The sequence below is a fragment of the Myotis daubentonii genome, chromosome 19 (genome assembly GCF_963259705.1).
Source record: "Myotis daubentonii chromosome 19, mMyoDau2.1, whole genome shotgun sequence".
In the NCBI taxonomy this organism is placed as follows: domain Eukaryota; kingdom Metazoa; phylum Chordata; class Mammalia; order Chiroptera; family Vespertilionidae; genus Myotis; species Myotis daubentonii.
The window spans coordinates 9,799,815-9,867,471 of NC_081858.1; the positions used below are offsets into that span (position 1 = coordinate 9,799,815).

General features: G+C 56.4%; 4 protein-coding genes and 1 pseudogene across 8 annotated transcripts in view; 2 read left to right on the forward strand and 3 right to left on the reverse strand.

Annotated features, from left to right (window-relative positions):
* Positions 1–623: 623 nt before the first annotated feature.
* LOC132222159 (jhy protein homolog) lies at positions 624–2,871 on the reverse strand (annotated as a pseudogene).
* Positions 2,872–8,254: 5,383 nt separating this feature from the next.
* Positions 8,255–14,558, forward strand: SDS (serine dehydratase). The gene is made up of 7 exons (XM_059676672.1): positions 8,255–8,407; positions 8,781–8,820; positions 9,057–9,196; positions 9,295–9,386; positions 10,045–10,272; positions 12,604–12,728; positions 13,389–14,558. The coding sequence occupies exons 1-7, from the start codon at positions 8,255–8,257 to the stop codon at positions 13,577–13,579; spliced, it is 969 nt and encodes a 322-aa protein (XP_059532655.1). The 3' UTR covers positions 13,580–14,558.
* Positions 14,559–16,496: 1,938 nt separating this feature from the next.
* On the reverse strand, positions 16,497–33,394 carry PLBD2 (phospholipase B domain containing 2). Its single transcript, XM_059676670.1, has 12 exons — positions 33,043–33,394; positions 27,730–27,823; positions 26,711–26,869; positions 25,384–25,484; positions 24,958–25,172; positions 22,442–22,539; positions 19,858–20,018; positions 19,133–19,228; positions 18,862–18,933; positions 18,130–18,282; positions 17,481–17,643; positions 16,497–17,264 (listed from the first exon to the last, which is right to left on the reverse strand). Exons 1-12 carry the CDS (start codon positions 33,312–33,314, stop codon positions 17,097–17,099), a joined length of 1,752 nt encoding a protein of 583 aa, XP_059532653.1. The 5' UTR covers positions 33,315–33,394; the 3' UTR covers positions 16,497–17,096.
* Positions 33,395–40,838: 7,444 nt separating this feature from the next.
* SLC8B1 (solute carrier family 8 member B1) lies at positions 40,839–65,033 on the forward strand. 3 transcript variants are annotated; one of them, XM_059676667.1, is made up of 17 exons: positions 40,839–40,986; positions 41,345–41,502; positions 42,251–42,517; positions 47,656–47,808; positions 47,915–47,967; positions 48,090–48,147; positions 48,268–48,373; positions 48,462–48,629; positions 49,514–49,621; positions 50,033–50,095; positions 50,355–50,485; positions 52,530–52,671; positions 52,931–53,052; positions 56,940–57,093; positions 58,383–58,463; positions 58,903–58,967; positions 63,818–65,033. In XM_059676667.1, exons 3-17 carry the CDS (start codon positions 42,332–42,334, stop codon positions 64,013–64,015), a joined length of 1,788 nt encoding a protein of 595 aa, XP_059532650.1. In that variant the 5' UTR covers positions 40,839–40,986; positions 41,345–41,502; positions 42,251–42,331; the 3' UTR covers positions 64,016–65,033. The 3 variants fall into 3 exon arrangements, with proteins under 3 accessions (XP_059532650.1, XP_059532652.1, XP_059532651.1); XM_059676668.1 differs by having other exon boundaries at positions 40,853–41,502; positions 42,251–42,487; XM_059676669.1 differs by lacking the exons at positions 58,383–58,463; positions 58,903–58,967 and having other exon boundaries at positions 40,850–41,502.
* Positions 65,034–65,155: 122 nt separating this feature from the next.
* TPCN1 (two pore segment channel 1) overlaps positions 65,156–67,657 on the reverse strand; it is a 55,216-nt gene continuing 52,714 nt past the window's right edge. For all 3 annotated transcript variants that reach the window (XM_059676664.1, XM_059676663.1, XM_059676665.1), the window contains one exon: positions 65,156–67,259. In XM_059676664.1, the coding sequence (XP_059532647.1) occupies positions 67,149–67,259 (111 nt within the window). In that variant the 3' untranslated portion in view covers positions 65,156–67,148. The remainder of the gene's footprint in view (positions 67,260–67,657) is intronic.

Genomic DNA, 67,657 nt, shown 5'->3' on the forward strand with positions numbered 1-67,657 from the left:
ATATATTTAAAAAAAAAAAAAAAAGAGCCAGATAATGCTCCCTTTTTGCGGGTGGGGAAACTGAGGCCCATAAGGAAAAAGGGCGGGCCGTTTGGCATCTGTCCTCAAGGCCAAGGAGAAATGTATTCATGGATTCCGTTATTTACTTCTTTAAGTGCACGAAGGTGCTAATAAATGGTGAACCTTCCGGTGAACAAAGAACTCAGGAAAGATGCGCAGACATCCTGAAGGGAGCTCCGGCGGGCTCTCCTGCACACGTGGCTGCAGGAGCCGAGCTGAGCTGAGCTGAGGGCCTGGCCCGGTTCTCAGGGTCGGGAGATAGTGGACGGAGGGGACAGGGGACCGAGGACACAGTGGCTTCCACTCACTCAGCCTCATTTCCTCTTCTTGGCTGAGACTCAGCCCTGACTCGGTGTGAGGCAAGGTGAGGTGGGTGTGGGGAGCTTTTCTGAGGGTGCGATGAGTCAGCTTGTGCCAAAAGGGGCTATTGCCTCTGCGGATGTGGCCCAGAAAGGGGGCATCCCGGTGCAGCAGCCTCAGGAAGGGTGGGGGTTGGCATTCCTGGCGGGAGCAGGCTCCGGGGGGGACTTCCTTGGCCTCAGCTCAGGGGTGACCATCCCCACCCCGGGCTGTAACAATGCAGCTGAAAATCAAGGTCCATCTGTGTGAGCCAAAGCAGAAGGGTATTTGTTCAAAGGCTGTGTAACCTCAATGCTGCATTTCCTGGGCTGTTTTCCTTTCTCCAGTTGATAAGGCTCGCTGTCAGCTGATTTCTTCGGCTTTGGGGCTTTTCTCGGAATGGAGTTGGGATTCACTTTCTGTTCTTGGCAGAATGGGCGGGAATGTGCCCCGGCCGAGGGCCCTGCGCGGGGCTCCACCTCGACCAGCTGCCCCACGGCTTGCGGGTGCAGCTCCATGAGCCGCCCCAGCCACGAGCCTGGGGGGCACAGGGGAGCTGTCGGGGGAAGCATGGAAGCTCCAGAGTATTCCAAAGTTCTTATATTCGGTCTCGGTATACGTTTGTCTGGGTTGCTTCTTATTTTCAGTTGCTCTGTTGACATTTAAGTTAAAAACAGGCTGGGAGCCTTTGCAACTCAGGGGCACTTGTCTCTTAGTGAGTCCGTCAGGGTGGTTCAAGTCCATATGGGAAAGAATGCTCATGTATAGCTGCTGGTATGAAATCTTTCCTCTTCTTGGTCTTTGTTTATTAAAATTCATCACTGATTGCCTTCGCCGGTTTGGCTCAGTGGACAGAACGTCAGCCTGCGGACTGAAGGGTCCCAGGTTCGATTCCCAGTCAGGACACATGCCAGGGTTGAGGGCTCAATCCCCAGTAGGGGGCGTGCAGGAGGCAGCCGATCAGTGATTCTCTCTCATCATGGATGTTTCCATCTCTCTCTCCTTCTCCCTTCCACTCTGAAATCAATAAAGATATATTTAAAAACAAAACCAACACCCATCACTGAGTGATATCCAGGAGCATTTGTATGTAATAACGCCTTGTCCAAAGTCTGCTGTCGTGGAGCAAATCTATTGGAGGCTCCGTGGGGGCCCCGGCCCCAGGTGCCCCTGAGTGTGTACGTCGCTGCTGGGGGCACGCGTGACCGCAGCTGTCTCGGGCCTATGGGAGCACCAACAGGCTTGTTCTGAGTTGGTTGCCAGAGTCTGGGAGTGTCTTTCGGTTCCCTGGACTGAACACCAGCTCTTCCGTCACCAAAGACCTCATGCTGTGCTTCGGCTGCTCCTGGAAGGCTGCTGGCCGCTGGGGGCGTCAGGTCGACCTCCGGGTTCCGGACTTGATGATGTTGCACTTTCACATTGAGCCGGTGTTTCGGTTCTGTGCGACTTTCCTCCCTTCTTTATTACGAAGTTGAAGATAAGAGTCCGCAACCCCCAAGTCAGCTTGTTTTCTTCCACCAGCTATTGTTTAGACTTCCTTCGCGGAGGGCCCGTGTTCTTGGCCAGAAAACCTCCCTGTGGGAACTTGAACTCTGCACGTCCTGAGAGAGGTTGCTGGGTCCTCTGCCAGATCCCTGTCCGCTCGGCACTGAGGTCGGGTTGCTGTGAGGGACGCTGTGCTCAGAGTTTGGGCTTCAAAACTCACCCCCAAGAAGGGAGGCCTGGCTGTGTGGGCTCCTGTCCCGCAGGCCGCCCCCCGCTGAGTCCCGTGGAAGTGTCCTCCGTGGGGAAGAGCGGACCGGGAGCCAGCTCACGGGCAGGACCGCCCGGGGCCGGCCACAGCCCGCACCTGCCCTGCCCCTCGCTCACGCCTCCGGTTTGGGGCCTGTCGGAGATCCGAGTGTCTGCGTGGACTGCCGGCTGTCGGCGATGCTCTGCTGGGGGGCCGGGGCCGCTGACGTCCCTCAGGCCCTGGGCGCGCTCTCCCAGCCCCAATAACACGGATCGTCTCCCAGGACCACGGCTCGCCTCCGTCTGGGATAAACGGGTTTTCACAATATGCCTGCTTGCTCTTCTGAAGGCCGCGTTTCCAAAAAGTATGTGAACCGTGATCTTCCGAACGCTGTGGCCGGAAGGACAATCGCATCTGCCATCATCCGGGAAGACCTCCGGAGACAGCTCGGCGATCTCTGAACTCTTCCGCCGCCGCGACCCCGGGACCCTGCCCTCATTGATTTTAGAGAGAGGGAGACAGGGAGAAAGAAACATCGATCAGGTGCCTCCTGTATGAACCCTGACCGGGGATCAAATCCAAAACCTGGGCATGTGCCCTGACCAGGAATCAAACCGGCGACCTTTGGGTGCACAAGGCAATGCTCAACCCACTGAGCCACACCGGCCAGGGCCAGGGTCCTGGCGGGCTCCCCAGCTTTCTGGGAACGTAGCATCCGAGGAGCGGCTGCAGCGCTCCATTGCCCGGGACCTGGGAGGCTCCTGAGGCAGGGAATGTTCTCCGCCTCAGGGAACGGAGGGGACAGCAGAATAGAGGAAGAATTTATGGCAATGGCCCAAGCTCTGGAATGGCAGCCACGGCCCGGACTACAGGACAAGAGCCTGTGTGTCTGGGAATGAGGAAGGCCTCCTGGGCAAGCTGGGGGGCGGGGGGGCAAATAACTGAGGACCAGACAGCACCCCCACCCTGCCCGCGGTGACTTGGCCCCTGAATGTCCCTGCCACCCTTGAAGAGGAGAGAAGAGAAGAGAAGAGAAGAGAAGAGAAGAGAAGAGAAGAGAAGAGAAGAGAAGAGAAGAGAAGAGAAGAGAAGAGAAGAGCCCTCATTGCCTTAACTCGGCCTGATAAAAAATCACAAAGAAAAATATTGAAGTCTTGCCCTAGCTGGTTTGGCTCAATGGATAGAGCGTCGGCCTGTGGACTGAAGGGTCCCAGGTTCAATTCCGGCCAAGGGCACATGCCTGGGTTGTGGGCTCGATCCCCAGTGGGGGGTGTGCAGGAGACAGCTGATCAGTGATTCTCTCATCATTGATGTTTCTATCTCTCCCTTTCCCTTCCTCTCTGAAATCAATAAAATATATTTAAAAGAAAAATATCAAAGTCTTCATCTGTTGCACACTGGGTCAGTGGTGTGAGATTTAATCCTGCTGCAAATATCTTGATTTTTCGTTGAACTCTGGACTAAGTTCCTGATGAGCTGTTTGGACCTCGCCAGTTCCACACATCACGTGTCGATTGGTGGGTGGTGACAACCCCCAGGACAGGCCCAGTGTGCCCTGGGGTCCTGCCGGGAAAGGCCCACCAAGAGGCTGTTGGTCATATCTGGGGAAGACGCAAAGCCGGGAGGCATCCCTGCAGACGGCAACCTCAAATGACCCCAGGGGCTCCCACGAGGTCTCTGCCAGATGCAGGGATGGCTGTAGCCAGTGACTGTGAGAAAGGAAGGCTCGCTGCCAAGTTCAGGAGCGAGGGCCACAGAAGTTAAATGCATTAAGTCCGTAACAATGGAGGCCTGACTCGCTTGTATTAATTTCACCAAGAAAAAAGTCTTTCACTTCTCCCGGGGTGGAGCGAATAGCAGTGGGACACGGAGTGGCAGATTTACACAGAATACCTTTCCCCACATCGGATTAAGTCCTGGCCGACCTCGGCTCTACTGACTTGGGGCCAGATATTCCTTTGTTGCGAGGGACTGTCCTGTGCATGGTGGGATGTTGAGTGGGTGGAGGAGCGAGTGGGGGACCCAGCGGGGACACGTTGGTGCAGACCTGCCCTCAGGCTGCTCCTGGCCCCTGGGGAGGGATGCCAGGGACTGCCCTGCTGCAGGGCCCCAGAGGCTTGAACCAGACTTGCCAGGAGGAGACATGAGTGAGAATCTGGGACTGGAGGGAGGACTCGGGAAAACGAGACCAAAAGACTGGAAAGGTCCTGGATAATAATCTTCTATAATAATAAAACCATACTATGCTAATTAGACCAGACGTCCTTCCGGACGACCTTCCAGATGAAGCCGGGTCCCGGGTGCCAGAGGGAAGCCGGTGCCGGCAGCCGGGGGAAGGAAGGCCTACTCTTGCACGAATTTCGTGCATCAGGCCTCTGGTAATAATAAGACCAAAGATCATCATAATAGCACCTACTATTCTCTGAGCCCTACTCCGTGCCTAGCACTGGTCTGCCATCGTCTCTAAGTCTCCAAATACCCAGTAGCTACCCCGTCCTCATCTCTCGGGGCAGGGAACTGACGCTAAGGGAAGTTACACGGCTGGGTTTCAGCTTCAGCCGAGCTGTGAGGGACTTGGGAGCTGGTACCTTAACTAACCAGGAGTTCAGGGCTGGCTTCACCCGCCGACAGGGCAAACTGAGGTGAGAGCTGTCCGTTCCTCCCAAGTGTGAAAACAACCGTCAGAATCCCCACCTCCCGCAGCCAAGGACACTGTGATCCGGCCGCCCTCAGGGCCACCTGCCGGGAGGTGTGATGTAACAGCTCTATCTGGATCGGACACGCCTGGGAGCCGGAGCCACAGGCACGAGCCGACCTCCCTGACCGCGACAGCGGCCACCTTCCCCGACCCTCCAGCCGCTGGCTGGCCAGTGTCCTGCCACACCGAGATCTGCCTGGTTCTGCTCCACTTCCTCCCCAGGGTGACCGTGGGTGGGGCCCGGGTCCTGCTAGGCTCTCTGGGTCTTATCCATGTGATCGGACAGAACCACACATGTATGCACACATGTACATACGTTTTATATATTTAAACTTGAAGGTCTGCCCGGACGGCAGATATTCACCGATGAATGAATAGATAAATGAAATGCAGTCTACCCTGGCCCGTGTGGCTCAGCTGGTTAAACATCGATTGGGAGGTGCGATTCCCAGCCAGGGCACATGCCCAGGGGTCCCGCTCGATCCCCCGTGTGGGGCGTGCAGGAGGCAGCCGATCAATGATTCTCTCTCATCACTGATGTTTCTGACTCTCTCTTCCTCTCCCCTCCTCGCTCTGAAATCAATAAAAAGCTACTTAAATAAATATGGTCTATCCAGACACAGAATAGCATACAGCCGTGGTCGGCAAACTGCGGCTCGCGAGCCACATGCGGCTCTTTGGCCCCTTGAGTGTGGCTCTTCCTAAGCCATAGGAGTACCCTAATTAAGTTCATAACAATGTACCTACCTATATAGTTTAAGTTTAAAAAAGTTGGCTCTCTAAAGAAATTTCAATCGTCATACTGTTGATATTTGGCTCTGTTGACTACTGGGTTTGCCGACCTCTGGTATACAGCCATAAAAAGGAATGGAGCACCGACACATGTTAGAACGTGGATGAACCTTGAAAACATGATGTGGCGTGAGAAAAGCCAGACACAAAAATCACCTACTGTCCAGTTCCATTGATACGAAATGTCCAGAATAGGCAAATCGATAGAGACGGAAAACAGATTGGTGACACAGGGGCTGGGAGGGGAGGAGTGATTGCTAATGGGTATAGGGTTTCTTCTTGGGGTGATGAAAATGTCCTAAAATTGATACTCTGTATACGAGTAAGTTGTAGGCGAGGTGAACTATATCTCAATAAAGTTATTATTTAGGACAAGGATATGCCTGAACAGGATGTCACAACGGTGACATATGTTTTGTCTTTTTTCCCTCTTTTTGTTTTTTTTATGATTTATTTTCTATGTATTTATTATTGACTTTAGGGAGGGAGGAAAGGGGAGAGAGAAACATCAATGTGAGAGAGGCACCTTGATAGGTTGCCTCCCATACACGCCCCAACCGGGGACCAAACCCACAACCTGGGCATGTGACCTGACCGGGAACCGAACCCATCACCTTCTGGCTCACGGAACGACGCTCCAGCCACTGCTCCCATCAGCCCCAGCGGCCAGGGCTGACTTATTTTTTTTTCTTAATTTTGTTTTTTTCAAATCACAACAGGGACACATTTTTGTGGAAACACATGGAACACTCTAGAGAGGCCTAAAGAAGGAACCCGCCCGTGCAGCCCCGCCTTCCATCACGGCGAGGTGGCGGTGCAACGGAGAGAACCCCACGTTGTAAGACAGTGGGCCCTCCATTCCCACCTCCCTGACGGTGTGGATCCCGCATGTCACAGGCCTCCCTCTGACACCCCTAAGGTGACCCCTAATGGCCCGCCCGACCCACCTCAACCCTGCCCCCTGGTGACAATGTTACTCCACCCCTGAGCCTGACTCTTTCCCTGGGACATGGGGCTCCAAACGCCCACACACCTCACGCTTGAAGATTGAGTGACACCCCACGCGGGAAACCCTGTGCGTGAGATCAGACGTGGGGCATCGTGAGCGCCAGCTGTATACGCTCCGGTGTGCACAGGCCTGCACGTGAGCTTCAGGGCGCCCACGCCACTGCGGCTCCGCACCCTGTATGCCCAGCGCATGCCTGGGGGCGTCCCACTGGGGAGGGGCTCCGTGTGCCTGTGGAAGGTCGGGGAGGCAGCAGGAGGGGACAGCTTGTCCCTCCGAGAGGGGCGGCTATGCAGCTGTTTGAGCCCTCCTGCCCTCGGTCTCATCGATATTCCTGTCCGGGCCGAGCAGACAAGAGAGCTTTGTTGAGGAGCCAGGGAAAGAGCCGGCCATTGCTGGGGGGGCGGGGGGGAGTGTGCATGCACCACCCTGTGTACACACAGACCCCCTGCTCACACCTGCTCACAGACAGACAGACAGGAAGCCGGGCCTGGGCAGAAAGTGAGTTCCGGTGGAAGACCCTGCCGCTCTGGGACGATGAGGACGGTGACGATGGTGACGATGGTGACGCTGCCGAGGCTGTGTTCTGGGTCCTTCCATGCGTGCGCTGTCTGTCCTCTATTCCCGGGCTAGCGGAGGGGCAGAGGGAGGCTCCAGGAGGCACAGAGACAGCCGAGGCCGCGGAGCTAGTGAACGGCAGTCAGCATTTGAACCCTGGTCGGCCTGGGTGTTACCCATGATGCCACCGGCCCCTGGATAACACAGGAGTCCTGAAAGGATGACCGTGGGAGGTGATCAAGAACTCCGTCCATCCCGGCCACTGTGGCTCAGTGGTTGAGCATCAACCCATGAACCAAGAGGGCACCTGTTTGATCATAGTCAGGGCACCTGCCCGGATTGCCGGCTTGATCCCCAGCGTGGGGCGTGCAGGAGGCCGCCAATCGATGTTTCTCTCTCATCGCTGTTTCTATCTCTCTCTCCCTCTCCCTGACCCTCTCTCTAAAATCAATAAAAAGATATTAAAAATTAAAAAATAAAGAGCTGTGTCCCGACTGCATGTTTGGGGGTCAGACTGCTGGTTCCAGTGCCAGAGCACCCCTCTTCCCGCCCGTGCCTCAGCTTCCCTTCCTGTGAGATGGGAGCATGGTGGCAGCCGCTTCCTCCTTGGTTTGTTTCTCGGGTCCCATGATGTGCCAGCACTTGCTGGCGGCCTTAGTGCAGGGCCTCTGGGGGCCTCCTGGCTGGCTGCCCCACCTTCCTTGGGGCGGAGGAATTGTTTGCAAAGAAAGAAAGAAGCTGAGGCTGTGGAAGGGCAGTGATAGGAAAGGGAGAGGGAGAGGCCAGGAAGCAGCCAGGGAGGAACGGCCAGCTTCCCTTTCCCCTCCGGGCAGCCCCAGGCCTCGGGCCAGGGGGCGTGGCCGGCCGGGGGATGTGGCCAGCCCTGCTCACAGGATAAAACCTGGCAGCCCTGGGACAATTCAGAAGACAGCCTACCTGTCCATCGACCCTCCCTCCATCCGCGCGTGGGCTGTCCACCCAGCCCGTCCACCGAGACCACCGCCGGCCTCCCCCTCGCTCTCCTGCTCCAGCCACCAGCTCCGCCGCCTCCACCCTCCCTTCCCCCGCGATGGCCTCCCGGGAGCCCCTGCACATGAAGACCCCGATCCGAGACAGCATGGCCCTGTCCAAGGTGGCCGGCACCAGCGTGTACATCAAGATGGACAGTGCCCAGCCCTCGGGCTCCTTCAAGATCAGGGGCATCGGCCACCTCTGCCAGAAGGTACAGGACGGCTTCGGGGAGGGTGCCAGGTCCTCTTTCCTCGATGGGCAGGGCCGGTGCCATGGGAGACCCTAGGAGCTCCAGGCAAGGCTGCCCGCGAGGCCCACGCACCCACCACTAGCGCTTCCTCTGGGGAAGGGGTGCCCGTCACCAGGGTCCCCTAGGGCTGATCCCAGAGCTCTCAGCTGCCCGCCTCTCCCTCCCTCCCTGAGCCAGGCTCCTGGGGAGGGGAGGGAAGATGCCGCTTGAGAGGCTGGGCAATAAAGTTCTGAAACCACTCAGTTAGAACCCAGGGGCTGGGCAGGTAGGACTCCAGGTGAGAGGGGAGAGCCCAGGGGCAGCCTGACCCCTCCCCTCGTCTCCGTCTCCGCAGAAGGCCGAGCAAGGCTGCAAACACTTCGTCTGCTGCTCAGGTAAGCGGCCTGCACGCCTCCTCCTGCCCTCTGCTGTGTGTCCCGGGGCAGGAGCTCCACCTCTCTGGGCCCTGGAGCCGGAGCCGGGAGCTGGGAGCCGCTGCAAATGTTTGCAGCCAGCCCAATTTGGAATTTCAGCAGGGAGGCCTGAGGCCACCCAGGGGGGTTCAGAGGCCGGGGGTTGAGCCCCCAGGCCGTCCCGAACTGACACACTCTCTACCCACCACCCCTGGCAGCGGGCAACGCAGGCATGGCGGCCGCCTACGCAGCTAGGAGGCTGGGCATCCCCGCCACCATCGTCGTGCCCAAGACCACACCTGCCCTCACCATCGAGCGGCTCAGAAGCGAGGGCGCCACGGTCAAGGTGGTGGGTGAGGTGAGTGCCGACCTAGAGCGGGGGCCGTGGAGGGCAGCTGGTGGCAGAGGAGGGCGCCCCGGCCGCTCACCTCCTCCGCGTCCCCTGTGGTCTTGCAGACGTTGGAGGAGGCCCATGAGCTGGCCACGGCCCTGGCGAAGAACAACTCAGACTGGGTCTTCATCTCTCCCTTCGACGACCCCCTTATCTGGTACATGGAGCCCAGGGTGGCATCTACCCCCTGACCACTGGGTGGGCGCCTGCCACAAGGCACGTGGGCACATTCTTATGCACAGCGGTTGCACATGTGTGTGCACACACCATCACCCAGCAGCACACACGTGTGCTCCGACGCCCATCCTCCGCGGCCATGAGCGATCGCGAGCTCAGATGCCCAGTGCCTGCGGCTGGGTGCCCGGGAGCAGGTCCCAAGACCAGGATTTCAGGGAAAGCCGTTGACTTGGGAGGTGATTCCTGAGAGGAGGGGGACGGGAGATGAGGCAGGAAAGACACCTCGAACGGGCTCTCCTGGGCAGGGCACTGCTGTGGCAGCTGGAGCTTGATTTCCTGGGGGCCCCTGGGAGCCAGTGGAACATGCACCAGTTACCCAGCGGCGGGAGAGGGTGCTGGGTGCTTATTCACTCACACAGGCCCTGCGTGAGGGGTGTCCTCAGGGCTGTCACCTGTCCGCACAGCCAGGGGTCACACACAGAGGCAGCGCCGGGGCCAACGGGAGCCTCCAGGTAGAGATGCAGATGCTGGCAGCTGGAAGTCAGGGAGGAGACCGGCCCTGAGAACAAGTGGCAGAGGACCCCTGCCCAGTGTCCCCGGGGCCCCAGCCCTGACCCGGTCCCTCCCCCACCCTCCAGGGACGGCCACACTTCCATCGTGAAGGAGCTGAAGGAGATGCTGAGCGCAAAGCCGGGGGTCATCGCGCTGTCGGTGGGGGGCGGCGGCCTCTTGTGCGGAGTGGTCCAGGGGCTGCAGGAGGTGGGCTGGGGGGACGTGCCCATCATCGCCATGGAGACCAAGGGAGCCCACAGCTTCCACGCTGCCACCTCTGTGGGCAAGCTCGTCCCTCTGGACCAGGTTACCAGGTGAGCTGCCTTCATCAGGGGTTCAGCACCCACTTGGTGCTGGCTGCAGGTAGGTCCTGGCGCCCCCTTTTATAGATAAGGAAACTGAGGCTCTATTCACCTGCCCAGAGCCCACAGTGAGCGGTCGGTCCCGCGGAACTGAGCCCATGTCTGCATGGCCCTGAACCATGAACGTCACACTTCCTCGTGCAAAAAAGGCAAATATTCATCCTGTATTGAGTTCCTCTGTGGCGGGGTTTTGCACTCTTCCTTGAATTTTTTAATATGTATTTTTTTAAATATGCATTTTACTGATTTTATACAGAGAGGAAGGGAGAGTGATAGTTAGAAACATCAATGAGAGAGAAGCATCGATCAGCTGCCTCCTGCACACCCCCTACTGGGGATGTGTCCACAACCAAGGTACATGCCCTTGACTGGAATCGAACCCGGGACCCTTCAGTCCGCAGGCCAATGCTCTATCCACTGAGCCAAACTGGTCAGGGCTTAATATGTATTTTTATTGATTTCAGAGAGGAGGGGAGAGTGAGAGATAGAAACATCAATGATGAGAGAGGCTCATCGAACGGCTGCCTCCTGCACGCCCCCCATAATTGAGCCCACAATCCGGGCATGAGCCCTGACCGGGAATCAAACCGTGACCTCCTGGTTCTTAGGTGGATGACCAACCACTGAGCCATGCCAGCCGGGCTGCACTCTTTCGTTTGCCAGCCATTTACTGAGCCCCTAACATGTGCAAGACCCCAGCTGATGTGGGGAGAGAGGTGGATAAACACGGCTCCTGCTCCCACGGAGTTCATATCCCAGCCCAAACCTTTGGCACATGGTGTTTAATCAGGATTAGGTTTGGCTGCTTTATAAAGGAATCCAGACAGTGATTTAAATGAGATTGCATTTTATTTCCTCTCTTATTAAAAAAAAGAAAAGTCTAGAGGGAGGCAATCGAGGGGCAGCTCTATGAAGCCAGGTGCCCAGGTCCCTTGTTTGTTCTCCGTCGTCCTTATTATGTGGCCTCATGGGCCAAAATAGCTGCCTAAGTGCCAACCCTCACACCCACACTCCATCTGGCAGAAGCAGGGCAGTAGCTAAGCCCCTCCCTTTAAAGATAGACACAATATTCCACTTTCCTCTCATTGGCCAGAACTCAGTCACATGGCCACACCTGCTGCAAGGGAGGCTGGGAAATGTCTTCCTACCAGGTGTTGCTGTGTGCAGCTAGAATAGCCAGTGGTCGGCAAATTGCGGCTCGCGAGCCACATGCGGCTCTTTGGCCCCTTGAGTGTGGCTCTTCCACAAAATACCACGTGCGGGCGCACACATACAGCGTGATTGAAACTTCGTGGCCCATGCGCAGAAGTCGGTATTTTGTGGAAGAGCCACACTCAAGGGGCCAAAGAGCCGCATGTGGCTCGCGAGCCGCGGTTTGCCGACCACTGGGACAGGTCTCTGCCACAGATGGGGCAGACTGAGCTGAGGGAAGAACTGATTCCTGAGCCCAGCACCGGCGCTGTCCTGTGGGCCTCGGCTCCTACAGTGCTGGGAGGAAGGAGCCATCGTTGAGCACCTACTATGGGCCATGTGCTGGCCTAAGGGCTGAGCTGGCCCAGGCCAGGAGGTGCTCGTGGGCGAATGGGGAATGAGCTGGGAGCAGAGCCAGGGCCGTCTCTGGGGAGGCTGGTTACAGGGCAGGTCCTGGAGGTATACGGGCCCCGTTTGCAGTCCTGGCACCACGGCTCCCTGGCCAAGTGACGGCACATGCTCTGCCTCAGTCTTCCCTTCTGTGAAATTGAACCAATGAACTGTAAGAATTGTTGTGGGAATGAATGGCACCGAACGCTTCCTCGGGAAGTGGGGTGTGTGTGTGTGTGTGTGTGTGTGTGTGAGTGATATGGGGGGGATCATTTGAGAATTCCACCTGGGGCCATGGGACTGAGTGCGCCCCCTGGAGGACTCCTTGGAGGAGGCAGCCTTAATCCTGAGCCTTGAAGGACAGGATGGGACTTGGGCAGGTGAAGGTGACAACCTGGAGCTGGGGCTGGGAGTCCTGTCAGGGAAGCACAAGGGGCCTTGCAGGTGTTTGTTCATGAGTCAAGTTGAACAGAAATGATGCCGTTTGCCCCCATTCCAACAGTCTCATTAGAAGCCCCCGCTCTGTTTGGGAGGCCCCTGGGACTGTAGCTACAGAGGGCACCCCGCCCCCATGCCCATGGACCCCAGTCCCTCCTCCCTCTCACATCCAACCTTCTCTTTCTCTCCCGCTCTATTCTGATCTCCACTTCCCTCCTCTCTCCTGTTTCCCCCATTCCTATTCTCCATCCCCCCCACCCCCAGTGTGGCCAAGGCTCTGTGTGTGAGGACCGTGGGGGCTCAAGCCCTGAAGCTGTTTCAGGAACACCCCATTTTCTCGGAAGTTATCTCCGACCAGGAGGCTGTGGCCGCCATTGAGAAGTTTGTGGGTATGTGCCAAGTCCTTTCGAGACCCAACCTGCTGGTTCAGGAACTAAGTGGCTGTCCTGGCTACTTGGTATGCCAGGGGATTCCATCGCTGCAGGTTTATCCACAGATCTGTCTCCCATCCCCTTCCTAGGACTCCCCATTGAATACGATGCAGTAGTAAAAATAGAAAGGCCAAAGGCACAAATGAAGAAGCCTGATAACCGGAAAGCAGGGAATCATAACTATTTTTAAATGTTCGTTCTGAGCTTCCTGGCAGCCAGGGTGAAAAGGGAAAGTCTAGGCCTCAGTGATGGATTCAGAATGGGGTCTATAACTAGGTTGGACTCTCTGGGTTCAGCCCAGGATAAGGAGGGTTACAAACACACACACACACACACACACACAGTAGCACTTAGGCTGCCACTTCATCTCCTGTCCCAGCAGACAGTCTGGCTAATGACCATGGCACTCTCGCTCAGATGATGCCTCAGAACCCTTCTCACCACACTGCACAGGCGATGACAGCACCTCCCACCCATATCAGCGCTAATGATGAGACCTCGCTCGGGGCTTGGGCGGTCAGGAAAGTGATGGAAGGACCTGAGTGTGGCCAGGGCTGAGCAGACTGGCTCTTTACTCCCGGGCTTTACCAATCGCCCTCCCACCCTGTCCCCTGGCAGATGACGAGAAGATCCTGGTGGAGCCGGCCTGCGGGGCAGCCCTGGCCGCTGTCTACAGCAACGTGGTTCAGAAGCTGCAAGGAGAAGGGAAGCTTCGCACCCCGCTGTCCTCAATCGTCATCATCGTCTGTGGGGGCAGCAACATCAGTCTGACCCAGCTGCAGGACCTCAAGAAGCAGCTGGGCATGTAGAATGCGCTGCCCAAGTGAAGGTCTCCCGGCCCCGGGAGACCCCTGCCAGGGCTGGAGTGTGACCCAGCACCTCGTTGTACGTATCACGCTTCTGTCTGGTTGCGAGACTGCAGCCAGGCCAGTCGGTGCTTGCTTGTACCCACGAGCCCATGGGGCGGAGGGGAACATGCTTCGCAGTCGAGGCGGGGGGAGGGGTGGGTGTCAGCGGCCAGCGAGGCTGACTGACCCCCTGCTGCCTGTGTGACTGCCCTGTGATCGTCCCTGGCCACCCCTGCCGGGGCGACTCTGCCCTCATGTAACATACCCGGTCCCCAGAGCAGGGTGGGCGCGAGGGACCGAGGTCACACCGGAGGCCCCCCCCGGGAGCACCGTGTGCCCACCAGGCTCTCCACCTGGGGAGGTGGACAGGCCCGCAGCCCAGGCTGAGGAACCGTCTTTATTTTACTCCCAGGAAGCCCACCCCCACCCTTACCCATTTTTCTAATGTGCACACATTTTCATTGAAAAATAAGTATTTATGACGCAAAGAGCCTTTGAGTTTCTCCATCATCACTGTCTTCCTCCCTTCCCTCCTCCCACCCCATCACGCCTGCTCCCAGCCCTGCTATCAGCAGTGAGCACCCCCAACCGCCACCTCCAGCCCCAGGAACCCTGGGGCCCCACATGAAACTCAAGACCCCCCACCCCACCCCATCCCCACAGCTGGGCTTGCATGCCAGAGGGCGGGAAGCCGGTGAGGGAGGTGGCGCTGAACAAGAGGGGCTTGGGTGGGGCGAAGGAAGAGTGATTTAATCCCAGAACCACAGGGAGCAGGTAGTGAGCCCCCATCCCTGGGGGTGTGTACCCCGACACTGGACAATCATCTCAGGGACAGGGAAGGAATAGAGGCAAAGTCAGTGTCAGGCAAACCCTCTGAAACATGAAGCCCTCTCTCAAGGAGGCAGGAGCCTCAAGGGCTGGGAGGGGCCCCATCACCCCTCAGGAATGTCCCCGAACCCCCGATAGCAGCTGCTGGCCACCTTACTGGATCCCCAAGTTCAAAGCGAAGTTGGAGACCACTCTAATCTCTCCGGACACCAGGCAATGAGCCCAGGCTGGCAGGGTCCCCCACCCACCCCAACAACGAGCAGAGGCTGAGATTTGGGAAGGAGTGGAAAACCCGCCCTCAGCCCACACCAGCCTCAGGCCTTCCGGTCTCCATGCGTGTTTTAAACACCTCAGCCCGCGGCCCCAGAATAGCCCCTGGGGATAGAGTGGAACTACATGGGGTCCAGCCCAGGAAACCTGCTCCTTCCCGGTGGGACGGCTTCCAGCTCCCACGGTCCCGCCTGGAGGGGCGCGGAACCCCAACAAGGCAAGGCAGCCCCCTCTGCCCACTAGAGGAGGATCCGAGGCGCAGGGGCTGGGGCCAACCGGCTGCCAGACACCTGTCCATCAGGGAAGGGCAGAGACCACGGAGGAGCAGCAGCTGCCACTGTGGAGCTGAGGATTGTGGGAAACTCCAGGGCGCTGGTGCTGAGAGCAGCAGCCTCTCCGGCAGCCTCTGCAGCGGTGGGTCCTGTCTTGGCCGGGTCAGCGGAAGCCCCAGTGGGCCACCAGGCATGACGCCCCAACCTCTGTTCAGAAACATCTCAGCTACATGGCTGTCCGCCTCCCAGAAAGCGGAGGGGCCAGAATCATGCCGGGGGGAAGCCTGGAGTCGCCCTCCCGACAGAACGGCCCTGGGGGACCCCGCATCACCGAGCCTCCCAGCCTGGACTTCCTCCAGACCATGTCTCAGCGTCGTGCAGACCCGTGTTATTTACTCCTTTGACTCCCTCCCTAGGAGCAGGGACTTTTTTGTGCCTTTAGTTATAAGGCAGCCACAGGGTCGTACACAGGCCCTGGCATGTGCTAAGTGGTGGGTAAGGCTTGCTGGTGAGTGACTGCTGAGGGGGTCACAGCCACCACGGCGGCGAATCTTTACATGCCACCCCCCGGAGTGCTGCTCACATCCTCACCCCATTTCTCAGAGGAGGAACCCAGGCCCAGAGAGGTCAGGCCCCACTGCGAGTAGGAGAGGGAGACAGGATTTGAACTCAGGTCTCCGGCTCCAGGGCGGGTGCTTTCCTCTCTCCAGGCACACAGCACTGGGCGAGTCTCATCTCCAGTGTGGGTTTGTGGGTATGAACAGACAGGGCGGGACCCTGCTTGGTGTTGCTCCCACAGTAGGACTTGGGGAGCTCTTATGGGTAACAGGTCCCAGAAAAGGACCCAGAACAAAGTAGGTGCTCAATAAACATCAGATGGATATGGGTTCGTGGATGGGTATATGGGTGGATGGGTGGATGGATGAAAGGGTATATGGATGGATGGATATATGGGTGGATGGATGAATGGATGAATGGGTATATGGATGATGGATGGATGGATGGATGGATGACTGGAAAACAGATGGATAGAGAGATGGGTGGATGGGTGATATGTGGGTGGATGGATGGGTGGATAGATGGATTGATGGATATATGGGTGGATGGATGAATGGGTATATGGATGATAGATGGATAGATGGATGGATGGATGACTGGATGAATGGGTGGATAGATGGACTGATGGATATATGGGTGGATGGATGAATGGATGAATGGGTATATGGATGGATGGATGGATGGATGGATGGATGGATGGATGGATGACTGGAAAACAGATGAATAGAGAGATGGGTGGATGGGTGATATGTGGGTGGATGGATGGGTGTGGGTGGATGGATGGGGGGATAAATATGTAGATGGACAATGGGTGGGTGGGTTGGCAAATAAATGGATAGATGGACAAACAAAAGGATGAACAGAAAGATGCAAGGAGGACAGTGCAGATCCCAGTCTTGAGAAAAGGCACGGACCCAGCCTTCCCCACTGCCCAAAAGCACAGCACAGGGCACCGCCTCTCTTGTTTAATCATCACAGCCTGCGAGTTGGTACCTGCAGCAGGGGAGCCGTGGGCGCTGCCTGAGGCCAGGGGCACGCCCACATTGGGGCGGGCATGAGGCCGGAGCAGGCGTGACACTCCTGCCTGGCCTGGAGAGAGGACCCTCGGGCCTCGGCCACAGTCGCCAGGAACTTTGGTTTGTTTGTTTGTGTTCGTTTCCGTCCTGGAGGGAGCTGTTCAGTGGGGACACGGCTGCTTCCCGAGGGGGCGGGGAGCTGGGGCGGAGATCGGCGCCAGCCACAGGGAACACCAGGCCTTGGGCTCAAACCCACGGGGCCCCCCAGACCTGGTCCCTCCGCAGGGGCAGCACGAGGGGGCCGGGGAGAAGCAGAGAGACCAGAGGGAACAGGGAAAGAAGGAGACAGAGGCAGAGGCGGAGGAGACAGAACGGCACTCACCCACTCCTGAGAGGGACTCAGTCCCGCGCCCCACCCAGGAGGAGGTGCCCAGATGAGCATGAACCTGGCAGGCCCGGGTCCCCGCTCTGGGCACAACAGGGGGCAAAGGCCACGGATGGGACGGGCCGGAGGTCACGGCGGCAGAGGCGGCCTCAGTCCCAGGAGACCTTGACGGGCGCGAACTTCCAGAGGTCGGGCTGGCCCATGTGCAGCAGGCCGCTGAAGGGCGAGGTGCTCCACTGGAAAGGGGGCACCTGGTCCCACGTGGGGCCACTGACCGCCACCAGGTGCAAGGCCTTGGCCAGGGCCATGCTGGTCACCTGCGGGCGGGGCAGAGCAGATGGCTGAGTGTCGGCCCCGGCTGGGCTCCAAGCCAACCCAACCCAGGGTCCCGGCACCCACCCGAGCCTGGACCACCCCCAGCCCGATTCTGACCTGACTCCGCCCTGCCATCTGCGTCGGCCCAGCCTGCACCCCACCCCCTCCCCAGCCATCACGGTGACCGAGCCCACCCACAGCCCCGGGCCCTGGCAGACCTTGGCATCGATGCCCCCGTGAGAGCGCTGCTGCAGCGCCTGGAACGGGTAGGAGCCGTTGGCCGGGTTGAGGTCGGAGCGCGCCGAGATGGCGTTCTCCCCGTTGGGCTGCGGCCTGCAGGCCTTGCACAGTGACAGGGGGTCGTGCAGGAAATCATTGTACCTGGATGTGGGAAGGGAGGGACCGGTCGTGCTGGGAAGGGGGTGGGAGGGTGAGGACCAAACTCCTCCTGGCAGCAGCCCCAGAACACAGTCCCTGATTTCAGCGAACCAGCCCTCCCGCTGCTGGGGTCCCTCCCCCCCACCTCATCACCCCGCCCTCCGTCCTCCGAGGAGAGACCCTCTTGTCTCACTAGAGCATTTCTGGGGCCTGACAGTCCAGTTACGCATCCGCTCAGTGTGCTCGGTGCATCCCCACATCACGGACAGGGTGGCCCTGAGGACAGTGGGGGACCTGCGTCTCCAGTACCAAGCCCAGCGCCCAGCACAGGGCGCTCACGCAGCGGCAGGTCAGTGTCCCCGGCCGGCGGGACTCACGCTGAGTGGGGCCACACCCCTGCCCACCCGGGTGTGCTGTGAGGTCTGAGTGAGTGACAGTGAACAGCACAGAGCGTGCCACGTGACTCCGGGCTCGCTGTCCCCCACGCACCTTATCAGCTGGATCATGGAGTCCACGTCGTGCACCAGCGACTGGTCCCGCCGGAAGATCTGGGCCCGAGGGTTCCTGTCGTAGGAGAACCAGTCCCCGTACTGGGCCACCAGGCCCGGCAGCCCACTGGCGTTGAACACGGACTCGAAGGACCTGCGGGGATGACAGCGGTCACTCACGGCCCCCACTGACCTCGCCTGGCCGCGGCCGGGAGGCGGAGGGGCGGGCAGGACAGCAACAATGACCTGTTTGTGCTGGGGGGTGGCCTGGCGGGGTGGCCAAGCTCAGGCTCAGGGGGCCCAAGAGAGTGCTCCCAACCCTCGCTTCACCACCCAGCTAGGGAGCCTTGGGAAAAGGCACTCTCTCGGGGCCTCAGTGTTGCCCTCTGTGAAATGGGGACAGGAGCTGTGGCTAGCACAGTCTAAGGACCAAACGACATCACCCAAGTGAAGCCCAGTGAGGTCCCGAGGGGATGGAGGAGCAGCCAGTTAAAGGGGACCCAGCGCGGGAGCCATGGCAGGGTCAGCGCCCACACTGTGGGCTCACCCCCATCACCCTGCAGACGGGAAGTCACACGGATGCTGACTTAAGCGCCACGCTGTACCCCACACCGCCAGGGCTTCCCGGGCCAGAGAAGGGGTGGGGTGGGGTTTTGGATCTGCAGGGCCCCTGACAGCGGGGAGAGCTGGGCAAGGGGGCGGGGCCGGCACAGGAGGCGAGGGGGACGCCTACGGTATGTTGTAGCTGGCCCAGTAGGTCTTCTCGTAGAGCTCCGCAGTCTTGTCGGCCACCACCACCATGCCCCTGGGCGAGAGGGGGCAGGGCGGTGAGGAAGGGCTCCTGTGGGCTCTGCCCGCTCCAGGGCCCCGGGGGCTCGCACCGCCTGCGGGCAGGTTACGCCCTGAATCTTGAGCCCCATCAGGGCTGCCTTCCTTGGGTTTTCTCTCCCACACGCTGCAGCCTCCCGGTCGCTGCCTGGAGCCCGGCCCCCCCAGGCACTCACGGGATCTGCTCCAGGACGGTGAGCACCCCACTCCCAGCGCTGGGCCCCCCCGGCACGAAGGCCTTGTAGTCCACGATCATCCACTGGTTGTTGTACCTGCCGGGCGCGGAGGGAGGACTGAACGGAGCCTGGAGCCGCTGCCCCAGCCCCCCCTCCCCATAGTCACAGCCCTTGCCCACCCACGCCCACCTCCTCGACAGCCCTCCCCACTGTCCCCAAGCTCTCAAGTTCCACAGTCTCTTCCTGTCCTTCCCCTGGGGCCTTTCCCGGGGTGGAGAAGCCCGCAGGAGAGGGCAAATGCTTCCCTCCCCGGCCTCAGTTTCCCCCGTGTGTAAAACAAGGGAGGGTGCCCGGGCTGGTGCTGCTCAGTGGCTAGAGCAGCAGTTCTCGACCTGAAGGGTCTCAGGTTCAATTCCCAGTTAAGGGCACGTGCTTGGGCTGCAGGTTCGATCCCTGGCCCTGGTCGGGGTGCGTGTGAAAGGCAATCAATCGATGAGTCTCTCTCCCACCGATGTTCTCTCTGCCCCCTCCCTTCCAGTCTCTCTAGAAAGCCATGGAAAGGTGTCCTTGGGTGCGGATTAAACAACAAAGCAAGATAAGGGAGGGGACCCTCGAGAGGATCCGTGGAAGGGCTCTGCAGAGGGCGAGGGGCACAGGGGGTCTGAGTGTCAGGGGGCGGTTGGTCCCTCTCTGGGGGGGGAGCCCACGGCCGGAAGCCCACTCACGTGCCGCTGTTGAACCTCTTGAAGGTCTCTGCCCAGGAGGCCCCGTCCGAGGCCAAGCGGTTGGCCACGATGTTGCGCACCCACTCCATCACGGCGTCCCGGGGCTGCACGAACTTCCACAGGGACGGGTTCCTGTTGCCGATGGTGGTCTCCAGTGTCACCTGCGGGGGAGCCGAGGGGCGGCGTGAAGAGCCACCTGGCTACAGCCGGCGCACGCGGCTTCGTCGCTCACGGTGACTACGTTTCCCAACCTCCCGTTCCTCCCTGGGGCCAGACGGGCGCTGCCGGGGCTCGTGACCACGCTTCAGCTTTGCCCGGGACAAGCCCCGAAGAGCCCAGGGGGCCGTGTCTAGGGACCCCCCCAGGCGGTCGACTCTTCCCCAGAGGGTGGCAGCCGTTTCCACCTGCCCTGCAGTTTCCCAGGGAACTGGGGGGCTTGAGCTGCTAGCCCCCAGATGGCCTTCGTCTCCGCACTCACAGGCCTCCCGGGAAAAGGAGAGCGCGGCTACTGATGGCCCTGCGGGCTGCAAGGTAAACTGAGGTCCATGGAGGCTAGAGACTTGCCCAGGGTCCTGCTGGTAAGCGGGTGGTCCAAGATGCGACCCCCCAACTTCCAGCTCCCCAATCAGGGCTTGTTCCCCCCAGCAGGACTCACGCATGCTTCTCCCCTTTTCATACAAAACTGAGAAACAGCTAAGAGAGCAGCAGCCGTAAATGTGACCGTAAAAGAGGAATCTGCCGGCCGGTGTGGCTCAGTGGTTGAGTGTTGACCAATGAACTAAGAGGTCATTGGTTCAATTCCCAGTCAGGGCACGTGCCTGGGTTGTGGGCTCGATCCCCAGTAGGGGGCGTGCAGGAGGCAGACAACTCATGATGTTTCTCTCATTGCTGTTTCTATCCTTCTCCCTTCCTCTCTCTTTAAAAATCAATAAAAACATATTTTTAAAAAAAGAATAAAAGAGGAATCTGCACGGCAGGCCTGAGTCGCAATGCCCAGGCCGGGACAGCTTCTTCTCTCCCTCCACCCTCTTGCTCTTGGCAGCCACAGCCATCGCCAGGGCTGAGACCAGCTCAGCCCCAAAGCCCGCCCCCCGGGGAGCGAGGGGCAGTGCGGAGTCACTGTCCTCTCTCTCCAGCAGGGGGCTCTTAACCTGGGGCAGTTCTCATTTTATTTCCACGAACATCAAACTGAATTCCCATCTCCTCCACTGTTAACACAGGCGACACCCCACGGAGGTACCAGGGTACCTGAGCTGTCGCGGACAGAAATCACACGCTGCCCCACCAGGTGGCAATATCGTTTCCGTCCGCGTTACTTCTAAGTGACTCAGGCAGCACCTGCGCCTGCGCCTCCTTCTGTCCCAGCACAAACATTTCAGGCTGCCTTAGATAACATTCTGATAAACACATTTCAACAGAGCGGGTGTCCTTTCTAATCCCGCACGTTTTGGTTTACACACTTAAAAACACTGCTTTGGGGTGGGGGCCACAGCTCCCAGAGAGCCGAGGGGTCTGTGCACAAAGCCACTTACGGACCCTGGGAGGTAAATTTCCACCTGGACACTTTCCGGGTAACTGATTCCACCGTTTCCATGTTCCCCACCTGGGACTGAGCAAGGGGCTGCCCTCACCCACCGCTTGGCCCTCTCACACCTGTTTCAACTTAAGGGACTAAATCCCACGCTCCCCTCAAACGCTAACAGAATAGACCCCGCCCCCCTCCCACCCCCAGGAAACTGGCATCTTTAAAGCCATGTTTTTCTCCTCTGCGTGTTGCCCTGGCGATCGCAGGGCTCGCTGCCCCGGGGAGGGTGCCAGGCTCCGATTTCTAAATGTGTTTGGACCCCCTCCAGGAAAAGCCGGTAAAAACAACACCTCGTAAACATTTATTCAGAAAACCTGGCCAGGTTAGAAGGGTTTTGTGGAAAGCAAGAGAGAAGGCGGTGTTTCAGCGAGGTCGCGCGGGAGAGGGACGGCTCTCCTCGCTGAGGTCAAGGCCGTTTCCGAAGGCCCCAGACCAGCGATTTCTGAGAAGCTGTGTTACCGTGCAGAGGCCCAGGCCGGCGGCAGGCTCAGGACGCCCAGCTGGGCCCTGCGGATCTGCATTTAAGAAGCCCCACTCTGTCCGGCCAGCGTGGCTCAGCGGTTGAGTGTTGACCCATGACCCAGGAGGTCACAGTTCGATTCCAGGTAGGGCACATGCCTGGGTTGTGGGCTCAATCCCCAGTGTGGGGCGTGCAGGAGGCAGCCGATCAATGATTCTCTCTCATCACTGATGTTTCTATCTCTCTCTCCCTCTCCCTTCCTCTCTAAAAATCAATTTTTAAAAAATATATTAAGGAAAAAAAAGCCCCACCTATCCCCCTATGGATAGGTACTAGCTTTATCAGGTGGTCACTTTATAAGCTACATAAATGTCTCATCACTATGCTGCACCCCTGAAACTAACATAATGTTGTAGATCAACTGCAATTGAATCATTTTTTTAAAGGAAGCCCCGACCAGTAGTCCAAGTGCCTGCCCGCCCACCGCTGCTGTGTGAGGAGCACCCCGGGGAGGAAGGGGTCAGGGGAGGGAGGCTCACCAGCCCGCTGCTCAGGACATAGAAGTCATCACAGGAGAAGATGGTGCCGGGGTAGGACGAGAAGACCAGCTTGTTGCCAGGAGCCAGGGGAGAATCCTCTGTGGGGGGACAGGGCCGGAGTGGGGGTGCTGGTCAGACAAGCCCACGTGGGGGGCCGCACCCCCACCCATCCAGACTTGGGAGTGTGGGGGGGGGGAGCAGCAGGCCTCAGGGGAAGCCTTTTCTTTTTTAATTTAAATTCTTTATTGTTCAAAGTATTACATAAGTCTCCCTTTTCCCCCATTGACCTCTCCCCGGCCCCGCCCCCCCCCCCCCACACACACACACACCTTTCTTTCTGCTATTTAGCAAGCCAGGTGTGTGGGTGTGTGTGAATGCTAGTAACAATATATATATATATATATATATATATATATATATATATATATATATATATACTGTTTACTAGTACCGTGTTTTTTTGTTTGTTTGTTTTTGGTTTTTTTTTAATATATTTTATTGATTTTTTACAGAGAGGAAGGGAGAGAGATAGAGAGCCAGAAACATTGACGAGAGAGAAACATCGATCAGCTGCCTCCTGCACATCTCCCACTGGGGATATGCCCGCAACCCAAGTACACGCCCCTGACCGGAATCGAACCCGGGACCCCTCAGTCCACAGGCCGACGCTCCATCCACTGAGCCAAGCCGGTTTCGGCTACTAGTACCGTTTTTAGCTTTCTTTTTTTTTTTTTTAATGTTTTTTTATTGATTTTAGAGAGAGAAGAAGGGAGAGAGAGAGAGAGACAGAAACATTGATGAGAGAGAACCATCTATTGGCTGCCTCCTGCAGGCCCCCTACTGGGGATCGAGCCTGCAACCCGGGCATGTGCTCCGACCCGGAATTGAACCAGTGACTTCTTGGTTCATGGGTCAATGCTCAACCACCTGCGCCCCACTGGCTAGGCCGGCTTCCCTTTTGTTTTGTTTTTTATTACCAAGACCTCCTGCAAAAAATGTAATCCAGAGGGCAGTACCCAGGAATCTGAGAGCATGGGCTTTGTTTGGGGGGGTTCTTTCCCTGGCTTTATTGAGATATAATTAACAAATACAGATGGTCAATATTTAAGGCACACAATGGGATGAGTTAATACGCTGTGAAATGATGACCATAATCCAGCTAATTGACACGTCCACCACCTCACACAGTCCCCTGTTAGTGTGTGTGGTGCGAACGCCTAAGTTCTACTCTCTTAGCAGAGTCCAAGTATACAACAGCATTGCTAAAGAGAGTCACCACCCTATGTTAGGGCCCCAGAGCTTCCTCATTTTCTAACCCAGGGGTCCTCGAACTACGGCCCGCGGGCCACATGCAAATACAAATATTGTATTTGTTCCCGTTTTGTTTTTTTACTTCAAAATAAGACATGTGCAGTGCGCATAGGAATTTGTTCATAGTTTTTTTTTTTAAACTATAGTCTGGCCCTCCAACGGTCCGAGGGACAGTGAACTGGCCCCCTGTTTAAAAAGTTTGAGGACCCCTGTTCTAACCGGAAGCTTGTACTCCCTCTTCCCCCACCCCTAGCCTCTGGCAACCACCAATCTACTCTCTGCTTCTATGACTTTGACTTTTTTATATTCTCTATATAAGGGGTATCATGCAGTATTTGTCTTTTTGTGTCTGGCTTATTTCACTTAGCATAATGCCCTCAAGGTCCATCCATGTTGTTGTAAGTAACAGGCTTGCTTTCTTTTTTTACGGTTGAATAATATTCCAGTGTGTGTGTGTGTGTGTGTGTGTGTGTGTGTGTGTGTGTGTACACCATATTTGCTTAATCCATTCACCCATCGATGGCCACATGGGCACTTAGGTCGTTTCCATATTTCAGTGGCTACCTCTAGGGTTGACCCTGGGGCTAGTCATTGCAATGGGCTCTGCAGCTCCTCACATCGAATGGTGGGGGCTAGTCCCCCACCTCTGGAATCTGAGCTGGTCACCTGACTTGCTTCGAGCATCCGAATGCTCTGCCAGTTGTTTAACCAGCTCTCACGAGGCCTTCCACACTTCCCTGCCCACATGTCAGGTGAACAAGCCCGAGCTGGCCATGAAGTCCAGCTGCCCCATCACTCCAGCTGACAGCCAACCGCACGCCCAGGAATGAGGCCATGCTAGGTCAGCCCGCTGGCCCCGGCTGACCCTGAAGCATCAGTGAGCCAGCCAAGATCAGCCAGGTCTGCCCAGGACAACAAAACCACCCAGCTGACCCACAGACACGTGACCCCCCCCCCCAAAATGGTGGTTTTAAGCTTTTGTTGTTTTAAATGCGGAGGCGATTTGTTATGCAGCACTCGCTAATGAATACAGCTTGTGAAATAAACATTTCCTAAGAGGAAATTAACATGCTAAACATACGATGAGCTCTTCGAGTGGCCCTACAGTGACCGCAGTGTGCCTCAGGCCAAGGCCCACATCTCCCAGCACCCTTCCCCCACCCCGGCCCGTGTGCCCACACACAGACACACCCACAGCCACCCACCTTGGGGGCCTTCTCGGAACTGGAACCAGTACTTCTTGATGATGCGCAGCATGTTCTGGTAGGAGTTCCAGGTATTGTGGGCGACCAGGAGGTCACTGTGGCCGGGCAGCAGCTTGATGAGGGCGGAGCAGGAGCCAGAGCCCAAAGTGTGCTTGGTCTGGGTCTTATTCAGGGCCAGCTCGAGGTCCTCCAGGTCCCCAGAGATCTGCAACAGGCTGAGGAGGCCGGCCACCGGGTTACGTGCCTGCTCTGAGTCTATCACAGACGCACGTCACAGAGGAGGAAACAGCCTCTGGGGGCTGGGGGCAGGTGATCGGCCCGAGACCACGGAGCCAGGAAGTGGCACAGCCAGTACGGGGCCCAGGCTGTCTGACTATGAGGTGTGTGCCCTCTCCCCTGCCCTGTCCACTCTGGGGTGGCACTTACAGGAAGCCCAAGGGTTTGATGGTGAACTTGCCAGTTGGGAAGGCCACACTGCCTTCATAGCTGTCCTCTAGGCCCTTCAGCTGCAGGAGGGTCAGCCGCACCTGAGGAGGGGGCAGAGGGGGTGAGGCCTCCCCCAGGCTCACACCTTCTCCTGCCTGGGGTCCAGACAGAGCAGGAGAGGCCTAGGTGCACACGCCAGGCTCCAGCCAGCCCTGACCCACCACTACCCCTCCATGCCAAGCACCCTCCTGCCTTCAATTAATTAACTATGTCTCTGCCCTGTGCCAACTTCCAAATCACGCCCACTTAAGAGCCCAGCTTAAAGCCACCTCCTCCAGGAAGCCTCCCAGGCTGTTCTGAGTTTAGCTACTGGCTGTGCTGCTGCCTCAGGACACCTGTCTCATGTGGCTGACTTCTCCCCATCGTAACTGCCTTTGTTCTGTAACCATGGAGTATCATTACTACGTCCCCGCGGGACCTTGAACTGTGCTGGGCACATGCCAGATACTTCATAAGCATCTGCAGGATGGATGATGTGTTGGTGGGTAGACAAATGAATGGATAGATGGGTGAATGGGTGGGTGGATAGATGGGTGAATGGGAGGGAGGAAGAGCCTGTTCTAGTGAGGGTAGGAGCAGGTGGGCGGGTGGACAGTAAGAAATTCTACAGAGGGACAGGTGCACACCTGGCCCAGGTGAGCTGGAGGTGCTCACAGACACTGGCAGGCACTTCCAGACACCGCCGTGGTGTGCGCTTCACAGTTAAACTCGAGGGGTGCCAGGGGGTCCATACATGAATGACTTCGTTAATGACCTAGCCAGTGGCCCCCAAGCACTGTGCCCTACCTGGGTCTCTGGGCTAATCAGTAGCTCACCTGGCTAAGGAAACCACAGTCACTGCGCCCCAACTTCCTGGGTTTTCTAGTTTCCCCTTCCCCTTCCTCTTCTATGAAGACTTTTCTAATGTAGTCAACCCAGCGCCTCCCTTGCATGCAAGTAAAACAGCGCTGACAACGCACTACAGGGGCTCTGATGGCAGGAGGGCAGAATGGGCTGGGGAGAGACAGGGAGGCCAGGAGGGACAGCTGGAGCTCCATCACATGGATGGATGGATGGATGGAAGGAAGGATGGACGGTGGAGAATGGACAGATGGATGGATGGAAGGACGGACGGTGGAGAATGGACAGATGGATGAATGGCAGGTCTATTTGGAGGGAGGGAGACAATGATGGCCACATCCAAGGGCTGGCCAGGAAGGGCGGGACACAGGTCCCCACAGCACACCCAACCCGCGCCCCATCCCACTGAGCACGCGGCCCCGCCCACCTGGTGCCAGTAGGCAGAGTCCTTGTTCAGCTCCACCTGCCTCTGCATCCACTCCAGGTTGGCTTCCAGGAAGCCCTTGAGCCTCTCGCAGTACCCGACCTCGTACTCGAAGGGGCCGCAGTAGTTCACCACCGTGTTCATCCAGTGCATATAGATGAGCTGTGGGGGGCGAGGGCAGGACAGCGGGCTGCGCTCTCCCCTGCAGACCCCACTGGCTCCCCACTTGGGTTAAGAGTCCTCACCCAGAGCCCCGGGCGCCTCTGCTCACTGGCTCCTCTCCCTGACGGCCCTCCTCACCCGGCCAGCGCTTACCCCAAGCAGGGCCCGACGCCGGACATCTCCCTCCGCTGAACCCGTTAGCCTTCGAAGTCTGTCCTAGATTACACCCCCTCTGTTACCAGGACCCCCACTCTAGGTATGTGTTTGGCACGCGTGCCAGGGGTTGCCCACCCCTGGGCTGGGGTGTGGGGAGAAAAAGGAAGGTGACTGCTGATGCATATGGGGTTTCTTTCTGGGGTGATAAGAATGTTCTGGAATTAGATAGTGGTGATGGCTGCACAACCTTATGAAGATACTAAAAAACCCCACTGAATCAGACATTTTAAAATAGAGAGTTTTACGGCCTATGAACTGTATCTCAATATAAATGACTGATGGCTGAATGAATGGGAATGGCAGGCACCACATTTAGGGTGGGGTACCTCAAGCGGAAGGGAAAACAGGGGGAATGGGTTGGGAGGGGGGCTGCGATAATGTCAGGAACATTGCAGGTTTTAGTTTGGGTGCTCACGTGATCACTGTGCTTTATAACCTGGAATACGTTATGTGTTTTTTATCTGCATTGAACGGAGCCTCGTGGAAACGTTTAAGGAATGCACGTGAGCCGTTCTCCCCAGCCAGACGGAGGGCTGGGGCGGGAAGCCCCTCTGCACGGACCTCGGCACCGTCCGAAGCTCCCTGGGGACACGTGGGTGGGGAGTGGGGGAGGCAGGAGCCCCGGCGTCCCCATCTGGCCTTACCTCCTCGGTCACGGCGGCCTCCACCACGCCCGCCGCGTAGGCCTGCAGGCTGTCATTGTAGTGGCCATTGGTGTGCAGCTCCAGAAAGGCCCACCTGAGAGGAAGGGGAGGGGACACGTGGTCAGCCAGGGACAGGTGCAGAGCGTCCCTCCGCTCGGCACAGAGTGTCCCCAGTGTTAAACCATCCCAACACCAGCGACGAACTGCCTTCACGTGAGCATGTCTGTCTGGCCCTGTGCACTTGTCAGGCTAAACCCCTAAAAGAGTAAAGGCTGGGTCGCAGGGAACACATATTTTTAATTTGAATGAATACTGACAAGCTGCCTCCCCCAAGAACTGAAATAACCTTCATTCCAGCCCCGACACTAATTTCAGGTCGTCCTCTGTGCCAGGCACTGTTCTAGTCACTCGAATGTCTATTACCTCTTTTTTTAAAGATGTTTTTTATTGCTTTTAGAGAGAGGGGGGAAGGGAGAGGAAGAGAAAAACATTGATGTGAGAGAGAAACATGGACCGGCCGCCTCCTGCATGCTCCCCACTGGGATTGAGCCTGCCACCCGGGCATGTTCCCTGCCCCGGAAGGGAACCGGCGACTCGGTGCACCCAGTCGACACTCAACCAACGGAGCCACACCGCCCAGGGCTATTTCCTTAATTTTACTGGTCATTTATAATCATTTGGTTCCTGTCCTTCACTCATTTTTCTCCGTTGTGTTTTTTAAAACCTTTTCTTATGGCTGGGTGAAATTCTCTGCATATGTATTAGCCCTTGGCTTGTCACTAATATTGGAAATATGTTTGTGTTTTCATCGATCTTTGCTTTTGCACATAGAGGTTTCGTTTTCGTGCAGCCAAATCTACCAGCCTTCTCCTTGGTGGGTCTGGATTTTATCCTTGCTCCAAAGACCCAAAACCAGTCACCCAGGTGACTCCTGGAACTAGGAGGAAAACATCTAAGACAATTTCTATTAAGGCAAGGAGGGCAACGGGAAGACACTTATGTGACTTTGAAGAGGCCCCAGGAGGAGGCGGAGCCAGGCCCGCCAGGACTGCCTCATGGGAAGGCAGCTGAAATGCCACCAGGAGCTCTAGGACAGGAATAGCTCTGCCTGGAGGAGAGTGTGGAGAGGAAAGACTAGCAAACCACCACCCTCGCAGGCCAGCCTGAGTGCCCACTGGGCACCAGACACGCAGGGTGGACGAGGATGAATGACACCCAGCCCCGGCCTTCGGAGAGCTAATGGGGGTAGCGTACACAGATAATGACCTAACAGGGTGTGGATGCAAAGGGGCCACAGGCTAAGGGGAGGCCTGCATGGCAACCTTGCCAACTCAGAGACCTAAAGCAACCACGAAGATGGCCTGAAATGGAAACTTTCTAACTAAAAGCAGTTTGTGGTGGGCTGTCATGTCCCAGGCAGGTCTTTTCCCTGACAAAGGTCAACCTTCCCCGAGCCTGTCTCTTTTTGCGACTAAGATAATCTACCTAATAACGTGCCTTTGGAATATCAGAGTAATTCCTCACACCCCCCCCTAAAACACAGGCCCCCCTCATTCTTATCATCAGGCTAATTGTTAACTGTTAACTACCCCTTACCCGCCTGTGTCAGAGAAGTATGTGCCTGTGCCTTCTACCTTTTATCCAATCCCTCAGGTTTCCCCGCTTGGCTTTCTCCCGCCTCCCGAATCTACCACCAATGGATTTCATGGAACCCGCTGAGGTCTTCCCCTTTGACTCTGGTGTATAAAATAAATGGTAGGACTGCCACCTTCTAGAGCATTTGCTCAATCCCTTGGGATTCTGCTGCCTGGCAATTGGCAACAGAATAAACTGACAACAATTCTTACAGGTTTGGACGTTTCCTACGTTGACAGGGCTCACAGCGGTTCTCCACCGAAAGGAAAAAACCTCCTCCATCCCACCCCACCTTTCTGAACGGCTGGGATTGCTACCATGAAAAGTTCATTGCTTTTATAATAATCACCAACATTTTAAAAAGCGCAGCATGGCTTCTTTCAAGCTGGGCAGGAAGAAGGCTGCGTGAGAGTGGCATTTCCCCTCCCCCGCCCCTGCCAGGCCGCAGTACCCCAAATGTGGCGTGAGTCACTGCCTTATGCGACGGAGTGCCACCTTATCCCAGGGGCTCTGGGGTGATTCCGTTCAGATGGCTCTTATTCATTTCGCCTGGGTCTTCAGAAAACCCGGGTGGACAGGTACCCACCTACCTTCCCAGAAGGCCTGGCGTGAGGGAGGTTTTGCTCCCAGCTCCCAGCTCCTGTGCTGGAGATCTCCGGGCTGAGCTCTGCAGATCCTTCGATTGCCTCAGGCCCTAAGCCGTAATCAAATTCCTTCTGATCTGGGGAGGTTGTCCCAGGCTCAGCACTGAGATAAGGCTGCTGTCCCACGCCACCTACAGCAAATGTCCTAGATCTCTGATTGCAAACCTGAAATGCTGCCTCATTCAGCACCCCCTGCCCGCCCAGCCTCAGCTCATCGTCTGTAAAATGGGAAGGCTTGGGCGTCAGTCAGCAACTGTGCCGGTGGACAACTTTGAGGAACTCTGCCTCAATCCCTGGGCAAAACAAAAACACCCACAAGAGGGTGTTTCTAAGCTAAATGAGCCCAGTAAAGGCTGCTTTTTTTCTGGGATCATGTCCTTGCTGCTTGCTTGGTTCTTAAAATAGCTGATCCCTTATGAGAGACAATGAACAGAGGTAGGTAAGGATTGTTCTGTTTTGTTTTTAATGTGCTTGCCTGACAAAAATTAAAAGTTGGCAGCATGGGATCTGTGAAGCCAATCTTTTTCCACACTGATTTTTTAAAAATACATTTTTATTGATTTCAGAGAGGAAGGGAGAGGGAGAGAGAAACATCAAAGATGAGAGAGAATCATTGATCGGCTGCCTCCTCCAGGCCCACACTGGAGATCGGGCCCACAACCCAGGCGTGTGCCCTGACTGGGAAACGAACCATGACTTCCTGGTTCATAGGTTGATGCTCAACCACTGAGCCACGCCGACTGGGTGACACTGACTTTATGTCTGACTTTATGTCAGGGGTGGCTAGCGCCTCTGAGAAGCCAGTTGGGCAAATTCAGACCTTTTGTGTGAGATGGGCAGGGGGTCACCTGGCTGCAGTGTACAGCATTCCTGGGATCCCCTCACCAGGTAGGGTGCCCACCTTATCTGTGGCTGTCACCCCTTTCTCATTCTTGAATGCCTATGTTTATCTTGCATCCCTTTTTTTAAAATATATTTTATTTATGTTTTACAGAGAGGAAGGGAGAGGGATAGAGAGTTAGAAACATCAATGAGAGGGATACATCGATCAGCTGCCTCCTGCACACCCCCCACTGGGGATGTGCCCGCAACCAAGGCACATGCCCTTGACTGGAATCGAACCTGGGACCCTTCAGTCTGCAGGCCGATGCTCTGTCCACTGAGCCAAACCAGGTAAGGCTGCATCACTTTTTAGAGAATAGCGGGGTTGTGTTTATCCATTGGCTGGGCTGAGTTTCTGTGTGTTGGCTGGTGGATTGGGGTTGCCTGCTGGCTTCCCAATAGGCTAATTCCCTCATATGGATCTTCACTTCCTCTCCTAACTGGATGGTGATTTATGCAAAGAGCTGGTGGGGGAACAGATCAGGGAAGGAGGAAAAGGTAAAGCTGGAGGGTTCGGCTTCCGCAGGACCAAGGCCAGAGCTGGGCTGGTGCAGGCTCCAACTCTGGGGGCATCTCTGATCCCCAAACACCAAATCCTAGATGTTTCCATGCTATGTGGGGAGTATTGGTCCAATGTCAGATACTCAAAGAGAGATTATGAGGGAAGAGGATGTGGAGTGTATCCCCCGGGTCCCCAGTGGTGAAATCTGGGGTCTAGAGAAAAGGAGGGGTCCCCTAACCCTCCCCCTCCCCATCCTGGCCTCACCTCTGTGCCTCCTCCTCTAGCTGGCAGCCAGGCAGAGATACTCAGGCCCTCGTGGCTCTGCTAAGCAAGGCCAAAAACATGTGTGAGTCAGCAGTGACCACAGTCAGAGCCACAGAGCTCTGGTTCCTCCATAGTTGCCAGCCAGCCCTGAGGCCTCCTCTTCCCAGAAGCCTCCCCAGATTAGCTCTGCCCAGCTCCTGTGTCTACAGCAAATCCCGCTCCCAATTTTTTCTTCTGTCTGATACCCTCCCAAGTGCCACAAAGCACCAAAATGAGGGTGTCCTGTGTCTCCCCAACATCTGCAGGAATTAATGCACGCCAGCAAAATGGATGCGGGCAGCAGTGGCCATGCCTGCTGGAGACGGCAATGTGGTTTACGCACTGGGATGAGCCCAGGATGGGGTGGGGAGCGGAGTTCCCCAAGATCCCCAGAAAAGCCTGGATCCAGGGCCAGGGCCCCGCTGACAAGGTTTGAGGCAGACTTTCCCCAATCCCACTGACTCGGGCTCCCCTTTTGGCACTGTCTCCCCCACTGAGGGGGACCCAGCCCACACCTGCTCAGCTCCCTATCCTCAAGGCCAAGCACACCAGGTGAGTGAGTGAGTGAGTGAGTGAGTGAATGAATGGGCCCAAGCCCTGGTATAAGGCCTGAGAGGGGCCCCACCCAACCTCCCAGCCAGAGTACATCCTCAAAACTCTGGGCCAAGAAGGGGAAATGGGAGGCAGACAGGCAGAGAGATTGGGTGAGAGTCACACAACAGACGGACAGTCCCAGCGAGAAGGACAGTGATCGCCATTGCCCGGGACGGAGCACTTGGCTCCAAACTAAGTCTCTGGCCCCATGAGTTTCCCCATCGGGAGAGACGACAGGGAGGAGCAGAGCCCAGCCATGGCATCATCGGGGTCTGTGCGAGTTTCTGTTTTCTGACGGGCTAAACCAGGCTCTATCCTGTGGCCTTGGTTCCAGAACAGCAGCGAGGGGCTGGCACCCATCCGGCCAGGTACCACCGAGAAAGTGAAAATTGGTTTCCTGGCGAGCTCAGCAGGCCCAGGAGATGGGACAGCGGAGTGTGGACAAGGGGAAGTTGTTACCACCAGCCACGGACCCTTCCAGATGCAGGCACTGTGTCCCCGACCCAGGGCCCAGTCTCTGGGGGGCAGAGGTCAGGCACCCCAGGCCAAGGTTGGGGGATGCTGCCTCAGCTCCCACCCAGCCAGGGCCCTGGTCCAGAGGGCGGCGCTGTGTCCTCAGAAGCGGGACGCTGACCCCCAGGGAGACAAGGGCACTGTCGCCGGCCAGAGGCTGGTCCTGGGGACGGGCCAGGCCCTGCGCCCAGCCTCCCCCGCTCCCCCCGCTGGTTCGGGCGGAGTCGGGTCTCCCCTTACCCTGTCTCGTGAATGGCGTTGGTGAGATTGGCCCAGGCCACGGCGTCGGGCTGGCGGCCATCCACCAGCTGCAGCTGGCCCGTCCTGGCGTCCAGGACCACCGAGCGGCTGCGGGAGGCGGGGGGCACCGGCCCGTTGGGCCCCCAGGGGTCCCTCGGGGTCGGGATGGCGCCCGTCCAGCCGCTCAGAAACAGCGCGGCCAGCAGGGCCAGCCCCGGGGCCAGCGCCGGGGTCAGGCGGCCGCCGGGGGAGCGGGACGGCGGGGCCACCATCGCCACGCGGAGCCGCACGCAGCCCGCTCACGTGACAGCTCCCCGTCACCGCGGGCGCAGGGACAGCAGGTCGCGGAGAGGAGAGGGGTGGGGCTTGGGCCCAGCTCTTCCGGGATGGGCGGGGCCCGAAGTGGGGCGGAGGGGCGGGGCCTATCTTAAAGAGCCCAGCACCCCTGTCCACCAACGAAAGCCCTGCCTAGCACACGTCCCCCCAACTTTTTATTTTTCAAAATTTCAAACCTCGAGCAAAGTTGCAAGGAGGAGAGTAAATACCCATATGCCTACCATCGATTGCTCATATTTGCTTACATTTAATCAATTTCTCTTGATATATATATAGAGAGGGTGTCCCCAAAAAATGCATACACACTTTAACTCACTTAATTTTGAAAACGTATGTTAGTAAACACTGACTTCATAATCATTCAAAATATGTATACATTTTGGGGGGACACCCTGTATATGTTTTGCTCAACCACTTCAGAGTTAGTTGAAGGCATCTTGACATGTCCGTCCTACATGCAGGAGATGCATAGTTTCTCCTAAGAAAAAAGACCTCGTCCTAGGAACCACCACCTACCATTGTAATGGTCAGGAGACTTACCCTCATCTAATACTAGTATCTAGTGCAGGGTTTTATTCACATTTTTCCAATTGTCCCCAAAATGCTCTCTTTTTCTTTTCTTTGGGTTCAGGATCCATTCCTCACACCATACACAAGCATAAACTTCTAAATGATGAGAATCTAAATATAACAATGAAACTGCAGAAGTAGAAGGAAATATGGGTGAGTTCCTCCATAACATGTGTGGGGAAAGGCTTTCCAGGTGCAATTAACAATGAAGACATTTAACTACATAAAATCCCCTTTAGCCCTAACCGGTTTGGCTCAGTGCATAGAGCGTTGGCCTGCGGACTCCAGGGTCCCAGGTTCGATTCCTGTCAAGGGCATGTACCTTGGCTGCGGGCACATCCCCAGTAGGGGGCGTGCAGGAGGCAGCTGATGGATGCTTCTCGCTCATTGATGTTTCTAACTCTCTATCCCTCTCCCTTCCTCTCTGTAAAAAATCAACAAAATATATTTTTTAAAAAATAAAATCCCCTTTAACTTTTTCATGTCCAAGACATCATAAGCAACGTGACAAGACAGCTGACAAACGAGTTAGGGATTCTGGGAGTCGCAGAGGCAGACAGGCTGTCCTCTGAGGGCCCTTGAGGCAAATCCAAGTACAACCAGCTGGTGGCAGTGGCCAGCCAGGCAGTCCCAGCATCCCGGATGCAACACCCTCTCCAGAAATGGGAATGGAAATCTTGAGCTCCCCCCTCACTCCTGTTAGGATTGCCATTACCAAGAAAACAAAGAGAAGTGCTGGCCCGATGTGGAGAAGAGGCAACCCTGTGCACTGCTGGTGGGAGAGTAAGTTGGTGTGGCCACAATGGAAAACAGTACGGAGGGGCCTCAGAAAATTCAGAGTAGAACCGCCATAGGCTCCAGCAATGCCACTTCTAGGTCTATATCCAAAGGAAATAAAAACAGGATCTCTCACCCTAACCAGTTTGGCTCAGCGGATGGAGCGTCGGCCTGCAGACTCAGGGGTCCCAGGTTCGATTCCGGTCAAGGGCATGTACCTTGGTTGCGGGCACATCCCCAGTAAGGGGTGTGGGGGAGGCAGATGATCGATGTTTCTCTCTCATCGATGTTTCTGACTCTCTGTCCCTCTCCTCTCCTCTCTGTGGGGAATCAATGGAATATATTTTAAAAAAAAAACAAACAAAAAAAACAGGATCTCGACGGATATCTGCCCTCCCATTACAGCATGACCCACAATAGCCAAGATACAGAAAAACCTAAGTGCCCATTGAAGGATGGATGGATAAAGAAAATGAGGTACATATACTCAATGAGATATTATTCAGCCTTTTCCTTCTTTTTTTTTTTTTAAATATATTTTACTGATTTTTTACAGAGAGGAAGGGGGAGAGATAGAGAGTTAGAAACATCGATGAGAGAGAAACATCGATCAGCTGCCTCCCCCACACCCCCTACTGGGGATGTGCCCGCAACCAAGGTACATGCCCCTGACTGGAATGGAACCCGGGACCTTTCAGTCCGCAGGCTGATGCTCTATCCACTGAGCCAAACCGGCCTCGGCAAGTCTTTTCCTTCTTTAAAGAGAAGGAAATCCTGCCATTTGCGACAACAGGGAGGAACCTGGAGGACACTGTGCTGAGCTCAGCCAGACGCAGAACAAGTACTGCCTGACCGCACTTATACGCGGAATCTAAATCGCCAAACTCCGAGAAGCAGAGAGAAGGGTGGTGACTTCCAGGGGCGGAGGGAGGGGAGGGGAAGTGGGGAGGTGTTGGTCAAAAGGTACAAAGTTTCAGTTATGCAAAATGAATACCTTCTGGAGATCTAATGTGCAACATGATGCCCACAGTTAATGGCTCTGTATCCTTAACATGTGCTGAGAGTTGATCTGAAGTAGTCTCACCGCACACCAAAAAATGACGATGTGAGGTGATGATATGTAAATTAACTTGCTTGTGGTCATCTTTTCACCGTGTATATGTATATTGAAACAGGTACTACCATATCACAGTCAGTTTTTTTATATCTATATCTATACTAATAAAAGGGTAATATGCTAATTAGGGCAGATGTCTTCCAGACGTCCATCCGGACAAAGCCACAGCGGCTGCGAAGCTTGGGGCTCAGGCCTCGCAGCAGCGGGGTGATGGGGGCAGCGCCTTCCCCTGATCAGCCTGGTCGGCTCCCGCAGAGAGAGGCCAGCCTGTGGCTTAGGCCTGCTCTCTGTGGGGAGCAGGCCTAAGCCATCAGTAGGACATCCCCTGAGGGCTCCCAGACTGCGAGAGGAGGCAGGCCAGGCTGAGGGACCCCCCACCCCACCCAGGGCAATAATTTTCATGCACTGGGCCTCTAGTATATACAGTGGGGCCTTGACTTACGAGTGTCCCGACAAACGAGTTTTTTGAGATACCAGCTGTCTCTCGGCGGATTTTTTGCATTGAATTGATAGAGTAATTTGAGTTAACGAGCTTCTTAATGAGCTCGGTCTCGGAAGGAATTAAACTCATAAGTCAAGGCCCCACTGTATGTGTGTGTGTATATATATATATTTCAGAGAGGAAGGGAGAGGGAGAGAGAGACAGAAATATTAATGATAAGAGAGAACCATTGATAGGCTGCCTCCCGCATGCCCCTCATTGGGGATCGAGCCTGCAACCAGGGCATGTCCCCCTGACAGGAATCGAACCCGGGACCCTTCAGTCCACAGGCCGATGCTCCATCCACTGAGCCAAACCAGCCAGGGCATCGCAGTCAGTTTCTAAGGCCCCCAGCTGGCCAGGTCAGGAGAACAGGGATCCCAGGCAGAGCACCCAGGTCTGGCTCAGAGGCGGCCTAGCCAGCACCAGGCAGCCCCCTTGCTCTGACAGCATCGCCCCAGTGCTCCGCCTTTGACCCGCCCTATATAGGTCATGTGACCTCCTGTGGTCATCACGGTGGCTCAGGTGTGACCAGTCACCTGGGTGTGCTTCCTGTGACCCCTGTGCAATTCTGTGTTGTAGACAAGACATCTGACACCCCCTGACCAGCATTTCCGTGTTCAGTCTTCACGGCTACCCTGAGCGAGCCATGGAACTGAACTCCATTGTCAAGACAGAAAACCAGAGTCTGAGAAGAGTGGTGACCTCCCTCCCCCCGCACCCAGGGACAAACTCCAGTTGCAGGCCTGGCTCTCGCTGATCCAAAGACCTAATTCTTATCCACTACATGTGGGGGGACCCCAAAGGGAAGTGCTCTAAGAGTCTTACTAAAACGGATTTAACAATTGTGTCCATGGCAACCGCAGCAAGGCCATTACTGGATGCTCAGGGCGTTTTCAACGGCTGCCCAATCGTGAGTGTCCCTGTAGTAAAACATTCCTGCGCTCAGAGCATCGTCCAAATCCTTCGCTCAGGAAAGCTCCGGGAGCAGCATCGGCGGTGCAGAGGGCACGTGTCCTTTCGAGGCTCTTAAGATTGACATGTATCCATTGCCAAGTCACTTTCTAGAAGGATTAGCCCCATGGAGACTCCTCCTGGCAATGGAAACACTTCCGTGCGCCCTGACCAGGTAGCTCAGTTGGTCAGAGCATCATCCCAGTACGCCAAGATTGCAGGTTCATTCCCTGGTCAGGACCCATAAAAGAAGCAACCAATGAATGTATACATAAGTGGAACAACAAATCAGTGTTTCTCTCTCTCTCTCTCTCTAAAACCAATAAATAAAAATAAAATTAAAAAAAAAAAACCACTTCCTCGCCATTGGTACTGTCCCCTGGCAAGCGGACTGCCTTGGGAAGCACCCTGTCCCTGCGGGGGTTCAAGGGCCATGCGACTACGTGCTCAGGGCTGCCGGGGCCAGGAGGCACTGGCATTGTTGCAGGGGAGACTCGGGCATCTTGAGGAACCTTCCACGTCTCTGTGCCCTGTGGGCTAAGGACTGAAAGTTCTGATTCTCTCTTTCCTCTTCCAAGTTCCCCCTCACTCCTTACTACTTCCGCTCACGCTGCCCCCGGTACTTGCACTGTTCCCGGAGCTGCCACCCCGCCCTGGGCCTCCTGAACAGGGTGCTCAGTGTCAGGCTGAGCTGGCCTGTCTCTGAGTGATGCGGGACCTCGGTGGTGAAGGGGACCCCTCCCGGCTTCCATCCATTCAGCTTTCACAAATACCAAGCCATGGGCTGGGGGTCTGCACACATAATCTCAGTGCGTCCTGGCCTCGGGCCTGTGAATGTGCGATGTCTACTGGCCTTTCCCAGGTGGAAAGAGGCCCTAACACGGGTCCTGTCCGTCAGAGCAGAGGCGAACCAGGACTGTGTTCCAGACCACAGTTACCTCCCTGCTCTGTGTCCAGCGATTCTTTTCCTTGGATCTTTCCAGACTTCTTCCCACAGGCGCTCATTCTCCACGCACCCCTCCCCTCCCTGGCCTCTGGGCGACAGGGAGGGAGTGGCCCGGCTGCCCAGCTGGCCTAGGATGGCGACATCAAGGCCTCCCCCTGCCCGCCGGGCCCCTGAGCTCCAGAGGCAGCGTCCCTGAGGGAAGAAGGACTTAGTCTCCAAACTCAGCCGTTCGAAGCCACTTCCTCAGGCAGCAGGTGAGCTGGGGCCGGCTGTTATTCCCACACACAGGCTCTAGCCGTGAGAGCCTGTGTGCCGGTTGCCCGGACACGGGACCAGCGGGGCCTGCCCCTTGCTGTGAGGGGCTCCTAGCTGGTGGGGGACACCGGCAGGTAAGTCATTGTAGGATCAATGGAATAATAGCAACAACAATGCCTTCTGCCCTAGCTGGTGTGGCTCAGTGGTTGAGCATCAACCCATGAACCAGGAGGTCACAGTTCAGTTCCCGGTCAGGGCACATGCCTAGTTTGTGGGTTCGATCCCCAGTGTGGGGCGTGCAGGAGGCAGCCGATCAGTGATTCTCTTTCATCATTGACGCTTCTATCTCTCTCTCCCTCGCCTTCCTCTCTGAAATCAATCAAGATACATTAAAGAACAAGAAACAAACAAACAACACAATGCCTTCCAATGAAGGAACGTGTACCCAGCACCAGGCATGGGGCTTGGGGCTCGATCCAGTGTTGTTTCATCCTCAAGGGCCCCATGAGAGAGACACTACTTCATCCCCATTTGACAGGGAAGAAAACCGAGGCTCAGAGAGTGTAACTGTTACCGAAGGTCGCACAGCACCCCGAGGCTCTGAGATTCCAAACACGTCATGTACTCTCTCTAAAGGTGAGACACCTCAGGGGTGCAGGGGCCGGGAGGAGGGTGGAAGACCACCTGGAGGCAGAGGCATTTGGACCGGGCCTGGCGACATGAGTGCAGGGGAGAGGGAAGGGCTGGCACCGGGCAGAGGACTCAGAAGGAGCAGAGTGTTCAGAGAAGGGGGAGCACTCCCAGGGCTGGAGCAGGAGGGGATGGAGGTGGGGGTGAAAGAGGAAGCGAGAAAGGGGCCCTAGGGCTGGAAGGTGCAGGCCTCCGACGCCAGGCTCCGAGCTGGGCCTCCGTCCTGCAGGTGCTGAGGAAGTGGGCAGACTTAAAGGTGGTGGAATGAGATGTGTGCAACTGTGGACGTGGGTGTGGGGCTGGAGGAGCGCCTGGGAGGAGATGCTGGCTCCCAGCCTCATCACCCCTTTCCCAGCCCCAAGCTCTCCCCAGGCCAGTGGCAGGAAGACAGAAATGACCAGAACTTCCCAGGAGGCCGGGACTAGCAGATCACTAATTCCCCTGTCTTGATCTATTTGCCTTCCTTTCTCTTTCTCTCTCTCTTTATTTTTAATATTTTTAAAAATTGATTTTCGAGAGAAGAAAAGAGAGAGAGAGAAACATCGATCAACTGCCTCCTACACACTCCCTACTGAGGATCAAGCCTGCAACCCAGGCACGTGCCCTGACCTGGAATTGAACCAGTGAATGGAATGATGCTCAATCCACTGAGCCACACCAGCCAGGCTGCCTTCCTCTCTCAAAAGCTATGCTACTAGCCCTTGGCGGTGTTGCTCAGTGGTTAGAGTGTTCCCCAGAGCATAGAGGGGTTTCGGGTTTGATTCAAGGTCAAGAGCGCATACCTGGGTTCCTGGACAACCAGTCTCTCTCTCCCTCCCCACTCCCTCCCTTCTACTCTCTCTAAAAATCAATGGAAAAAAATTGAGGATTAACAACAACAAAAAAAGGTATGCTACTAGAGCAGTGGTTCTCAACCTTCCTAATGCCGCGACCCTTTAATACAGTTCCTCATGTTGTGGTGACCCCCAACCATAAAATTATTTTCGTTGCTACTTCATAACTGTAATTTTGCTACTGTTATGAATTGTAATGTAAATATCTGATATGCAGGATGTGTTTTCATTGTTACAAATTGAACATAATTAAAGCATAGTGATTAATCACAAAAACAATATGTAATTATAGATGTGTTTTCTGATGGTCTTAGGCGACCCCTGTGAAAGGGTCGTTCGACCCCCAAAGGGTCGGACCCACAGGTTGAGAACCGCTGCACTAGAGGCAAATGCTCAACCCAGTTAGGGGTTTTCTCAGATTGAGGCGTTGCGGGCAGGACAGCTGGAATATCTGTGGGCAGGGCGGGGCGCTCCCACCTGGGACCATCTCCAATACTCCATATCACCGTCCGTGATCAGAAGCATTTTGGCGTCTTCTTGCCTGCCCCTCCCTCGGGAACAGAACCCTTTAGTTTCACCTTTTAACTTCCCCTCTCTGGACTCCTGCTGCCTTAACTCATCTGGTTTCAGCTCGCTTCTGCTTTAGCGGCGAAAGCAGAACCTATGGGCAGACAGTGGGCTCAGAAGAGGGTGGCGAGCGAGACTGCTAGACCCTCAGGACCTCCCTGGGAGCCTGTGCCTTTAAGGGCAGGGGCGGGGCGAGCTCTAGGGGGCGTGTCCTCGGGCCGGGGCCGTGTAAGGGGCGGGGCCCGAGCGGGGCGAGCCTGGGACCAGCTCCGGGACCGGCCCGGACACAACCGCCTGGGCGGGCGGTGTCGGGGGCGGGAGGCTGGGTGGCGCGGGCCAGCGGGCGGGGACCGGGAAGGCCGTGCGAGGCCCCGCGAAGTCGAGGCTCGGAGGTGGCGGGTCCGAGGCCCTGCACGAGGTACGAGGAGCCTGCCCGCCCGCTAGGCAGACCGGCGCTCCGAGTGCAACTTCTCAGCCTCGGTCAGGTTTGCGCAGCAGCACCTGGAGGTTCTCGGAATCGCGTGTCTACCAAGTGCAGCCGCCGAGGTGGTCGCGGCCCCGGGGTCCTGCCCCGCGCCCTCCTCTGAGGTTTGCACAACTTGCGAGCGTCGGGGGAGCGCCGGGCGCCGGTGGGCGCGCAGGAGGCCGCCCCATAGACGCCCCCCTGGACTGAGTACACGAAACCCGCGACCCAGAAAGAGGAGGCGCGTGCGGATCCTCGCGCTGGGGGCACCGAAGGCGCGAGCATTTATCGAGCCCCCGTTGTGTGCTCCGAGGGGCCAGCGTTTGTCTCCAGGCTGCGGGCGAACCAGAGGCTCGGAGGTTGGAAGTGATCGCCCCGATATTGGAAGCCGGGAGTCTCTGGCTGCGGGTCAGCGCTTCCAAGTCGGTGAGAAGTGAAGTTCAGGGCCGCAAAGGGGGTTCGAGCCAACAGGTGAGGAGAGATGCTGTGCTGGTGCTTCGGCCCCTTCCCTCTCCCTCTCTTCCTCCGGGCCTCCTCCCGCCCCTGCCAGGACGTTGAGAAACGCCTGTGCAAAGGATTACAAAAAACAACGTTGTTTTCTGGGCGGTGTTTTTCTTGCTGGCAAAAATAGAACCTGCTCATCCATGACGTGTGGGAGAGCCCAGAGAAGGAAATGAATGTGCCAGAGGTCCCCCCCTTCTAGCCCCCCAGTTTTTCTTAGGAAGAAAAACGAAGTTGTTTTTTGCCCTGATGTTTAGAGAAGAGGCTGAGTCCAGCCGGAATCTGCTAACAGGCTGTGACTGCGCGATTCGCTTCCCTCTGGGCCTCGATCTCCATATCCAAGGCACTGTTGGCTTTGCGACCTCCTTGCTGTGTGGCCTCGGGCAGCTGGAGCAACTTCTCTGAGCCCTGCTCCTCCTCTGAAAAGGGGCGGGGACCATAACTGCTCCTGAGTTGTTCGGAGACCTAGAGGAGGAGGCGACCTCTGGCTCTGCCTCCAGGTGGCTCCTGGGTAGACTGGGAGCACTAGCACCCCCCTCTAGGCGAGTTGGGGGATGAAATGAGGCCATGGGTGCTAGTGCGTTTCTACATTGGTTTTCTTTCGGGGGGTGGGGGAGGAAGGAGGGCAGTTCCTTAGTTGAAAAAGTTTGCAGGCCCCTCCTGCTGGGTCTTGGGGTCTTTAGTGACACTGTCCCTCCTTCTCACCCCCAACCTGCAGCAGCCGGAGCTGCCAGCCATTTGAAACTGAACCACCGCGGAAGGGGAAGCAGAGGGTGAAGGCCAGGCCCCGTGGGGGCCGATGGCCGGCGGACGACGGAATGGGCACTGGGTGCTGTGCTGGGTCTGTGTGCTGCTGATGGTGGAGAGAGTGTCCGTGGCCAGTGGCCTATCTACAGGGGCCCACACCAGCCCCCCATTTCCAGCCTCCGGTGTGAACCAGACCCCCGTGGTAGATGTGAGTATCCAGGCGGAAAGCTGGCATCTGGTGGGGGTGAATTCATCCAATCCACAAATATTTATTGTGCACCTACTATGTGCCAGGCACTAAGCGGACCCCTGGGATATACCAGGGAACAATAAAGAGAAAAATCCCTGCCTTCATGGAGCTAACAGTGTCCTGGGAGCTCAGATAAAGAAGTAAGCATGTGCCCTAGCCAGCTTGGCTCAGTGGATAGAGTGTAGCCAGCTTGGCTCAGTGGATAGAGTGTCGATCTGTGGACTGAAGGGTCCGGGGTTCGATTCTAGTCAAGGGCATATGCCCCATTGGGGGCTGGATCCCCAGTAGGGGGCGTGCAAGAGACAGCTGATCAATGATTGTCATCATTGATGTTCTATCTTTCTCTCTCCCTTTCCCTTCCTCTCTGAAATCAATAAAAATATGTAAGCTTCAGGTGGTTAGATGCTGCAAATAGGATCAAGTGATATTGGGGAGGCGGGGCTGTAAGGGGGAGGGTATATTTCCAACTGTTTCAGATTGGGTGGTCCCAGATGGCTTCTATGAGCCAAGCCCTGAATGAAGAAAAGAAGCCACTTGTACAGACCTCTGCGGGTAGAGCATTCTAGGCAGAAGAGAATAACAAGTAGAAAGGTTTTGATGCAAAAACAAGTTTAGTATGTTCCTGTAGGAGTGAGGAGGCCAGAATGGCTGTAACAGAGTGAGGGGGCGAGAGTTAACAGATGAGAATGGGGAGGTTGTGGTGGTCAGATTATAAAAGGCCTTACATGCTGAGGCTAGGAGGTTAGACTTGTTTTATGATAGTGAAGAGCCGATGGAGGGTTTTAAGCAGAGGTATGTCAAAATCAGATTTATTTATTTTTTTTAAAATATATTTTATTGATTTTTTTACAGAGAGGAAGGGAGAGGGATAGAGAGTTAGAAACATCAATGAGAGAGAAACATCAATCAGCTGCCTCCTGCACACTCCCTATTGGGGATGTGCCCGTAACCAAGGTACATGCCCTTGACCGGAATCGAACCTGGGACCCTTGAGTCTGCAGGCCGATGCTCTATCCACTGAGCCAAACCGGTTATGGCCAGATTTATTTTTTTCAAGGGATCTCTCTGGCTTCTCTGGGGAGAATGGATTGAGAGGGGTAAGAGTGACAGCAAGGGCACCAGTGGGGAGGCAGATGGTGGGTCTGGGGGGTAGGAAAGAAGTGGTGAGATTTGGATAAATGTCAGAGGCACAATAATTGGGATGGACTAGATGGAGGGCGTAGCGGTGGAAGAAAGAGAGGAGTCAGGATGGCCTTAGATTCCTGACCTCAGCCACTGGGTGGATGGTGATGACATTGACTTCGATGCACTGAGTGAGCAGCAACGGGTCCCTGGGGTGAGAGGCAAGCAGGTTTTCTCCCAAGGCAGGGAGGGTGTGGGCCACTGAGAACTTGCATCATTCTGTCCTGAGGCCTGTAAGGGGTGGAGAGGTCACAGTGGATCAGGGGTGAATGACTAAAGGCAGGGTCTGCTCAAGATAACGTCCCCCCCACCCCTGCCCCCCAGGCCCCTCCAGCTGCAGGGGCAGAGGTTCTGCCTTGTATTTTCTTCAGCGGTCCCTCCCCACTTGTACCAACGGGCTGAGTGTCTAGCGCCTGCACCAACTTTATGGGGCTGCTAAGTGCTTTCTTGCTCGCCCTCTGAGGCTGGCGAACGGGTAATTAGGCCATTTCACCGATGGGGAAAGCAATTTGTGGTTACTGTGGTCATACAATGGACGGCTGCCTCCTGGGGTGTGCTTGGCTGGGTGCAGGGAAACCGGGGCCAACTGTAGTTTGTGTGAGATTATCTCGGACTTATCGAGCACTGGGCCAAGCTCACCAAGTTCTCCCGAAAACCCCTGACATGGGTATGATTATCTCTGTGCTATAGATGCGGACGCTGAGGTCCCTGGAGGGGAAGTTGGCCATGAGGGAAGGGGCAGAATCAGGGTTTGAACTCGTGGAAAAACGGCGCCAGTGGACTTGCTGCACGCAGGGCTGCCGCAGACACCCCTGTAATAAAGGCAGATCTGCGAAGCGCCCTAAGAGGAGGTATTCCTGCAACTTCTTGTCTCGGGGTTGCCTCCGGAGGAACCCAGGCTAGGATCAGCTCTGACTCAGCACTTTCACTTCTGGAATTCTCTCCGACAAAATAGTCTCGTGTGTGCCTGGTGAGTCATGTGTAAAGAAGTTCATTGCTGGTGTTATTGGGAAATTAGGCACACCCAAATGCCCATGGTAGGGAAATGTTATCTCCACCATGGACCATTCATAGTATGAAATACTGGGGTGCTGTTAAAAAGATGACAGTGCGCCCCTAGCCAGTTTGGCACAGTGGATAGAGCGTCAGCCCACAGACTGAAGGGTCCCGGGCTCTATTCCAGTCACGGGCACACACCTCGGTTGCAGACACGATCCCCGCCCTGGGCATGTGCTACAGGCAACCAATCAATGTCCCCCCACCCCCCCCCCTTCCACTCTTTCTAAAAATCAATTGAAAAATATCCTCAGGTGAGGATTAACATAACAAAACCAAAAAAAAATGACTGCAGTGAGGCAGGGGCTGTGATAGGAGTAGGGTTTCTAGAGCCTCAGATGTCTGGGTTCCAGCCCTGACTACCTCGGAGTGGAACCAGGACACTGCCTTACTCTCCTCATCTGTCTGTGGGCATGATAACAGTACCTTCCTCACAAGGTTGTTGTGCAGATTAATTGAGATGCATTTAAGCTCCTGGCACTCAGAATGTTTTGACTTTTATCACCCTCTTCATCATTGTGTATCAGGATGGCAGTACTAGAGGTCCAGTGCACAAATTTGTGCACAGGTAAGGTCTCTAGTGGCTGCTGGCTGCCGGCTGCCAGCCGGGGCCTCCCTTCGCACCCGCCTTGCGCTTCTGGGTCAGAGTGTCCCTGAGGGCCCTCCGTTTGCACCCACCTTGGCCTGGCAGCTGCCCACTCACCTGCTCCACCATCCTGCCATGGTCCCACTCTCATTGGGGGCCGGCAGTGCCTCCATTGCCACCCACTGCCAGGGCCGCATTGCTGACGCCCACCATGTTCCGTGCCGCCCCCTAGTGGTCAGCGCATGTCTAACTCCCTGTTGGTCAAACTCCTGCCCGTGGGGACAATTTGCATGTTAGCCTTTTATTATATAGGATATGGCAAATACGTGAAGTGGTAAAAGCAAATCTCAGGAAGAAGAGATTTAGGATGTGTCTGTTTCTTTAGCGTCCTCACCTATAGCACAGAGAAGGTTTATTTAGAAAGTCACAAGTAGAAGTGATCTGCAGAAGAAATGGGCTCAGGAAACAAGTTATAGAGGCAAAGGAAGGGCCGATGGAGCTTAGGAGAAAGAGAGGGCGAGGGAAATACACCTGTGGAGTGTGAGGAGGGCACAGGTGTGCTCCGTAGAGAGACGGCTGGGATGGATCCGTTTCTGTAAAACAAACCAAACTGTAAAATAGGGTGAATGTCCAACTGTCATCGAACTGAGAAATGACTGTAAGGGTGTGCTTCCCACTGATCATGGCAGGATCTCTGGAGAGAGGTGGGATTATGGACTGCAGGGATAAGGAGGGGAAATCTAGAAATCTTTCTTTATTGTTTACTAGAGGCCCGGTGCACAAAAATTTGTGCACTTGGGGGAAAGGGGGGGTCCCTCAGCCCGGCCTGTGCCCTCTTGCAGTCTGGGACCCCTCGGGAGATAACGACCTGCTGGCTTAGGCCTGCTCCTGGGTGGCAGAGGGCAGGCCCAATCCCTAGGTGCAGCCCCTGGTCGGGCTCAGAGCAGGGCCGATTGGGGAGTTGGGGTGCCGCCCCCTGTCATGCACAGAGCAGGGCGGATCAGGAGGTTGCGATGCCACCCTCAGTCACGCTCAGGGTAGGGCCGATTGGGGGGTTGGGGCACCGCCCCCTGTCACACTCAAGGCAGGGTCGATGGGGAGGTTGCGGCGCCACCCCCTGTCACGCACAGAGCAGGGCCCATCAGGGTGGTTGGGGCTCCGTACCCTGTCACACACAGAGCAGGGCCCATCAGGGGTTTGGGGAGCTCCCCCTGTCACGCACAGAGCAGGGCCGATCAGGGGGTTGGGGAGCTCCCCGTCACTCACAGAGTAGGGCCGATAGGGGAGTTGGGGCAATGCCCCGTCACACACAGAGCAGGGCGGATCAGGGGGTTGGGGTGCCGCACCCTGTCACACTCAGGGCAGGGCCAATGGGGAGGTTATGGCTCTACCCCGTCACACACAGAGCAGGGCCCGTGGGGGGCGGGGGGGGGGGGGTTGGGGCGCCGCACCCTGTCACACACAGAGCCGCAGGGCGATCAGGGGGTTTGGACGCTGCCCCCTGTCATGCTGATCCCAGTGCTGCGAGGCATATTACCCTTTTACTATATAGGATAGAGCCTGGTGCACGTGTGGGGGCCGGCTGGTTTGCCCTGAAGGGTGTCCTGGATCAGGGTGGGGGTCCCCACTGGGGTGCCTGGCCAGTCTGGGTGAGGGGCTGAGGGCTGTTTTCAGGCTGTCGGGTGACTGAAGCTCCCAACCACTCCTTTTTTTCTTTTCTTTTTTTATTCTGGGCCAGCTTTAGCTCTGAGGCTCCAGCTCTTAGGCCTCCGCTCCTGAAAGCGGGTATCTGGTTTGTTTGGGTTCTATAATCGAAACAATATATAACTCCAGCTCTGAGATCCCGGCTCGCTGAAAGCAGGTTTCTGGGGTTTTGTTTAGCTTCTATATTTGTTACAATGTTTCAAACTGCAAGCTCAGAGGCCGGCAAGGCAGGCGGGGAACGTTGAAGTCCTCCGTCACTGAAGCAAGCAAGCCTCATGTTAGTTTCAAGCTGCCTGGCTGCCGGCGGCCATCTTGGCTGACAGTTAATTTGCATATCACCCTGATTAGCCAATGGGAAGGGTAGCGGATGTACGCTAATTACCATGTTTCTCTTTTATTAGATAGGATTGTTCTTGTTTGAAACAAACATGTATTCATGAATTGCTTGTGTTAATTTCCATCACAAGTTTATTTTTAAAAGATTACAGTGTGCAGGAGAGAGCAGGCTGAAGGGGTCATCCTAGCTGTGTAGGTGGGCCCGGTCTGGCCACCCTTGGCGTGTGGACCTCTGAGTCCCCGTCCCCCCCCCTTCCTGCAGTGTCGTGACGTGTGTGGCCTGAACGCTTCCGACCGCTGTGACTTCATCCGGACCAACCCTGACTGCCGCAGCGAGGGGGGCTACCTGGACTACCTGGAAGGCATCTTCTGCCACTTCCCCCCCAGCCTCCTCCCTCTGGCCATCACCCTCTATGTGAGGCCCTGCTGGGGAGCTGGTGGGCGGGGCCGGTGGGCGGGGCCGGTGGGCGGGGCCGGTGGCCCAGGCTGGACTTAACCTTTCCCTCTCTGGCCCCACCCAGGCTTTCTGGCTGCTCTACCTCTTTCTGATTCTGGGGGTCACTGCGGAGAAGTTGTGAGTTGGCCTTGGGCTCAGGGGTCTTGGGAGGCTGACCTTGGGGCGACCCCAGGTTTGGGGGAAGGGTGGGCACAGGCGGTCCCTCACTGTGGCGTCCTCACCATTTGCTGTTTCTCCAGTTTCTGCCCGAACTTGTCAGCGATTTCTACGACGCTCAAGCTGTCCCACAATGTGGCAGTATCCTTTGGGTCCTGCGCCCTGGCGGGAGGGCGGAGGGCGGGGACACGGGTGGCAGCCCCAGGAGAGGCCTGGCAGGCTGGGGCCTCTGCACTGACCTCCCTTGACACGCTCCCCCATGGCGTCACCTTCCTGGCGTTTGGCAATGGTGCGCCCGATATCTTCAGCGCCCTGGTGGCCTTCTCGGACCCACACACGGCCGGCCTGGCCTTCGGGGCCCTGTTCGGTAGGAGCGGCCCTGGCTGCGGGCGGTGGGGCAGGAGGGGGAGGCGCGGGGGGGCAGGGGGGGGCTGAGCGCGCGGCCTCTCCTCCAGGCGCCGGCGTGCTGGTGACCACCGTGGTGGCGGGCGGCATCGCCATCCTGCGCCCCTTCACGGCCGCCTCCAGGCCCTTCCTCAGAGACATCGTGTTCTACATGGCGGCCGTGTTCCTGACCTTCACCGCCCTCTACCGCGGCCGGGTCACGCTGGCCTGGGCCCTGGGTGAGCACACAGGGCCGGGCGCGGTCATCCAGGGCTGAGGGGCGGGAGGCACGGGGGGACGGGACGGGGCGGCCGGCAGGGCACAGGGCTCCTCTGGTGCCCAGCGATGGGAGCCCCGCTCAGTAGGGTTTGAGTAAGAAAAGGCACGTGTGGTCCGGGCAACCAAAGGGGCAGGCGGAGCCAGGGGCTGTGTTCAGACTTTGCACAATTTCAAATGTTAACAAGCAGTCGAGCCAGGATGCCGGCCGTGGCGATCAGGGTACCAGCAGCGCACACAGTCCATCCCGTGGCTCAGGTGGCCGGGATGAGGGACAGTTGCAGGCGGTTAAGGAAAGCAGCCAGGGGCTTGGGGATGCACAGGCACCCAGGGACCCGCCCCATGGGAGCCGTTCCCCCCTCGCCCGAAGGAGCAGGGAGCAGTGGCTGGCGCCTCCCCCACCCCCATGAGCAGCAGTCCTGGCGGGTCACAGGCCTGCCAGAGCTGGGCACCACGCGGGGGAGGGGGGCTGCCCACACTCTCCCGCCGCCTTTTCACTTGCTGCCAGGCCTCCCTTGCCTGTCACCGGGGCAGCAGAGCTCAGGGGTGCCGGCTGCCAGCCCCGCCTCCAGGGCCCAAAGCAGGACACCACCCGGAGCACCTGAGTGGAAGGCCACTGTCTGCCAGGCCTCAGGGCCTTGCCTGTTGGGTTGTTAGGGGGCAGGGCGGCAGGAGGGGATGGTGGGTCAAGGAAGGCAGGGGAGGGGGGCGGGGGTCCCACTTACTGACACTGGGCAGGATGCACACACACAGCCACCACCAACAGGCTCCGCAGTGGGACGGGCAGCCCTGTTCCCGGGGCCCTGCAGCCGGGACGCCCCTTGGTGACACGCGCCCCCGGCTGCAGGCTACCTGGGCTTGTATGTTTTCTACGTGGTCACGGTGGTTCTCTGCACCTGGATCTACCGGTGGCAGCGGAGGCGGTCCCTGGTCTCCTCCATGCCAGCTACTCCAGGTGAGGGTCTGTGTTGTCCCCCACGAGAGGCCCCGTGGAGGCTGACCCTCCCCTCCCCCCTCCCCCCGCGCCCTTCGCTGCTGCCTGATGTCTCCGAGGCCTTGGCCATTGCCCATCTCCTCTTCGTGCTTTTTCTGCGAAGCCCCACCTCGTGCTCCTGCCTGCGCTGGGGAGGTCTCCCCGCCCTGGCCTTGTCCGCGTCTGCTAGCTCCATCCTCGCGTTCGAAAACGCTCTGCCCGTTAGCCTTCCTGGCTCTGTAAGGATTCCTGAGTGCGTGGCGATGGCTGAGCAATCCCAGCTCCAGAGGGTCTGGCCCCTGCACCCTACCAGCTGCCCGGAGGGGCCTGCTCTGGGCGGGGATGGGGAGGGTCTGGGCTCTGGCTGGTGTGACACGCCCCTCTCTCCTCCAGAGATGCTCTCGGATTCCGAGGAGGAGGATCGGGTGTCTTCTACCACCACCAGCTATGACTACCGTGAGTCCAGGGCCCTGGGCCCAGCTGGGGTGGGGGCACCAGGGCTGGGGGGGGGCGGTGGAGAGGTTCCAGGCCCCAGGAACAAGGCTGCAAACCAGCCTCCCCTCCCACCGCATCCGGCTGAGCTGTGGCCAGTTCACCTGCCCGCCACCAGGCCCCGCTGCTTCCTCCTTCCGAGGGTGGGAGCGCTGGTGGGAGCGGAGAGGCTTTGCTGGAGGCTGAGCCAGCCCGACACCTGCCCTCCCTGCCTTTTCCCCAGGGGAAGAGTACCAGCCGCTGCTTTTCTACCGGGAGACCACGGCTCAGATCCTGGTCCAGGCCCTCAACCCCCTGGACTGCAGGAAGTGGAGGAACAAGCCGGCGTACTGGAGGGTCCTCAAGGTGCTCAAGGTAGGAGGGGGCCCTGGAACTGGGCCCCTGGCTTCGTGGCGGTGGCCACTCAACCTTCTCTAACTCAGCGAGGCCTGCTGAGACCCTCCTGGAATCAGATAACCTGGGACTTGGTGGGGAAATTGAGTCATCGAGCTTGGCTGATGGCCTGACCTGGGGCTCAGTCCTCCACGGAGGAGAGCGTCTGCCCAGGGACAGGGAGAGAAGAGGAGGGGACCCCTCCTGCCTGGGTGAGGGCGGGGACCTCGGTCTGGGTGGGAGACTGGGTCAAGGTGGGTTCCAGTGAGAACAAGATAGAGTTTTCTAATCACCTGTCACTTCCCTGGGCTGCATGACCCCGGAGGGCTGGATGTGAGCAGCACTTCCCAGGCTGGTGTCCAAATGCCTTCCCTCTCCCGGACAAGAAGTCAGTGGGCACACTCACAGCCCTTCTCTCCTCCTGGAGGAACCTGGAACCTCCACCGTGTGCCCATTTTAGGGTCCCTCAGTCCCGGTGGGCACATAAGGAGCTATATTTGCACCCCACGGTGGCTCTGGCTGCATCATGACCTCCTTGAGCAAGTCACACCACCTCTCTGAACCTCACTTTCCTCCACTGTCAACTGGGGGTAATGGTGATGCCTTTCGCCTGCAGTGGTTGTATCAGGAAGTTACTGTGGCAACGAAGCTGCGTAACAAATGACCCCAGAACCTCATGGACTTACGATGGCAACCTTTTGGGTCATCTAGGGGTGACTCCCTTTCCAGGCTGTGGTCCGCGGTCAGGTCTGCCCCATTGCTCCTTCTGGGGCCAGTGGGTTCTTGGGATTGTGCTGTTTTCTTGGCGGAAGAGACCGAGGCAAAGTTCACAAGCACATCGGCAGCCTCTGCTCACCTCCCATTCACCAACAGCCCTTCGGTCGCAGCAAGTGCCGTGGCCACGGTCAACAGAAATGGGACAGGGGACGACCTCCTGCCACACTCTAGTCACTTGACCAAGCGTGTGGGTGTTAGTTTCCGTTGCCGGAAGGGATGGAAGAATCGGAACAGAGTCCAGCCTCCCACAGTGACTGTGGCAGCTCAGTAGACTAATGTGTGTGCAGGGCTGAGCCTGGTGCCCAGCACGGAGTGAACACTCGGCCAGTGTCCCTACGCATCGGGCTGAAAACACGAGGTGTGGGGCCTGTATCCCAGCTGCATAAACCCTTCTGTGTGGCTTTAGAGAGGTTCCTCGGCCTCTCTGAGCCCCAGTGTGTTCCTCTGGAAGGTATGGCTGTCAGGACTAGTGGAGGAGGCGCTGTGGTTGGCTGAATAATGCCCGCCCCCCCCTCCACCCCAAGTTGTCCCTGTGCTGGTCCCCAGAACCTGTGGAATTGTTACCTTGTGTGGCAGATGTGACGCAGGGCCCTGAGATGGCAAGATTATCGGAATTATCTACAGGGACCCAGTGTCACCACAGGGGTCTTCACAGGGAAAGGGGGGGGCAGAGGGTCAGCTCAGGAGACGGGACCCCAGGAGCACAGCTCAGAGAGACGGGCCAAGGAGCGCAGGCAGCGCCCTGGGAGCTGGAACAGACGAGGGAACTCGCCTCCTGCTGCCAGAAGGAGCCTTGGTTTTAGAATTCCGTCCCCAGAGCCGGAGGGAATAGGTCTGCGTGGTCCCAGGGCAGCCCTGTGTGGCGATGTGGTGCAGCAGCAGCAGGAGCCTAATCCAGGCGATAGCAGCCGTGTCCTTGAGAAACCGAGCCCGGCCGGTGTGGCTCAGTGGTTGAGCGTTGACCTATGACCCAGGAGGTCACGGTTTGATTCCCAGTCAGGGCACATGCCCGGGTTGCAGGCTCGATCCCCAGTGTAGGGCATACAGGAGGCAGCCGATCAACGAGTCTCTCTCATTGATGTTTCTATCTCTCTCTCCCCTTTTCCCTTCCTCTCTGAAATCAATAAAAATATTAAAAAATAATAATAATAAACTTAAAAAAAAAACCTTGAGAAACCGCGCTCCGGGTGCAGCCAGCCCAGACACGGGTCTCCCTGGTGACACCTTCCCGCTTTCTCGGACTTGACAGCTGCCAGTGGAGTTCCTGCTGCTGCTCACCGTCCCCCTCGTGGACCCCGACAAGGAAGACAGAAACTGGAAGCGGCCCCTCAACTGCCTGCAGCTGGTGATCAGCCCCCTGGTCTTGGTCCTGACGCTGCAGTCGGGGGCCTGTGAGTACCCCCCCCCCCCCGCCCAGGCCAGCCTACACCCCTCCTCCCCACCCACATCCCTGCGTTTTCTGGTCAACCACACCCGGCAGCAGAACCCTGGACATCCAGCAGGCACTTACTCTGTGCTGGTGTAAGGGACCCCAGCCTCCCTAGTCATGGTCTCACCCCAACTTCCTCCGTCATTCTGGGGGGGCCTCCAGGAGGAGGTGTCACGCAGGAGCTGTGGAGAGCACCGGCTCCCTTCCTCATCCCTCCGCAGACGGCGTCTATGAGATAGGCGGCCTCTTTCCCGTCTGGGGCGTAGTGGTGATCGCGGGCACGGCCTGGGCTGCAGTGACCTTTTTTGCCACGACCAACAGCGAGCCCCCCAGGCTTCACTGGGTAAGAATCCGGGGGTCTCTGGGCCGGGAGGGGGACGTGAGGTCTTCCCAGCAGGTGTCCTGCCTGCGCCTCTGGGGCCAATGACAGGTCTTTAAAGCCATGGTTGAGGGCTATAGTACCTGTTCAAGGTCCACTTGCTCTGTCTCTCTCTCTCTCTTTTTATTTGTAACAGCTTTACTTTATTGAGGTGTAATTCCCATACCATAAAACTCACCTATTTGAAATGTACAGTTCAGTGGTTTTTAGTACAGTTGACCCTTGAACTTATAAGCAGACCCACACAGTCCAAATCCGTGTTGTTCAAGGGTCTCTGTGTTCTCGATCCACAGTTGGGAATCCGTGGGTGCAGAGGGGCTGGCTATAGTTAGACGTGACTTTCCTACTGCGTGGGGTCAGCACCCCCAGCCCCTGCATTGTTCACGGGTCAGCCGTATATTCATAGAGTTGTACAGCCATCACCTCTATCAACTGTAGGGCATTTTCATCACCCCAAAAAGCAAACCCATATCCAGCAGTCCCACCCTGTCGCCCCTCTTCCTCCATCCCCTGTCTACTGCCCGGCTGCCTTCTGTCTCTATAGATTTGTCTATTCTGGACATTTTATATAAACGGAACCCTGCAATCTGTGGTCTTTTGTGGCTGGCTTCTTTCCCTTATTAGTAAAATGTTTTCAAAGATGACCTACACTGTAACATGCATCAGTAAATAGGTCTTTTTGTGGCTGAATAATATTCTATGATGTGACCATAGCATGTTTTTGTGTGTCCATCCGTCTGGTGATGGGCATTTGGGTTGTTTGCACTTTGGGGATGTTATGAATTGTGCTGCCGTGAACATCTGTATAACAGTGTTTGTGTGGACATAGGCGTTCATTTCTCCTGGGTGTGCTTTTAGGAGCGGAATTGCTGGGTTAAATGGTAGCAGTGTGTTGACCTTCTCAAGGCCATCCGCTGCCTTCTGCACGCACACGCCCCCTACTGGGGATCGAGCCTGCAACCGGGCCTGTGCCCTGACGGGGAATCGAACTGTGACCTCCTGGTTCATAGGTTGAAGCTCAACCACTGAGCCACGCCCGCCCGGCGACACTTCAATTTTTTTTTTAAATTAAATCTTTATTGTTCAGGTTATTACATTTGTTTCGTTTCCCCCCCCCCCATAACTCCCCTCCTCCCAGTTCCCGCCCCACCCTCCGCCCTCACTCCCCACCCACTGTCCTCATCCATAGGTGCACGATTTTTGTCCAGTCTCTTCCCACATCTCCCACACCCCTTTCCCCCCCAAGAATAGTCAGTCCATTCCCTTTCTATGTCCCTGATTCTATTATAATCAACAGTTCATTCTATTCATCAGATTATTTATTCACTTGATTCTTAGATTCACTTGTTGATAGATGAGTATTTGTTGTTCATAATTTGTATCTTTACCTTTTTCTTCCTCTTCCTCTTCTTAAAGGATACCTTTCAGCATTTCATATAATCCTGGTTTGGTGGTGATGAACTCCTTTAGCTTTTCCTTATCTGTGAAGCTCTTTATCTGACCTTCAATTCTGAATGATAGCTTTGCTGGATAAAGTAATCTTGGTTGTAGGTTCTTGGTATTCATCACTTTGAATATTTCTTGCCACTCCCTTCTGGCCTGCAAAGTTTCTGTTGAGAAATCAGCTGACAGTCGTATGGGTATTCCCTTGTAGGTAACTGAGTTTCTTTCTCTTGCTGTTTTTAAGATTCTCTCTTTATCTTTTGCTCTTGGCATTTTAATTATGATGTGTCTTGGTGTGGTCCTCTTTGGATTCCTTTTGTTTGGGGTTCTCTGCGCTTCTTGGACCTGTAAGTCCATTTCTTTCACCAGGTGGGGGAAGTTTTCTGTCATTATTTCTTCAAATAGGTTTTCAATATCTTGGTCTCTCTCATCTTCTGGCACCCCTATAATTCTGATGTTGGTACGCTTGAAGCTGTCCCAGAGGCTCCTTACACTATCCTCGCATTTTTGGATTCTTTTTTCATTTTGCTTTTCCGGTTGGATGTTTTTTGCTTCCTCGCATTTCAAATCATTGACTTGATTCTTGCGCTCCTCTGGTCTGCTGTCGGGCGTCTGTATAATATTCGTTATTTCAGTCCGTGTGTGCTTAATTTCTAGTTGGTTCCCCAATATAAGATCGAGGGTCTTATTAGTTTCCGTGTAGATCTCATTAAGTTTATCGGCAGCTTCTAAACAGTTCTTGAGAGACTTTAAAAGTGAGGTTCTGAACTCTATTTCTTCCATTGACAATTTTGTCCTGTTTCTTTGTCTCCGCATTTTGTTATGCTTCCTTGGTGCACCCCCTAGTGGTCTTTGTTCGCAGTCTTATAGATAAATCTTGATTGTTGTAGCTAATTCCAGGGAGGGTTTGACCTCCAGGCCAAGTGGCTCTGAGAATCAGCTGTGTCAGCAGTGAGAGAACTTCTGTCCTCTAGGGAGGTGCTAATCTAGCCTTTGCCTGAGGCTCTCCGGCAAATGCCTCTGTGCAGGGCTTGGGCGGGGCGGGTCCCACAGGATCAACAGGGTGGGCCAGAGAGAGCAGTTATGGCGGCTCTCAGTCCTGTCCCCAGGGGCTCTGCCTCTCTGAGTCCCAGCACCCGCTGCAAAGCTCGGAGAGAAAGCTGCACTCGCTCTGACCGAAGCCAGACAGTCCCGCTTCTCCCTTTGAGTCTGGGTCCCTAAAGACTTGCCTGTATCTGGAGCTCAGAGTCTGCGACTCCCTCCCGATTGAAAACAACAACCGCGCCCTCCGCCGCCAGCCCGCTGGGCGCACTCCGCACCTCAGAATTTGACTTCAGCACTGCGCCTCCTCTGAGTGTCCGTGTGCGTTTCTCTTTCCTCCTAGTTGTAGGACTTCCACTCAGCCAGCGTTCCTGTGGTTCTGGGTGATGTCCGTTCCGTGTTTTAGTTTCACTTTTGAAGTAGTTGTTCAAAGCAGCAAACTCCGGCGTTAACCTATGCCGCCATCTTGGTTCTCCTCCTCATCATTCTTCAATTTTTTATTGATGAAAAAAAATTGTGATTTTTATTTTGAGAAACTTGGAGTGGATGTGCCAACCCAGAGGGCTCGAACTCCCAGCTCATTGCTCATGTAGAGAAATGGTTTTCAGCCAGTGTTTCGTACTAGTCCTTGAAGTCTGACACATGCTTCGGCAGGGATGGACCTTGAAAACATGGTGCTAAGTGAACACGTGGTCACCCAGGACCACATATTGTAGAAGTCAGTGAGGCCACTTATACGACATGTCTGATCCACAGAGACAGGAAGTAGAGGGGAGGGGCTGGGGTGAAGGTTGGGGGCTTGGGGAGGGACTGCTAACAGAGTGTGTGTGTATATATATATATATATATATATATATATATATATATATATATATATATTTGCATATATTGATTTCAGAGAGAAAGGGAAAGGGAGAGAGAGAGAGAAACATCAGTGATGAGACAGAAGCATTGATTGGCTGCCTCTTGCATGCCCCCACTAAGGGCTGAGCCCGCAACCCAGCATGTGTCCCTGACTGGAATCGAACCCGGGACCCTTCAGTCCACAAGTCGGCACTCTATCCACGGAGCCACGCCAGCCAGGGCAGGGAGCTTCTTTTTGTGATGATCCGTGGCATTTGGCCCGTAGACCAGAAATCTGATGAAAGTTATGGGAACCTCTTCACGAAATAGCAATATTCAGCTACCATTGTATCGAGCACTTACTGTGTGCTTGGCTCTGGTTTCCTTGCATCTATTAACTCATTATGGGCTCATGACAACCTCGAGAAGCAGGCCCTGTTATCGCCCCATTTCACGGATGAGGAACTGAGGCTGTGTCTGCGGGGGCCGGCCTTGGTCCCACCCGCACGCTGTCCCCTCCCCAGATCTTCGCCTTCCTGGGCTTCCTGACCAGCGCCCTGTGGATCAACGCGGCCGCCACGGAGGTGGTGAACATCTTGCGGTCCCTGGGGGTGGTCTTCCGGCTGAGCAACACCGTCCTGGGCCTCACGCTGCTGGCCTGGGGGAACAGCGTCGGAGGTGACTGGGGACTCGGGGGGCGGGGGCGGGGTGAGCACAGCCACATCCCTGCCCTTCGCTCCCCCAGCCAGAGTGGCACGGGGCAGGGACGTCCAGGGCACTTCCCTCAGCATGGGCTGAGCGCCCGCTGACGTTTTTATTTATTTCTTTTTAGATATGTTTTTATTGGCCCCGGCCGGCTTGGCTCAGTGGATGGAGCGTCGGCCTGCGGACTGAGGGGTCCCGGGTTCGATTCCGGCCGAGGGCACATGCCTGGGTTGTGGGCTCGATCCCCAGTGGGGGACTTGCAGGAGGCAGCCCTGATCAAAGATGTTTCTCTTTCATCGATGTTTCTATCTCTCTATCCCTCTCCCTTTCTCTCTCTAAAAATCAATAAAAAAATAAAAAAATTTTTTTAAAATATGTTTTTATTGATTAGAGAGAGAGAGAGAGGAAGGGAGAGAGAAAGAGAGAGGGAGAGAGAGAGAGAGAGAGAGAGAGAGAGAGAGAAACATCAATGAGAGAGAACCATCCATCGGTGCCTCCTGCACACCCCTGACTGGGGATGGAGCCCACAACCTGGGCATGTGCCCTGACTGGGAATTGAACCAGCGACCTCTTGGTATATGGTGTGACGCTCAACCAACTGAACCACAGTGGCCGGGGCCCCACTGACCTTTTGGAGTGACCCTCACTGGGCATCGGGATGCCCTGAGCCAGGAGGTTCTGTGGAAGCCCAGTGCGGCTCCCCTCTCCTGTATGGACGCTCGTGGCTCCCCAGAGTCAGGCAGGGTGTGTGCATGCGTGTGTGACATGTATTCGCACGTACATACACACAATTCTCTAGCTGCAGCCGCCATGTCAGGCTGGCCAGGTTGTGACCAAAGAAGGTGTTGGGGGGCTAAAATCTCCTCTCACTCACCTTTTCCTAATTTGCATGAAGATACCTAATTTGCATGCAGATACCTAATTTGCATGGAGATACCTAATTTGCATGGAGATACCTAATTTGCATGGAGATACCTAATTTGCATGGAGATACTGAATATGCTAGCAGCGGATGGACTCAGGTGAAAATCGGTGGTTGCATGTCACACCCACAAAGTTGCCTCTGCTGAGAAGAGGGGGGTGAAGGAAGGGAATTGTGTCTTAGGGGTCGCTGTGGCCTCTCATAGCCAGCCAGCTAGTGCCAGGCCCAGGGGGCATTTATCCGCGTTTGTTGGCCGAAGGACTGTGGGTAAGAAGGAAGGAGTGAGGGACCGGGAGGCCGGGGCAGCCACTACCACGCCAGCCTTCTCGTTCCCGCGCAGATGTCTTCTCCGATTTCACGCTGGCCCGCCAGGGCTACCCCCGGATGGCGTTCTCCGCCTGCTTCGGCGGCATCATTTTCAGTATCCTTCACGGGGCCCGGGCCTCAGCGCAGGGGCTGTAACTCCAGGCCCTTTCATTCCCACTGGGCCGGCTCTGACCTCTCAGGTTGGGGTGGGAAGGAGGGGCCCGGCCCGAGCAGTGTCCCCTGAGCAGTCCCTAGAGGTGGCCTTGACCCGTGCTCCGTCCAGTCCCCCAGTGGACCATGGGCGGTCACTTTACCTGGCCGAGCCTCAGGTTCCCATGTACTGAGTGCCCACCAGGCACTGAGCATGTCTGTCACTCGTTCAGGCCTCAGGGTTTGAGTGCAAATGCCCACTGGACGCTCGCCCTCCTAGACCTGGCTGAGGTCTCTCGGGCAGGGTTTGGGAGCTGGTGGGGGTGTAGATCATAGGGAAAGCCAATGGCTGTGTGGTCGGGGTTATGGGGTGGTTCCAGCAAGTTTCCTGAGCCAGGCTGCAGATGTGCTGGTGGGAGTGGGCCTGGGCTGCCTGCTGCAGATCTCCAGGGGCCACGCCGAGGTGAAGGTGAGTGGCCAGTGGCCAGGCCCTTCTGCAACAGACCTCCTTACCATGTCCCCTCCTTCTCTTCCTCCTCCTCCCCCTCCTCTCCCTCCTCCTCCTCCTCCTCCTCCTCCCCGCTCCGCTCTGGTCCTCTGGATAACAGGTGACTCACACCTGAGCACTTCGCACTTCCTGGGAGAGGACTTGTCTAAATTCGGCACAAGTCTGATCTGTAGAATATCTTTAAAATGTTTTGCATGTAGGGTTGGAAAATGTATTCCTTCCAGTTCACAGAGTGATAAGCTGTAGTTCGGGGGGAAGGGGCAGGAGGTCCCTGGATTCAGGTGTCGGTCCCATCAGTTAAGCCTCCTGCTATATGACTTTGGATAAGTTGGGACATCTCTGAGCTTCAGTTTCCTCACCTGTGAAATAGGGTGATACCACCCCACCACACCCCTCCCCCACTTCCTGGATAAGCACCCACGAGGTCAGGGCCGGGCTGAACACCTCATCCCAACGCTGTCCACACGGGCGGGCCGGGAGGAGAGGGAAGGAGCCATCTGTTGGAGACAGCCCTAGAACGGGGCTCCAGCAGATGTGGAGAAGGTTCTGAAACACACTGAGGGTCAAAGGTCTCACTTCAAGAGGATCCGAGAATTCCCTGAGGGCCTCCAAGAGACCTCCTGACCCAGGCATTCCAGGGGCCCGGCTGGGCGGCTGAGTTTTATTTTTATTTTTAAAAATATATATTTTATTGATTTTTTACAGAGAGGAAGGGAGAGGGATAGAGAGTTAGAAACATCGATGAGAGAGAAACATCGATCAGCTGCCTCCTGCATGCCCCCCAATGGGGATGTGCCCGCAACCAAGGTACATGCCCTTGACCGGAATCGAACCTGGGACCTTTCAGTTTGCAGGCTGATGCTCCATCCACTGAGCCAAACCCGTTAGGGCTGGGCGGCTGCATTTTAATGTAAGCTCCCTGCCGACTGATGAGGGCAGGACACTTGAGTGACTCAGTCCTAAGGTGGAAAATTCAGATACTGCTGCTCGGGGCCCGGCAGGTGATGGAAACGTCTGGGCTGTTCAGGTGGGCCTCATGGGGCCAGGTAGTCAGGTTTTCTAGAGAGGAAATCGAGGTTCCTGGGTGAACTTTCGCTCTTTTAAAATATTGGCCTGGCTGGTGTGACTCAGTGGTCGAGCGTGGATCTATGAACCAGGAGGTCAGATCCAGTGGGGGTGGGGTGGTGAGCAGGAGGCAGCCGATCGATGATGTTTCTCTCATTGATGTTTCTCTCTGTCTATCCTTCTCTCTTCCTCTCTCTCTAAAATCAATGAAAACATTTAGAAAAAATTAAAATGTTGAGCAGGGCAAACAGCAAGGCAGCCAGTTTGCATCCCCTATCCCAGCATCTCTATGCGGAAGGCTGTGACTTGGGAGACCAAACGAGGGGGAGATTAGATGAGGCGGGGACCCCGGGGATGGTTTTAGGGCTCAGCGAGTGAACGCTCTTGGAATGTCCGGAGGCTGAGGTGGGTATTGATGGGAGCAGAGCCCCCCTACCCCCCCCCCGCCCCACCTTCCTCCTGGCTCTGAGTCTTCAGTAGCCTCTGTGGCGGCTGACCTGCAATGAGCCGGCAGGAGGACCAGCCTTTCTGGAGGCCACGTCCAGAAGCAAATGGCTACTTACCCTGCTTGAAAAGTTGGCCTTTCTCAAAGGTAAACACACTGCAAATTCTGCTGGTACTCTTCCCGGGTTTCAAGATTCCTTTCCTTATCGATTCTCAGGCAGGTGCAGATAATGGGGCCTTAGGGTGGCCCCCTGATGAGAGTGTTAACGTAAAAAACCATTGAAACCTGTAAAGAATTTTTGTGAGTTTATTTGAGCCAAACTGCCGACATATGCCGGGAAGCAGAACCTCAACGGATTGAGATAGTGCTCCGGAGAATGGCGGGTTACATCTGTATTTATACATTGCAATCAAAGGAAAGGGATGTAGGTGGGTTACATGAAATTCATTGGTGACAGATTAAGGAGGAGGGATAATGCAAAGCAAGGAAACCCCTGGGATTGGATAAGAAGTAAAATGATGGACACATACTTAGGTGGGTGCAGGATCAATTAACATGATGATGAAGGACTCTGTGGTGTCTGTCCGGGCGCCCAGCACATTTGGTTGTGCCCCAGGGGCTCCAGAAAAAGGGAAGTTACAAGTTACCCAGACATTTCAAGGGTGTGTTATCATAGATGCAAAAAGACAGATAGGCTCAGTTAAGGTAAAGGTTGACCTTGTCAGTGAAGATACTGGCCTAGGGCGTAACTGCCCACCATCACTGCTTTTAGTTAAAGTTTAATTTCAGACCATCCTTTGTGGTGACTTTAGGTCTCTGAGTTTGCAAGACCGCCATGCAGGCCTCCCCTGAGCTTGTCAGGTCAGCAAGTGGCCCCTTTCGTCCACCGGAGTGTGTGTGTGCATTCCACCGGCTTTGTGTGTAGAAAACGCCCCTGCTGTTCATTACGACGCCAGGCAGGCTCCTGGGAAGGCCGTCTAGGAAGGGTGTCCGTGGAGTGAGCCCTGGCCGGTTTGGTTCAGTGGACCAAAGGGTCTCTCTCGGGTTCGATTCCTGGTCAAGGGCACGTACCTCGGTTGCAGGTTCCCCAGCCTTGGGTGGGGGCTGTGTGGGAGGCAACCAGTTGATGCCTCTCTCTCTCTCCGTCCTCCCTTCCATTTCTCTCCTCTCTTCCTTCCACTATCTCTAGAAATCAATGGAATATCCTCAGGTGAGGATTAAAAAATAATAAAATTGGGGAAAGAAACAAAATACTGGTTGCTCATAAACGCTCACTGTCGTATGAGCCCAGTTCTCAGATTTGACGCACAGGTCTGTTTGTGCACCGACACCCGTGTGCACCCACCTGTGTGCACATGCATCTGTCCCTGTGTGGGGAGGCAGGACAGGGTATTGGCTAAGAGCTGGGACTTCCCCAGGGCTGTCACTTACTGATGACTCAGTCTCTGACGCGCCCCCTAGGGGTGGTTGTGAAGATGAAAGGCTGTGAGTGTTAGATCCTCGGCCTATGTTAGACACACGCTAAGTCCAGAAGGAGGAGAAGTGAGGTGGGGGCAGTTTCATTTCCTTTTCTGTGCTGCTTGAGAATTTTTCAACAACGTCACGTGATGTATATCGAACATATTGTACCCGAGCCCTACTGCTGCCCGAACAGATGAGCACAGGCTGTTCAGGCGACATGAGGGCACCAGGTGTCGGACCGGTGGGGTCACAGCAAACCTGGGCTCAGCAGCCTCGGTCCTTGGGTTCTGGCTGGGAAAGGATTCAGAGCCAAGACCCAGACTGTAAGAGAACGTTTCTTTGGTAAATCACAGAGATAGAAGTAATTCCTAGATAAATGGGCTTAGGCCCGGCCGGCGTGGCTCAGTGGTTGAGCGTCGTGGCTCAGTGGTTGAGCGGCGTTCCGTGAACCAGGAGGTCACGGCTCGATTCCTGGTCAGGACACCTGCCCGGGTTGCAGGCTTAATCCCTAGTAGGGGGCGTGCAGGAGGCAGCCCATCAATGATTCTCTCATCATTGATGTTTCTCTCTCTCTCCCCCTCTCCATTTCTCTCTGAAATCAATAAAAATATTTTTTTCAAAAGGAAGTAGGTTGCCCTAACCGGTTTGGCTCAGTGGATAGAGCATCGGCCTGCGGACTCAAGGGTCCCAGGTTCGATTCTGGTCAAGGGCATGTACCTTGGCTGCGGACACATCCCCAGTAGGGGGCGTGCAGGAGGCAGCTGATCGATGCTTCTCGCTCATTGATGTTTCTAACTCTCTATCCCTCTCCCTTCCTCTCTGTAAAAAATCAATAAAATGTATTTTTTTTTAAAAAAGGAAGTAGGTTTAGGAAGCAAGTTATAGAGGTAACGGAAGGGCCCTTGGAGCTTGGGAGTGAGGAGGTTAATGGTAACGCACCTGGGGGGTGGGGGGTGGGGAGGAGGAAGAGGAAGGGGCGGGGAAAGGGGAAGGCGCTGCGTGCTTCCCAGAGGGAGCGGGAGAGCTCACGGGTCCTCCTCCGTCCTAAGAGGGTTTTTTTCTTTGTTTTTTTGTTAATCCTCACCCGAGGACATTTTTTTCAATTGATTTTCTAGAGAGAATGGGAGGGGGAGACATAGAAATGATGTGAGAGAGACACATCGACTGGTTGCCTCCCACACGCCCCCCAACCCGGGGCCGGGATCAAGCCTGCAATCAAGGTACGTGCCCTTGACCGAAATGGAACCTGGGACCCTTCAGTCCGCAGGTCAACGCTCTAACCGCTGAGCAAACCGGGTAGGGCCCCCCTAAGGGTTTAAGGGTCGCAGTTTTAGGGGAGATGCTAGAATATTCAGCAGCTTTCCAGGTGTGTCCTTTCAGGGTCTCGGTCCGCTGATTGCTTGGCGTGCACCAGGCAGGGGGTCATCATTCCAGGCACCTGGCCCTGACGCCAGCCCCAGCCGAGGCTGGTTTTGGTGCTTACCTGGGCCTGGAGCTGACGTACAACTGAGGCCCAGATGTTCTCTAGGGAGGAAAGGTCCGGGGCCCTGGTCTGAACCCCGTGACCAGCGTTGGTAGGGGAGGAGTCCCCCTGGGGCAGGTCCCACCCTACAATTGATTGTCGGTTGCCAGGCACCTGGGGCTTTCCACCCCGTGACCTTCTGTACCCGCCCCATCGTCCTTGCTCTGCTCACGTCTGTCTTACCGCCTCCCACACAACTAGGTGGCTTCAAACACTGAAGGTCCGGCTGGGGCAGGCCTTCGCTGGCCCCTAGCAAGGGGCCCTCAGCATGTCTGATTGACCGATGGCTGCATCGTGACCCGGCCTCTCTCCCTGCAGCTGGAGCCAGAGGGCCTGTTGGTGTGGGTCTTGGCGGGCGCCCTGGGCCTCAGCCTCGTCTGTTCCCTGGTCGCGGTCCCGCTGCAGTGCTTCCAGCTGAGCCAGATCTACGGCTTCTGCCTGCTCCTCTTCTACGCGAGCTTCCTGGCGGTGGCCCTGCTCACCGAGTTTGGGGTGATTCACTTGAAAAGTGTGTGAGTGGAGCTGCGCGCCGGGTCCACCTGGTGGCCGGGAGGTGTCACTGCAGGCGGTGAGCTGGACGATGGAGGATGGAGACCGAGGCGCCTTCGGTAGAGCCCGCGTGGGCCTGCGTGGCGGGAGTGCGGTGTGGGCTGGATCGAGGGGTCGCTCGCTTTGCTAGAGGTGCCCAGGCACTGCTGTGTGCAGGGAGGAAGCCGAGCCTCCTTCCTGGGGCTTTGGGGACTGGACCTGAGGGGGCGGACAGTCCCAGGCGGAAGGAAGGAGCCTTCCTTGTTATCGCGAGCCTCTCGAAGGTGGGGTGTAGGGGGTGATGGGGTGCCGTTCAGGCTGGTGTTGGAAGGATCGCAAAGTGTTCAGGGCTGGAGGCGACTAAGAGGCCCAGCCCCACCCGTAGGTGCCCTCACCCCGTAGGTGTCCCTGCTGCCCACCTGCATTGTCTCAGGGCTCACGTGCTGCCAAACCCAGACTTAGGGACTTGGGACGGTGGGGCCGCGGACAGGGCGCCTGGGGTGCCGGGGCCCCGGGCCGTCGTGGGCCGAGTCCTAGAGCTGCACCGTCCGACAGCATGGGAATGAATTTTCTAGTCACCACGTTAATAAAGCCCGAAGAAGCAGGTGACGTTTTCACAGAAATGTGTTTTATTGAACCCAAAGGCTCCGAACTGTCAGCCCACGGCTGCCACAGGACGGTACAGCTCTAGGCTCCCCTCCGGGACCACCCACTGGCTGAAGGCAGACTCCTGTGTCCTGCTCGTTGGGTTTTCCCGCTGCAAAACCAGAGGGGATTTGTGCCTTGTGCCTACCTCAGGGGGACCCCTGGGCTGGGTTCCAGTGCCCCCACATTCTGGGGAGGACCAGGCGCCCCCCCTCCCACCCCCAGCACCTTCCGCCATCAGTGACCTGCTTCAGTTAGCACCTGAAGCATTTGCCCCATTGCCTTATGCCGGCAGGAAAGGGATTCAGCTGTCTTTTCTTCCCGATAAAAGTTATTAAATATTTCAAGTTTGAAGGTTGAAGGTTCTTGGGCCTGATGTCTGGGCTTTGGGGCACATGTGGGGGTGGGCCTGGGGCCGGGAAGGGGACCTCCCTGCATCCCCCACGATCGCAGAATGTCAACGTCAGGAGGCAGCAGCCACACTTACAAAGCAGAGGCGCTTTATTAATATGCCAGAAGCTGGAGACACCGTGGGTTTTCTAGGTAACAAATCGCCAACGTACAAAACCTTACAGGGCCGTTCCTGCCGTCCGTACAAAATGATTGTCGCGTGGTGTGGAGTAAGGCGGGGGTGGGGGGCAAGGAGGGGCCATGACGGTCACAGGTCGCTTGACCCAGGCAGCTCAGTCTCAGCGTGGTTTCTCAGCTGCGTGGGGAGTGAGGGCGTCTGGGCGGGTGATGTCCCGGGTCCTGCAGAGCTCACAGCCCTGGGACTCCTGCTCCCTGTGCTGTGCGCAGGTTTGAGGACCAGCTTGACCAGACCATGGAGACCCTGGGGACAGCTGTCCTCAGCTTCAGTGCCGAAGGCGCCGACCAGTGACTGCACTAAGCAGGTCTAGACTAGACCCCGCCCTCCTGTGCCAGCCCTCACTGTGGGCCGCAGGGCCTGCGGGCAGAGGAAGGGGCTAGGGTGAGGCCCGAGGCTCAGGTGGAGCCCTCCTGCTTCCGAAATGCCCGTTTCAGTACAAAAGCTACAAGGCACCCAGTTGTGCAAATAAGTTTCTTCTCGGGAGGTGGAGAGGTCCTGGCCCGGTGCCCGATGGCCCCTGACAGGCTGCCAGCCTCCTGCCCCCTGTGGGGATCCCAGTGGCTTCCTGGTGTCCCCAAAGGGCTGTGCTTTCACAAATGCCTACTCCTCTCCCCGGAAGGGCAGAGCTGCGCACTGTGGGTTACAGGGATCAGCTGGGCCTTGGAGAGGGTGCTGGGTACTGTACCCGGGCTCAGGCCTGCCCTGCTGGGAACCTCAGCCCGCCCGCCCTCCTAAGCCACAGGAGGCTGTGGAGGCAGCTGAGAGCAGGGGCCACTCCTGCCCCTCCCACCCCTGCGCCCCTCTGCAGCTGCCACTGCCTCCAAGCTCCCTCCTCTGACCCTACTGTGCCCTCACTGGGGCTGCCAACCCCAACAGCCTGCTTCCGATTCGAGCACCGAGGCACCCCACCCACTCTGACCTCAGCTCCCCAGGCACCAGGACGACTCGCACCTGCTTCGGCACCAGCCACGCCTCCCGGTGAGGCCCTGGTGCCCAGCAGCAGAGCCTAATGCAGTGTGAAGGGCTTGAGCAGAATCCTGAGGAACCTGCACATCTTTCTGCCTGGACAGCCCATCACAAGCAGGGGGCGGGGCTCAGTGGAGAAAGCTGTTGCCGGAACAGGTCTGGGTGTAGCCCTCAGCCTCACCCTTGCTCCCCACCCCCAACCCCCTTCCGTGCTGGGCCTGGATTCCAGCCGAGGCTGTTAGGATTTTCAGCAACAAGAGTTGAAACCTAACCAAAAGGGGGGTGGGACAGAAGGCTTAGAGCCAGGACTCAAGACGCGCCAGGCACTTGCCGGCCAGCACCGGCTGAGACCTGACCACTGAGACCTGACCGCGTGGTACAGTCACACCTGATTCCACTTTCCATTAGGTCGTGGGCACAGGTCCCTGAAGGACCGTCCTATTCCATTATCACAGAGAAATACACACCGAGGATGTGGGTTTTCTCCTTCGTAAGTGGTTTTGTCCCTAAAGCAAGACAGAAACCCGTGACGAGGCCGCAGCGGAAGTTAGTGGGGAAGCTGTCAGCTGGGACGTGAGCCTGAAGGCATCAGGAAGACGTGGGTGTGATTGTGGCCTGGGGAAGGCTGGCCCCCGTGAGGGCAGAGTCCATTCCAGCCGCGTTCCTGGGAAGGGGCCTTCCTTCCAGCGCTTTCTGCCTGGCTGTGCCCCAGAGCAAACTGGCTTCTGGAGTTCAGGAAAACAGGGTGAGGTTACAAACCAAACCCCACCTTGTCTGCCTGTCTTTTCCGTTGTCTCTATAAATATGTGCATATATATGGGCATGTGCATATGTGTATATACACATTATTTCGATACATCGTAGTAAAATAACGCTATTGTGTTATTGCATAGAAGAGATGGCTTTCGGGAGTGAGCTGGCTTAGGTGATGGTCTGCGAGCGCTGGCGGCCGCCTGGGGGCTGCTGGGTGGCGGGGGCACCGCTGCCTTCGGACTGCTGCTCCTGCTTGCGGGTGTGTTCCTCGTACCACTCCTAGGGCACAGGGCAGATGGGGAGCGCTGAGTGGGCGGCACCCTTCCAGCCTGCGGGGCTGGGGGACCACCCAGGATGGAGGGGTGGGCTGCCAGGGCCGCTTCCAGCTGCCGGCAGCGCCGCTGCGAAAGCAGTTCGAGGGAATCGAACAGCTCACCTGCCTCAGGCCGTCGTGTGACATTTTCAGGGACAGGTATTCCGGTGATTGAGGAATTAAAACACACCGTGTGCTTAGAATCTGAACCACAGAACTTAGAGCTTAAAAAACACCGAGAGGGCCTAGCTCCGTGCCCCTCGTCTCACGGAGGGGAAACGAGACCGGGGGTGGAGGGCAGACCCCAGCGCGGGCTCCGTGCCGTCACTTCTCACAGATGAGAAAGGGCCGAGTGACCTGCCCG

Excerpts from the sequence above, each read along its gene's own strand:
- PLBD2 (XM_059676670.1), bottom strand. The coding sequence starts at position 33,314 with ATGGTGGCCCCGCCGTCCCGCTCCCCCGGCGGCCGCCTGACCCCGGCG. Across the intron at positions 25,485-26,710 it reads ACTCTGCCTACTGGCACCAG|GTGCGGCTGACCCTCCTGCA; the intron begins GTGGGCGGGGCC and ends CCCCCTCCTCAG. Across the intron at positions 18,283-18,861 it reads TGGGCCAGCTACAACATACC|GTCCTTCGAGTCCGTGTTCA; the intron begins GTAGGCGTCCCC and ends TCATCCCCGCAG.
- SLC8B1 (XM_059676667.1), top strand. The coding sequence starts at position 42,332 with ATGGCCGGCGGACGACGGAATGGGCACTGGGTGCTGTGCTGGGTCTGT. Across the intron at positions 48,630-49,513 it reads CACGCTGGCCTGGGCCCTGG|GCTACCTGGGCTTGTATGTT; the intron begins GTGAGCACACAG and ends CCCCGGCTGCAG. Across the intron at positions 58,968-63,817 it reads GGGGCCACGCCGAGGTGAAG|CTGGAGCCAGAGGGCCTGTT; the intron begins GTGAGTGGCCAG and ends CTCTCCCTGCAG.
- SDS (XM_059676672.1), top strand. The coding sequence starts at position 8,255 with ATGGCCTCCCGGGAGCCCCTGCACATGAAGACCCCGATCCGAGACAGC. Across the intron at positions 8,821-9,056 it reads ACACTTCGTCTGCTGCTCAG|CGGGCAACGCAGGCATGGCG; the intron begins GTAAGCGGCCTG and ends CACCCCTGGCAG. Across the intron at positions 9,387-10,044 it reads TTCGACGACCCCCTTATCTG|GGACGGCCACACTTCCATCG; the intron begins GTACATGGAGCC and ends CCCACCCTCCAG.